The following is a 72,089-nucleotide window of genomic DNA, read 5'->3' as shown; positions in this document are numbered from 1 at the left end:
TTATTTGTCAAGGTCCTTGCAAAAGTGTGATAGCGAATTTGACTCCAGTGAAAGGATGAGAAACTGGCTTAGTTTGTAGAATATATTGAATCTTAGCTACAGTATATGCTTCCCTATGACTTTGAGTAATATTTTGTGGTTTGCACTGAATGCTTGATTAGAGAGATAAGATCAGTGTTGTTGGTTCCTTATTTATTGTGCTGTAACTCTAAAAGTAGCAAATTGGAATTATTGATGTGGCAGCTGATATCTTACCCCACTTCTAACTCATAACGTTGGCTGTAAATTAGAGTTTGATGATCCTGTATGTATTCCAAGCTCCTTCAGACCCACTTGTGTTGCAGGTCAGTGCTAAGTTACCAAAAGCTTCATAATAAACTGTTCATCTGAACATGGAATTGCTAAGTAAATGCTGCAGAGAAAGAAGTTTAGGAGAGAGAAGGTTTAGGAGAAGGTTAGGAGTTTAGAAAGAAGTTTAGGAGAGAGAACTATTATGTTCAATTTGATTTATTATATTTGATAATATCAAAGGCTTTTGATTTTCATATATTACTGCATACTTAAAAATTGCCCAAGACTTATCCCATGTTTTTCCATTCTTATAGAGTATCTAGAAGTATAATGTATACAAAATAGGAAAACCTCTTTTGCAAGATTAAAGGAGTTCTGGAGACTGATCGCACAGCTATGCGAATGTACTTACTACTGGAATGTGTGCTTAAGAGTTGTTAAGATGGTAAATTGATGCTATGAGTGTTTTACTATACTTTTTTAAATGCTGAAAAAAATGGGCAGCAGACAAGCAAAAAGCAATGACATGTCTTGGGGAAATTCTTGAGTCACTTCACTCATGGAAGGTCCACAAAAAACTTACACTATCTTTAGTCATGTAACTTCTTAATCAGTCAGACTTTTTAAAAAGTTTTCTTAACATTTATTTATTTTTGAAAGACAGAACTTGAGTAGGAGATGGGCAGAGAGGGAGAGAGAGAGAGAGAGGGAGACACAGAATCTGAAGCAGGCTCCAGGCTCAGAGCTGTCAGCACAGAGCCCCACGCAGGGCTCGAACCCACAAACTGGGAGATCACGACCTGAGCTGAAGTTGGACACTTAACAGACTGAGCCACCCAGGCGCCCCAATCAGTCAGCCCTTTTAAAGCAACATGGTAACTTGCTTCCTGGAGGGTTGGATCCATGAAGGGAGAGGACATTGTCTTGCTATATCCCCATTGCCTATAACAGTGCCGGTTACAGAGTAGACAATAAATCCAACAAATGGGAGACCACTTATTTTCTATGTTACATTATCCACTAAAAGTAAAAAACAAAACAAAACAAAAAGTCAATCCCTGAGGATAAATATTTTTGTGACTCTCAATTCTAGGAGAAATGTATTTTAAAGCCCTGTTTTCAAGCATCATTCAAGTCCATTTCAAAATACTGTTTCTGAAACCATGCTTTATATTCCCACAACAGTATCTTCCAAACTGATATCCCACATAATGCTTTCTGGAAATTGGACAGATGTGTTGAGCACAAAAGAATTTTAGATTACAGAAGACTGGGAAGGGCCAGGTTACATCTTCCCATTTTTCTATATGGTAAGAATACTCATCATTTTTATAAGCCAATGAGCATCAGGAGCCCTCACCAGGGGATTAACAACAAGCCGTGCTTCCCAAACTCTTTTAATCATAGAGCATTGTGAGTGTGTGTGTGTACATAGTGCTCGTTATATATTTCCTGGAAGGAATGTTCTCCAGCCCAACATTCCACAGAATAGAGTCGGAAAATGCCGTTCCAGCTAGAAATCAGTGTGTTGATTCTGTGTCAGTGACACCCTCTGTTAGGTGGAACCATGTTAAGTTTCTACTTAGTGGGTCAGGGCGGTCCAGGTGTCCTTTGGGGTCATCTAATCAGATTTAAAATATACAGAATCTCAAAGAAATCCATAAATCTCCTTTTGTTATCAAGTTAACTTTTGACACCAAGTTATGCTTGGAGAACCGTGGTGTCAGGATGATTCATTTTTGGATCATACACAGGCCGCGAGCAGATTCTTCCTTCCTGATATTTTTATCATAGTTCTCCAGGATGCATCTCCAGAGATCAGCACAGTTGTTCTTGTCTAACATAAAGCAATCCACTTTAATTTACTTTCTGGAACATGAGAGTACTGTTTTTTTCTGTTCAGGAACTAGTAGAAAAACATGGAGTCATATTTCTGTATTATATTTAAAATCACAAAGATTTATGTATATATATATATATTTTCTAGTTGACGTGTGTTCCATAAATTCTGTTTAAACTGATGTTTTAGTATGGGATATTGTTGAAACATATGATTAACATGATTTATATGGAGCAACCCAGGAGCAAATTCTTTCAATAAAGAATCCTTTCTGCCTTCATTTTAAAGGATATATGTGTTTGATTATTTTCATAAAATCAGATACAACGGCAACCATGATATTTTAGTTGTGGTGGTGCTGGTAAAAAGATTATTGATAACTTGGAATTTCCAAAGAGATCTCATCCATCCATTCTCATTTAATTTTTGCAAATACCCTATAAGGTAGATATTATTAGAAACTACAAAATGATTCTGACAATCAAACACATTTTAGTGGTTTGCTCAAGTTTCTGTAGTTAATAAGATGAGCCTAAACTTAAATCTAGTTTTACCAAATCCAGCCTTGATTCTTCTTTCATTAGGCTACAGCTACTTACTTTCTTGATAAAAAAAAAATTATGCAATTTAAATAATTCAGTAAGTGCATTTATATGATGAATTCTTAGAAAAGGAATTGGTGGGTCAAAAGATGCACACACACAAAATTTGATATATATTGTCAAAATCTTTCTAAAGGCTAAGTCAATTACATTTTCACATAGGGGTTTCTCTTTATTCATACCCTAGACAGCTGTGTGTATTATTAAATATTGAACATTTTAATAAATTGCCCTTCTAGTAATTTTGATTTCTCTAAGTGATGAGTTACTTTGAAGGCCTTTTAATGTTTGTTTTTTGTTTGTTTGTTTGTTTTACAAATGTACAGTTCTGTTTTCATAAGACACCCTTGCTTTTCTTTTGCTCTTTTTAGAAAAACTGTTTTGCCTTATTGACTTATAAAAACTCATTGTACTTTAAGAAGATTAGCCCTAATCTTCTTGGGCTGGCTCAGTTAAGCGTCCAACCCTTGATTTCAGCTCAGGTCATGATGCGATTTGTGGAATCGAGCCCCACCTTGGGCTTGGTGCTGACCCAGTGGAGCCTGCTTGGGATTCTCTTTCTCCCTTTCTCTGCTCTCTCTCTCTCAAAATAAATAAACAAACTTAAAAAAAAAGATTAGCCTTAATTTACTGGCATATAAATTAGTGTGGAACTAAATTTATCCTTGTAATACCACTTTTCTCAATCATTCCAATATATTTTCTTTAGTGGGAGAGAAGAGACAGAGTGTTAGCTAATACCCTGAGAATTCAGTGTAACCCATGATCTGTTTTATCTGTGATTTGGTCTGTCTGTAACATTATTTGCTTTATTCCCCACCAGACTTTCTTTTATGTCAAAATATGGACATGCTCTTGGGAAAGTGTCACACATGTGAAAGTCATCTGCTGTGAATGTCACAGAAGGAAACAGTTTGAGAAATATTTATCGGGTATATCATCCCTTTTTCTAACGCGGGGGGCGGGGGGTGGAAGTGGGGGTGGGGTGAATAGGTGAGAGGGGAACAGCCCAGAAGCACCGAGGTCAGGTGACTCACCAACAGTCATGAGATTACTGAGCACCAAAGGGAAGGAATACCAGGCTCTTGGAAGCCTCACATTTCGATCCCAACTCGCCAACAAATAAACTCTACTTCCCTGGCATTCCATTTCGGCTTCACATCCAAGCAAGGAAAAACTGCATCCTAGGAAGCTCTGCAACATTCTTGATATGGTTTCCCATAAAAATCCCCTTGACAATTAGCTAATAGGAAGCGTTCACATGAGTTTATTTGGGAATTGGCCGCGGCTGTGTTTTTGCTGTTGTTGCTGCTGCTGAAATAGTTTGAGTCTGAAATCATTATGGCTGTGGTTACATTTCTTTGGCCAGAGGATATTGTGAAAGCCTCCATCACCACAGAAACAGATGAATATTCCTCCGCTCATACTGGAAAAAAAGTGAATTGGTGACAAAGCTCTGGCTGCTTCATGGGAGGCCTCGAGCAGTGACTCAGGCTCGTGAGCTGATGTCCCCAAACACGATGACCCATTTCCTCTCCTGCTGGTATTTGCTGCTGCTCACAGGACCCGGGGTGCACTTTGAACAGTCTCTTTGAAAAGTTACTTTTCTCCCAATTATTTTCCGGATTTCGGATAGCTTTTGTAGAGAAAGGATTTGACATTATCCTATCTGGAAAGAGAATTCTTTCATGAAGCTAAGGAGTAAAATTTCTAGGTTCTTGAAAAAAAAATATCCTAGGTTCTGATTCTTGAAACTTTGATATTCCAAAACAATATATGTAATTATAGAAAATTTACATAACACAAACAAACCAAACCCAAAGAGATCACCTGCTAGGCCAGCACACGGTATGAATCCTGTTGACCGTGATGAATAGGTTTCTTTTCTATGAATTTTTGTCTTTCAGCCTTTTAAAGCTTTGGTTTAATTACAGATTACCCTAAAAGAGCACAAGGACAATTCTTTTTATATGCTCAGATGATATAATATTTTTATTTGGTGAAACATTCATCTCCATTGTATGAAAAATATCAAATATATAAGGTGGCAATGTGGCTAAATTCGACCGATTTTAGAAGACAGGTCTTAACAGCTGTCTCCTTAGTTCACTTAGTCGTGAATCTTTCAGTGAAAATCACTAAGTTCTTTAGGCTTTTCCTTACCCCATCTCTGAAATGGGATTTGATGACCCTAATTTTTTTTTTAAATCCATACTTTTATGATTCTGTTCAAAGGCAAACATAGGGAAATCCCCCAACTCAATCTCCCAATTCCGTAAGTGTGTGGGAGGCCTCACGGACTAGTTAGAAGGTCTTAGTTTACCGTCTCAGAAACATGAACATCAGACTAAGTGGATATTTTTAGTTACAGATATATTTTGGGTTTTGGAGAAACCAAGAAAATGACTCTTTCATTGCAAGAATGTTATCTGTTGCACAGTTTAATATTTTCTTTTAAAATGTGGTCATAATCCTGAAAGTTTTCTGGCATGTATCAGGATGCTGTCTTTTCTTTTTCACTTATATGCAATCAACTCATTATTTTTATTAAAAAACAAAACAAAACATGAGTTCTTTGTGGAAAATTCAAGGAATTCTAAAAATGTTTAAAGAAGAGGTAAAAATGACTCAAAATGCCACCACCATAAACTAACAAGAATCAGCACTTGGTGAACATGAATACAAATATCGTCTGTGCGTTAATATAGAGAGAAAGACAGACAAACAGACTGGCGTGAAGATATAAAGGAAGTTTGACAAATATATTTAGCTCTCTGGATAGGTTTCATTTTATAATACGTCCATAATTCTGTACGTGCCATTTTTATAAAATTCTAAAGTTTAAATGTACTTGAACCTATGGAAAAAATAAGGAAACGGAATTTGAAGTAAAGGAAATGCTGAATATCATTGCAGTCAATGTTTCTTCAACCCACGGGATGGGAGGGACAATTATAAAAATATAAAAACATTATAATCAATTTTTTCCTTAATTTCTTTTTTCAATTTTCTGAAAAATGGTCTCCCTGATATAAAAGGTAAGGAAGTTAGGATTCTTACATCTTCTCTACCCTTCCTTCTCCCATCTCATCTTTATTAGGTATAGTTTATTAGTTATCACTATTGCTTTTCAAAACTTTTAAGATTTCCATAGACCTAACAATCCTTACTTTTGTTTAATATTTGTCATAGGTTCAAATATTCACTGACCATCACCAGTTTTTTCCCAAAGCTTCTCCATTTTTGAGTGCATTATTTTAAATCATCTCTTGATTATTCTGATTTTATTCACAATATAAGTTTCAGGAAGGGCACCGGTTATTACAGTCCCCAAGCTCTCTTATTTAAAATTGTGGAACTCTTGCCTTTATACTTGAATTGTGATTTTGTTTTAGATCAAAATTTGCAATAAGAGTTTTTCTTCCCTGATTTCTATAATTAACAGTAGCAATTCCATTGTATTGTCAAACTAAAGGGCGCTACAATAATGGTTTTGAAACACTTAGAACAGTGCCTGGAAAGCACTTAGAAAGTCCAATGTACATAAACATCTGAGACCAGACTTCTCTTTTTATCTCTTTACTGACGGATTGCTTAGTTTAGATGCTTGAAGATTTATCTTTATATTTTGATACATGAGCCAGATATGCCACAATATTGATTATTCTGCATCAATATTTCTTGGAATATAAAGCATCATTTCACACTGCAGATTAAATTTTCTCTTACTTTTAGGAAATCTTCTTTTAGATCAAAGTACATTTTCCACTGTATTTATTTATGCCTCTGTTTCAGGAATAACAATATTGCTTCAATTGTTTCAACTCTGCTTCACCTCCATATTGCCAAACATCTCATCTTATAAATTTTCTTGTATTTTCCTTCCTGTGTTTACTATAATTATCCTAAATCTTTCCACATGATATTTTTTGTCATAAATGTCTTTCTTCTCTTTCTTCTTCCTGTCCTTTTTTTTTTTAATTTTTAAAAATGTTTTTATTTTATTTTTGAGAGAGAGACAGAGTGTGAGTGGGGAAGGGGCAGAGAGAGAGGGAGACACAGGATCTGAAGCAGGCTCCAGGCTCTGAGCTGTCAGCACAGAGCCCGACACGGGGCTCTGGCCCACAAACCTCGAGATCATGACCTGAGCCAAAGTCAGAGGCTTAACCAACTGAAACACCCAGGCACACCATCTTCTTCCTGCTCTTTTTAATTCACTTATTAAATATGCAGAAATGTAGCTTTTGTTAAGATATCTCCATAACTCTGTAATCACAGAGGCTGCCGTGGGGAGGGCACTGAGGGTGCTGGGGGGTGGGGGCAGCTCACTCTCTTCCACCCAGAACCACCTTTGGTGTGTTGAACTGGGGAAGTAGAAGGAAGAGTGAAAAGATAACACAAATGTGCAGAAGGTGCCTTCTTTGGCTCATACTCTGAATCCTGGAGTTGGTGGTGCTTTTATAAATATATTTATATACACAAATAGTGAATGGCAAAATCGGCTTGTCTAATTATTTGGCAAATAACCGATTATTTAAGAGGTAACACAGAGAAAAGTGATTAAAATTTAGGAAAGGAAAGTAAGACCCTTACATCACAATATATTACAAAATAAAATTACAGATTTAGAAAGGAATTGTAACAAACCACCACTACCACCACCACCAACAACAATAACAACAACAAACACTTAAAAGGATTAGCACAGGCAAATGGATCAACACATTGTGGTATATCCAAATAGTGGGATAAAAAGGAACAAGCTATTCGCAACATGGGTTAATCTCAGAACGACACTTTGGAGTAAGAGCACAGAGGAGAGGGTTCATGTGTATGTTGCCATTTATATGAAATTTGAGGAAAAGTCACTGGTCTACAATGACAGCAGTAGTGGTCACCTGGGAAGTAGGCTGGGGACAGTAGGGAAAGGGGCTGTAAGGGAATGCAAAGAAGTGTTGGGGGGTGATTAATATGTTCCCTCTTGTGGTGATGGTTTCACGAAGGTACACATATGTCAAAACTTAACAAATTGTACACTTTAGATATGTACAATTAATTTCATATCAGTAATACCTCAATAAAGCCTTTTTTAAAAGCCCCCTCCCTCCCGCAAAAGAGCTTATTGGGAGGTGTTGGAAAGACTGGATATTCACCTGCAAAAGAATGGAATTACACCCTAAACTTACACCAATCACTTCAAAATGGATTAATGAGTTAATTGTCAGACCTGAAACCATAAATCTCCTTATAGAAAATATAGGGATGGGGTGCCTGGGTGGCTCAGTCAGTTAAGCGTCTGACTCTTGGTTTTGGTTCAGGTCATGATCTCAGGGTTCATGAGTTCGAGCCCCTTGTCAGGTAGAGCCTGCTTGGGATTCTCTCTGTCTCCCTCTCTCTCTGCCCCTGCCCCCTCAAGATAAATAAATAAACTTAAAAAAAAAAAAAGAAAATATAGGGACAAAGCCAACTGACATGAGTCTTAGCAGTATTTGGGGGGGGGACACCAAATCACAGGCAACAAAAGCAAATATACAAGTGTTACTATATCAAACTAAAACTTTCTGTACACCAAAGGAAAAATTAACAAAATTTAAGGGCAACCCATATAATGGGATAAAGTAAACGCAAAGCATATATCTGGTAAGAGGTTAATATTTAAAATACATAAGGAATTTTTACAAATCAATAACAAAACCAAATCACTCAGTTAAAAGATGGGCAGAGGACTAGAACAGACAATTGCCAAAGAAGACATACAAATGGCCAACATTTGTATATGAAAAGGTACTTGAACATCACGAATCACCTGGAAAAGGCAAAGCAAAACCATGAGATACCACTTCGCATATATTAAGATGACTATTATATTAAAAAAAAAACCCTATAGATAACATATTTATAAGGATATGGACAGAAGGGGACCCTTTTGTTCAGTTGGTGATAATTTAAATTTGTATAGGCATTATGGAAAACAGTATGGAGGTTCCTCCAAAAATTTAAACTAGCAGGGGAGCCTGGGTGGCTCAGTCAGTTAAGTGTCTGACTTCGGCTCAGGTCATGATCTTACGGTTCATGAGTTCAAGCCCCGTGTCAGGCTCTGTGCTGACAGCTCCGAGCCTGGAGACTGCTTCAGATTCTGTGTCTCCCTCTCTCTGCTCCTCACCCACTCATGCTCTGTCTCTGTCTCAAAAGTAAATAAACATTAAAAAAATTTAAAACTAGCATATGACTCAGCAGTCCTACTTCTGGGTACATATAAAAAAAAAAAAAGGACTAGGAGAAAAGTTGTGTAAATATTACCTTACTCAAGTATGGGAAAGATCATTCTCTGAATAAAAGCACAAAATGACAAGTTGTTAAACTATATCATATGAAAATTAAGGTATTCTATATATGAGAAATGCCATAAAATTGAGAGTTAATCTGACAAAAAGTATTTGCAAATAAATACGTAGATATCTCTCCTAAAAATACTTTTAAAAATAACAGTCTCAACAGAAAATTGCATTCTCACTCATGCTTAGAAATGGTTCAACGATACAGGAAAATGCTCATGATCTATTATCAATTAAAATTGCATAGAGAACTGAATGACAAAAATATGCTGCTATAAAATGTCCATGGTGCTTAGTTCTGTGTGATGAGATTATGGAAACTTTTAAAATATTTTCATACTTTTCTAAATTGTCTCAATTTTCCTTTATATTCAGAAAAGAATACCATATTATAAAAATGCAAAAGTCTAAAATAAACACAATGATTGATCCCTAAACCAACTTCAGGGAAATAGGTGTGGGGAGATATTTGAATAATGTATGTGTTCACCCTTTGTGAAAAGATTACTATTAGAAATGTTTGTCTTAGGGGCGCCTGGGTGGCTCAGTTGGTTGGGCGTCCGACTTCGGCCCAGGTCGTGATCTCACGTCCGTGAGTTCGAGCCCCGCGTTGTGCTCTGTGCTGACAGCTCAGAGCCTGGAGGCCTGTTTCAGCCTGTGTCTCCCTCTCTCTCTGACCTTCCCCCATTCATGCTCTGTCTCTCTCTGTCTCAAAAATAAATAAACGGTAAAAAAAAAAAAAAAAGAAATGTTTGTCTTATTGAAAATGTGATGGAAATTAGTTATTTAAAAAAGGCTTTTCTTGAAAAGCATGTTCGAATGTCTAAAACTGTGTAGCCTATTATCATTTTGTAAGGTTACAAAAATGTCTTAAGTGAGCAAAACAATACAGTAGGTTAAGTCATGTCTAAACTTCATCACTGTGTGTGTTCTTGGGTGAATCATTTTATTTTTCTCTTAGTTCATTTATTATAAAGGTTTGAGCTTTAAGCTTAAGCAACATTTGGGCATGTCAGGGAGCACCTTGATGTAGGCAGCTAGAAATCTATTTGCACGGAGGGCAGGGAACCAATTAGGCCATAATATCCCAATGTTAGCAGGGAGTCAGGTGGGGCAGGAATGCGTCTCAAACAAGTGTTAGCCATGAGCACAGAGAAGTGAGTCTAAGTACACATAATTTCTCTTATTTGAATTTGTTTCTGGCTCATTCCCCATAGAGTTGTGACTTCAGAAAATAGAATCTAAGTAAAAACCATAAAAACAATTTTATTAAAAATTTCATAAGGTAATAAATACAGCATAAACTGCCTTACTAAGACATCTAGTTGTTTCTCACTGGAGGGAGGCTTCCAAGTAGTTCTACATACAAGCTGAGTGACGACGCCTGACCTGAGAGGTCAGAGTAGCCACAGTACCCAAGATAAACCATTGGTTAGACTCACTAATGGGCTCTCCCAGGGAAGCTTTGTAGTGAAGGGACTTTTAGAAAAACTCACCAACAGCTGGAGCAAGAGAAAGCACAAATGTCATCATTTTACTTGAGGCACAGATGAGATAGCGCATGTGGAAGAACTTTGGGAAATAGGGATCATTACAAGTGTTCACGATGTGTATTTGCTCAGTTCAGACACCACGTGAGCAACTGAAAAGAAAGAGAACAAAGCTCAGTCCCTGGACTGGCTGCTCTTTCACTGTTCTTTCTCTCTGAGTCACCACTCTTCACTGTTAATTATTGTGACACCGTGTCTTCATTAGTAATTATAAGAAAGATAAAAAATCAACCAGAAATGGGCGCCTGGGTGGCTCAGTCGGCTGAGTGTCTGACTTTGGCTCAGGTCATGATCTCCCAGTTCGTGAATTCAAGCCCCACATTGGGCTCTCTGCTGTCAGCGCATAGCCCGCTTTAGATCCTCTGTCCCCCTCTCTTTCTCTGTCCCTCCCCTGCTTGCACTCTCTCTCAAAAATAAACATTTAAAAAACTCGACCAGAGAGAATTAAAAAACTTACAACAGCTTGTTAAAGTTCTCTATAATATCCTTGTATGTGTACACAAATGCATATAATTTATATAAATTGGATTACATTATGCATACTCTTTGGCAACTTAATGTTTTCACCCAGAGCTATTCATTGACAGCTTCATCCCATGTAGGGGCTGCACAGTATCCCTTTGTATTGACAGATCATATTTATTTAGCCAGTCGTGTACTGCTGGAGAATCACTCATTCAGTAAGTCTTTATTGAGCACATACTATGTGATAGGCAATTGTGCCATTGATTGAGGTACTACAGTGAGCAAGGTGGAGATTGTTCTGCAGAGCTTCCAGACAGATGTGCAGAGACACAAATGAAGAGCCAGGAGATCCTGATCTCTTCTGCCCAAACAGTAACTGGGCAGGGCCTGAGAACTAGGGAAGAATTTGGTTGAGTTACCTCTAATTGTGAGCAGCCCTGCGTGGTGCTCATTGGAGCAGGGTAGCGATTAACCTTGTAAACTGTGAAAGAGTGAGTGCAGCAAGCACAGGCTGTTTCATTGTGACCCAGTGTGGACATCATGTCCAGTGTGCCCAGTCCACAGTGAAAACGTCCTGGAGGTGCTCTCTTATTTGGATGTCTAGATCAACGGCCAGCCACAGAGCTCACTGCTGCTGCCCATAACCGAGGGCCTGGGGAGCTGTGGAAGGAGTTTACATTCCAGGTGTCCGGGCACATGCTGAAGAGATCAACCTGTGACCAGACGTGGGGGAGGGGAAAGGAAGCGCGACGGGGCACCAGGCAATGGCGGCTCCGGGTAACATCCTCCATTTGTTTCCATGTATCATAAAATGTGTTCTCGTTTTCCCCATAAGCTTTGTTTAATTAATGTACAGAGCTCAATGAAAAGAAGAGTAAAAATGGAACAACCAAATCCTCTGCGTTTTGTTTTTTTGTTTGTTTTTTAGTATATTTTTTCTTTGTTTGAAAATGTTCTCTCTTTTTAATTTAGAATATAGATGGCACACAATGTTACATTAGTTTCAGGGGTACGACTTAGTGATGTGACAAGTTTATATATTACGCTCTGTTCTCCACAAGTGTAGCTACCCTCTGACCCGTTACATCGTTGTTCCGATCCCCTTGACAGTATTCCTTGTGCTGTGCCTCCAGGAATTGCATCAGGACTGCTGTGACAATGCATGATCATTCTGCAAATTAGAGTATCCTGGATATTTTGAAATACTTGATATGAAAACAGTCTAGTTGGCTTAAAACCCCGTTAGTACTCTCCAACAAAAAAAAATTCAAGGTTTCATTTGCTAATGGAAGAAAAGGAAACCTGTTAAGATTCCTTAGATACAAAGTGAACTCTCATGTCCTGATGCAAAGAATCACCTTTACAGAAAACAAGTTCAAATTTCTCATTTTAAAATATTGGAAAATATTTTATTTGATTCAATAATTTCTTCCGTGTTTTGAATTATGCTTTTCTTATTACAAATATGTGGAGTAATAGTAATATTTTTCATTGAAACCCAGTTAGAAAGCAATTAAATGCCCTGACTTTACCCCAGTGTCCCACACAAATATTATCAACTTTTTAAAAAGCTGTGCTATGAAATGATACAGGCTAGGAAGCGTGGATCCAATGACTGCTTCTAAAAGTATATGTGGTGAGGGGCGCCTGTGCGGCTCAGTCAGTTAAGTGTCCGACTTTGGCTCAGGTCATGATCTCACGGTTCTTGAGTTTAAATCCCGCATCGGGCCCTGTGCTGACAGCTCAGAGCCTGGAGCCTGCTTCAGATTCTGTGTTCCCCCTCTCTCTGCTCCTCTCCCACTCCCACTCTGTCTCTCTCTCCTTCAAAAATAAACAGACACTAAAAAATATTAAAAACAAATAAATAAAAGTATTATCTGTGGTAAAGTACCAATTTTTAAAAAAATTTCGGCTGTAGTGGATCATTATTTTTGTGACAAATGAAGTGGCAATAAAAATGAATGATTAAAAAAAGGAAAGAAAAAAGGGCATAAAATATAAGCTTCCATATTTTTAATTACAAAGTTCAACAGATATGATATTATTTTGTCAAAGTGCTATAAAAGCTTAATGCTTCTTCTCAGTTCTTTATCTTGTCATGAACTCACTAAAAACCAGTTTGCAGACTAACAATAGAAAATGGACCATACTCTTTTGTGTAATCCTGATCTGTTAGAGTTGGATTCTGAATTTCAGCTATTTTGAAGCCACTGAGGCATTTCTATATTATTAGGCATACAACTTAATAAATTTTCTGATTATTTCCTTGCAAGAAATTCTTAGAAATGCAATAATAGTCTTTTTTAAACTTCTTCCGTAGGTAATGTAAATCAACTTCTTTTCCACTGATATGATATTTTTGGTTACCATACATATGGCTGCTAGACTTGACCTTTTGGATGGTGATTTTATGTATCAATAGAGTCTATTTTCTTTAAGCATCATGCATCCAAGCATAGCCAAAACAATTTTGAAATAGAATAAAGTGAAATAATAAATCTTTCCAATGTTAAGACAGTGTCAAACTGGTTGAGGGACAGACACATAGACCAACAGAACAGAGGAGCCAGAAATATCTATTCACACACATATGTCCAATTCTTCTTGACAAAATAGCAAAAACAATTGAATGGACAAGTGACAACCTTTTCAATAAATGGTGCTGGAGCAATCAGACATCCCTGGGAAAAAGGTGAATCTCAACCAAAATTCACATTTCACACAAAAATTATCTCAAATGGGTCATGGATTTAAATATTGAGCAGAAAACTATAAAAATTCTAGGGAAAAAATGAGAGAAAATCTTTAGGACCTAGAATTAGACAAAGATTTCTTAGATATGACCCAAAATATGTTCCATAAAAGGAAAAATCATCAGATTGGACTTCATCAAAATTAAAAATTTTGTTCTGTGAAGACTTTAATAGGATGAAAAGACAAGTTTCAGACTTGGAGAGATAATTGAAAATCACACATACAAAAAAAGGTTTGTATTTAGAATATATAAAGAAGTCTCAAAAGTCAGCATTAATAAACAACCCAATTAAAAACGGGCAGAAGGCACTCATAGACATTGAACTGAAGACATGTATGATGAAAATAAGCACATAAAAGATTTTCAGCAACAGCTGAGGGGCAGAATCTGAGGGTCCAGGAAAGGCAGAGCTTACCAGCTATACTCAACGAAGGAGCTATGAAAAATACCATCATCATTGTCATTGTGGCCATTATCATCAGTCATTAGAAAAATGCAAGTTACAGCCAGGAGATAACAACCTTTCAGAATAGCTAAAAAAAAAAAAATAGTGATAACCCTAAATGCTGGAGAGGTTGCACAGAAACTGGATAATTCATTTATTGCCTTTGGGAATGTAAAATGGTACATCTACTGTGAAAAATACTTTGGCAATTACTTTCAAAGCTAAAAATAGACTTCCACATAACCAGAACATATATCACAGAGAAATTTTTAAAAACATTTATGCAAAAATGTGTACATGAATGCTTATGGCACCTTTTTTTTTTTAGTAGTCAAGAACTGGAAACAACCCAGATGACCTTTCAATGGGTACACTCAGATCACGGGATACTATTCAGCAAGAACAAAGAAAGATATTGATACAGACAACAACTTGGAGGAACCTCAAGGAAATTACATTAAGTGCAAAAAACTAATCTCAAAAGGATACATACTTGGAATCCATTCGTGAGGACACTGATGTAACATGTCTGTGAAGTGACATAATTATAGATAGGGAAAACAGATGAGTGGTTGCTAGGGGTTAAGCATGCATTGGGACTGGGGCAGAGTGGCTATAAAGGAGTAGGACAAGAGACCCTTGTGGTGATGGTACAGTTAAGTATCTTAATTGTGGTGATAGTCACAAAGAGCTACACATGTGATGCAACTACAGAGAGCTACACACACACGCGCACGTGTACATATATGATCAGTGAAATTTGAATAAGCTCTATAGTTGTATCAATGCCTGGTTGTATCAATACCCTGGTTTTAGGGTTGTGCTATAGTTAGGCTAGATGTCAACAATGAGGGGCATTAAAAGTCGTATATATATACAACTATATATATATATATGTATATATGTATAGTGCCCCCAGTGTTGACATCTAGCCTAACTATAGCACAACCTTAAAACCAGGATTTATATTTATATATATTATATTATATACATATTATATATATATATATATATATAATTTTATAATTTAACATTCTAGTTCTAATGAATCAACATTAAAGCATTTGGAGAAAAATAAAAGTCACACAATGATACGAGGGGGGAGCCTGGGGAAATTTCCAAAATGGAGAGAGATAGCACAGCATTTACTAGTATAAATTATATGTATATTGACATCTCAGTTTTATATCCTTACTTTGTGGTAAAGAAAAGTTAGAGAAAATGAACAAGGGTCTACTAACAGAAATTCCAGGCAGGCTGGTGAGTTGGCACTTGGTTATTGAAAGCACTCAGCATTCCTTGGTATAAGGGCTCTGTCCAAGTTCATGGCATTATTATGCCTGTGACTTCAAAAGCCTTATTGGGTAAAAGCAAGGGGACTTTCCATAAACATACTGTTTTTATCCAGATGATTTCCGAAAATAATAATGAAAAATGATAGTCAAATATTAAAGGAATGGGCACCAAGTAAGGAGATTGCTTTTGAAATGATGCTTGGGGATATTTATACTTCACTCACTAAGACTTGAAAGATTTCTCTCTGTCCATCAGTGATAGCACGATTGTTATGATGGAATCACCAGTCTGTCAAATAGTATCCTTTCTGCTATAGGTTTCCTTGGGTTGGTTGAAAAGTCTAGAACTTTCCATCCCTGAAAGGTATCAGGACAAATGGGTAAAGAGATCCCAAAGGAAACTTGAGAGAACAAGAAAAGGAATTAAAGAGGAGGGAGGAGGATACGGCTCTAGTCCCACATGATCTCAAGGGCAGAGAACAGACAGCAGGCCCTGCCATAGGAAAACCCATATGGAAGATCTCTGTGTGTAGGCAACCCATGTGAAACAACTCACCTGGAATACCAGGCATGAGACGGCACTTGTAGGGTGTGAGAAAGGCAATAGAGAATGGAGATCTACCGGCACCTTTCTTGGATCCTGAAGTAAGTCTAACATTAGAATTTTTGCCGATTAGCTTATGTAATCACTTAATAGATATTTAGAGTCATACCTTTAACCGTATAAGGTGGATTTGTCATAATTTTAAATAAAAACTCTTCAAAGCTCAGATAAAAATTATACTTGGGTAAAAGCATAGATGGGTCCTTTGAAAATGCAATTTATTTGCATTATTACTTACTTTTTAAAGGATTAAGAAGCAGAGGTCTATTCAATTCACCTCAACCAGTAAATAAGAAAAGACAGTTCATTTTCTTTAAAATTGAGCAATTATTTTTCATGCTTCTGCCAAAAGAGATGGATTCTGGAGTGTGAGTAGGTGGTGAAGCCAGTTGATAGAGCCTGTTATGATGAGAGGAGAAAAAGAGAGAGAGAGAGAAGAGGAAGGAAGGAAGGAAGGAAGGAAGGAAGGAAGGAAGGAAGGGAAAAGTATTTACAAGAACATTATTCACAAATTTTAGGGGGGTTAGATCATGAGCACTAGAATCCATCTGCCTGGGTTTGAATCCTGGCTTCACCACTTACCAGTTGTGTGAACTTGCTTTGGTTGCTTAACTCTCTGCTCTTCGTCTATAATTAAGGGTAATAAAATAACTTGCCTTAGAGTGTTATTGTGAGGGTTAAATAAATCAACAAACCCTTTTATTTTTACAATCATAAACTCACTGCAAAATCTGAGGGCCAAGGAAAGACAGGGTTTACCAGCTGTGTGCATAGAAAGACTAATGAAAAATATGATCATTGTTGTCATCATCATCATCATCATCATGGCTTAGATGGCTTCACTGGTCAATTCTACCAAGCATTAAAGAGGAAATAGTACTCAACACAAAAACCCTTCTTTAAAAAAAGAATAGTTCAAAACAGAGAAAACAATGAGTTCCCAATTCATTCTTAGAGGCTAGTTTTACTATATCAGAGCAGGACAAAGATATCACAAGAAAAGAATACAAAAGACAATAATAACCATGAACAAAAACTAAAAAAAAAAAACAAAACAGCAAAAAAGAAACTGAATCCAGTTTTATATATATATATATATGTATGTATATATATATGTATATATATATGTATGTATGTATATATATATATGTATGTATATATATATATATATATATATATATATATATATATATATATCACTGATACGTTATCCAAGGGGTATTTCTGCAATGTATCAAGGACTCAGGAAGGCCACTCTGTGGGATTCATTATTTAATAAATTAATTCTCTGTAAAGAAATTGAATGTCCCATTCTTCATGTACTCACACTTTTTTCTCAGTCTCTTCAATGCTTGCTATGAGGTATGGGAGGTTGAAAGACAGAGTACAATGATCAGAGGGAACAATAGAAAGGGAACAAAGAAAAATCTAGTTATTTAGGTCTGGTGTAAGTATAGTAAGTAAAAACTTGCTATGCATCCCAGAGTGACAAAGAGATCCCTCCAGTACTGTCTCTATCCACTAACAGATAGTCTTAAGAAACACGCTCATTACACTGAGTTAGGCAAGTGCTAGATGAAAACTCTCTCCACATATTTCCATAACCAATCAAAGAATCCTCTCTGGATAATATCAAAGGCTGATTGACCAGACCAAGCTCCATTCCCCACATTCCATGATGCTGTGTTTCTCTTGAGATATGTATAACCAGTTTACAAGAATATATTTATAAATATAACTACTGGGGCACCTGGGTAACTCAGTCGGTTAAGCGTTCAACTCTTGGTTTTGGCTCAGATCATGATCTCAGGGTTTTGTGAGTTCAAGCCCCATGTCTGGCAATGGCAGTTGGAGTCTGCTTTGCGATTCTTACTCTCCCTCTCTCTCTGCCCCTCCCCCACTCATGTTGTCTCTGTCTCTCTCAAAATAAATAAATAAACTTAAAAAAATAAAAATAAAAAATATATAACTACCTAAAATCCATATTTGTTTAGAGATTTTAGACTAACCAGTGTGAATGGGCACTAAATTGAAAATACAAATAATTTTTATGCCTTGGCAAAAAACAAGTCCTACATTTGGTCAAGAACTAAAGGTCAAAGGAGATATGCGGATTACAAGAAAAACAAATTATAAAAACTGATTCCCATAATAGTTTTGCCAGAGTTTTCCTATACATGCTACACTTTCTTGTTTGGAATGCAGTGCTGTTTTTTCAGTAATTACGAAAGAATGATAATGCGTTTTTTCACATTGGAGATTATCTTTGGTATCAATGATATGCTCAGTTTGCTATGTCCTTAAAAATTAAATATTATGATAGAATGCTTAAGAAGCTTTGGGAACCGTAGTTTGGTAGAACGTCTACGTAGTCTGGTAGAAGCAAGGATAACTGCTTCTGCCTTCCAAGGCAAGTTTAGCATCAATATTTCCAAGTCAGTAAGACCTTCCTTTAGGGAAAGCCCCTGGTTTCAGTGGGAGCCCAATGGCCAGTGATCCGGGGAAGGGGCGTGGGTGGAGGGGTGAGGATGGGGGAGGGTGGGGGAGAGGTAGACAGGACTCTCAAGAGTTGAGGGGCTTTTACAGCTGCCTCCACCAAACCAAGTGTGTCTCTTCTGAACCCTGAGGTCAGCACTGAAATACTTCCTATTATTTTCTACCTCCTTCAGAGAGATCTCCTTGTACTGGGTGAAATCTTGCCCAGAAATATGCAGCTTTGAATCTTAGTAATATTTTGTGATGCTGGTCAGTGGGTACATGTGAATATAATTTGGCAACGCTTCACCTTAGCCCGACAGCTGTTGAAGTTTAGCTAAACTAGAAACTCATAAAAATGACTCCAAACATTCCACATGCTTTCTTTAATTGTATTTCCCCGAATCTGCTTGGGGGAAGTCTTTTAGCAGATGTCCTAACCATATGGAACTGTCCTAGCAATTAATTTTTATCTCATGGGCTGAGAATGTATTGAATGGAAATATGCCTGCTGGGTATATATGTGTTGTTGACACTTTTTATAGAAACAGCTAGAAGTACATTGTAGCAAATACATCTCATTTATGGGAAGTTCACTCTTCCTTCTCTGGAACATTTCCCAGACATTCTTCCATCATTCCACCCTGCAGGTTGTCAAAATGATAGATACTCTTTGCTCTGAGCACCTCTGCTTTCTCGTTAGGGTCTCGGGCACTTTTTTTTTCTTCCTGAGGAGACAGGTTAAGTTTTTTTTATTTCTTTCCGTCCTGCACCTCTGACCACTGCATTAAGCTCCTCAAAGTCTTATTTCCCACACTTGTCCCAATCGATGATTTTGAGGATGGATTTTGAGATTTTTGAAACCACTGATTAATTTCCTCTCCCACCAATCATGTACACCCTCTATAGTGATTACAGGAAAGTTGTCTTTTAGACTTCTGCCCCACTCATGCTAAAAATGTAGAAGAGAAATTTATGAGAGAAGGCCAGAGCAGTGTTTTAAGAAACCTTTGTTGGTCTCTTGCGTATTCATATGTATTGGTTATTATAGGATTTATATTAATTAATTGTATTATAGAATAAATTTGCATTTTAAAACTGTTATTATTGTTGTCATTATTGTTACTGTAATCTACTTGCCCTCCTTATTCCCCGGGCACCTTTACGAATTCAGTCTCACTGCACTTAAGGAGGGAAGAGAGTGAAGTTTGTTGCACACATTGTGGAGATTTGGATTGTACATCGTTCACCACCACATCAAAGTGTTCCCTGTTCTCAACTTACCCAGATCCCACATTCACTTTTCTTGGAAGTGTTGAAGTTCTTTTTTTTTTTTTAATGTTTATTTATTTATTTTTGAGAAGCAGGGGGTGGCGGGGGAGGAAGAGGCAGAGAGAGAGAGAGGTAGACAGAAGAGGATCCAAAGCAGACTCTGGTCTGTCAGCGCAGAGCCCAATGCGGGGTTCAAACTCACAAACCAGGAGATCATGACCTGAGCCAAAGTGGAACCCTTAACCAACTGAGCCACCCAGCACCCCAAAGTGTTTAAGTTCTGTAGTTGTTTTCAATCAGCTTCTCTCACTTAAGGTGTGGGCATGCCACGAGGAAAGGAGTGGCCAGTGAAGTAGGAGGAAAACTAAGAGAGAGTGGTGTCCTGGGAGCCGAGCGGTAGGAACAGTGATTCACTGTGTCCGACCTGAAGAAAGCCCAGGGTGAGGATGGAGAAGCTTCCATCGGGAACATGGAGGCCATTTTCGTGGAGTGGTTGGGTCTGCGTAACTGGCAGGGATTTAAGGAAGAAGGAAGGAGGAAACAGCAGGCAGGGAGCATATATAAATCATTTAAGAAATTTTGTAGTAAGGGGAAGCAGAGAAAGTAAGCGGGAAATGCAGGGGGAAAGCAGGCCAAGGTTTATTTGCTTTTGTGTTCCCTTTAGGGGAAAATCTTGCTGCAGTGAAGAGTAATGATTGAAGAGAGGGAAACTCAGTGGAGTCGGCGGGAGGGGACAGACCACAAGGGATAGATTCGTACTTCACAGGAACACAGACAGTTCATCTATTTCATGAGAGGGAAGGCCGGGTATGTGCTCACAAGGGCCTGTGAATGAGTAGAGCGGTGGGAGAAGGATTTCAAAAGAATCATTTTATTGCTTCTGTTACCTCCATGAAATTGGAAGCAATGCTTTTATTAATTTATGTAAAGCCTTTGCAGAGAATGTAAATTTCATTCCAGTGCAACCACTGAATGTGTGTTCATCCAGACACTTTTCTGTGCATTTATTTCACTTTCTGTTTATAAAACGTCCCTTCAACTCATTCCTTCCTCTTCTTTGTAATTATAGGTTCAAACTTAAATAAAGGAAAGCTTGCAGAGGATACTTGTAAGTAATGACTTTATGTGTATGTGAGTTTATTCATGTGTGTGTGTGTCTGTATTTTTTTTTCCTCAACTACCTTCCCAAAGACTCTGAGAAGTGCTCTACTGAAAAGCACGTTCATGATGTGACTGAACAGATGCCTCTGGGGCCCTGCGTCAGTCTCCTCGGCCTATCAGAGTTCAGCAGCAGCTGAGATTCATACTCACCTGGCGTGCTAAGTATCCTGATCCAGGATCTACCCCTAAACGCCTCCTCTGAAGCCTCACCCACAGCAGAAATAACCCAGGAGGCTCCATCAGTGGGGGACAGGAGCTAGTGTATTATCTAAGTGACAAATCTGCTTTCTATGTGAGTTTCTTTCATGGAATAAAGGTGCCAATCTCATTCTTCAGGGCACTTCAGGGGGGCATGCTGTATACTCATAAGGATCTGATTAAACCAAGTCCAACTGCCCACCACGGTGATGCTGTGAATGCTCCTACTTTTCATCTCCCTCCTCTTGTCCCTGTTCCTTCACCTTCCTTCTGGGAATGACCTCCTAACAGATACCTGAGCCCAAGTACTCAACTCGGGCTCTGGTTTTGTGATCATTTAAATAAAAACTGAACATTTAAAACCACAGAGGGGGCTGTAAAATAAAATAATAGAATAAACCTGAGCTGATAGATAACCATAGCTGGATGCTGAATTTTATTCTGAAATTTCCTGATACCTGTAGCTCAAAGAAGAAATGATGGACGAATAATGATTATCATCCTATAAAAAGAAGTATAATGATTGACTTGGAAAAACTCATTTATCTTTCAGAAGAACATAAGGAAAACTCAAATAGATACAATAATGCCTTAAAATTAAATATTGTGGTGTGGCAGCCATGTTCTTCACATCTCCCCATCAGGAGAACCAAGACTGTAATGCTGTTCATGCATTAGGTGACCAAGCTCATAGAATGAGTCTTGTGTTGATCATCTGCATATTTCAGATTATTCCAAAGTCTAAAATATAATAATATACCATGGTACTGCTGATTAAATTTTTGATAGCTTTTTTAAAAAGTAGAGAACAAAACTCTGATAAAATCTTTTCTCTTGTTGCACAGTCTCTACATTAAGCTAATAATGCTTTGATTTGCCTTGTGATTAAGCAGATAAACTCTTCTCCCCTCCAGAAAGTGTGTAGACCCTACATTTGTAAAGCTATGAAAAGGCAAAACATGTCACACCTGATACAACACTGTCTTTCGCGTTTAAGCGGAGATGTTTGCTGCTATAAGAATGCCCAAACCCACTCAAAAGGATTGTCTTTGTCTTGTTTGCCCTCAGCCTTACGCAGTCAGAAGCGAGCAAGTCAGTGCCTGATATTTCTGTGCATTTGTTCAGTCTATAAATAGCAGTTTTGTGAACTATTGGTAGCAGAAATTTCTAATAATGCAGCACTCCCAGTGTGTAGAGTGAGGTTTTTCTGAGGAGCTTAAGATCTAGTCTGAATACTGGTGCAGGGCTTTCTGGGTATGTTACCCCTTGCATCAACTGGGGTCCAAGCAGAGAAGCAGAACCAGTAGGAGATCTATATGAAGAAAAATGTGTCCAAAATCTGAAGGGCAGGTCATCAGGAAAAGCGGGGGCACTGAGACAAGCTTCCACAAGTGGAAACCCTTCTCTAGGGAAGTCTCAGCTCTTCTAAGACTTTTCAACTCATTGAATCGGGTCCACCAAGATTATCTAGGATAATCTCCCTTACTAAATTCAGTTGATTATACTTGTCCCATGTACAAAATACTTTCACAGCAACACCTATATTAGTGTTTGTTTGAATCCTTGGGGACTATAGCCTAGCCCAGTAGACACATCACACTGACCATGACACCACTAAAGGAGAATTATGAACTTTTGCAGACTTTTTAGTAACACAAGAAGCAGTCTGGCAAAGCTTGTTTGGATAAAAGTAAGCAAGAAAAAAATAATTATGAAAACCTCTCTTCTTGGTAGTATATTTCTGCCAAAGTACTTTGTAGTTCATGGTCATTCTTCAAGTACAGTACTGATCTCTTTTTTAAAAATTGCTTATTTGCTTATTTTTGAGAGAGAAAGAGAGAAAGATTGAGTGCATACAGGGGAGGGGCAGAGAGAGAGGGAGACAGAGAATCCAAAGCAGGCCCCAGGCTCCCAGCTGTCAGTGCAGAGCCTTGCAGCACTTGAACCCAGGAACCCAGAAACCATGAGATCATGATCTGAGCTGAAGTTGGATGCTTAACTGACTGACTGAGCCATCCAGGCGCCCCAGTACTAATCTATCTTACGCATTCTAATACTTTTATGCAAGGGTCTCAGTCCTTCCAGGACTCAGGACTAAACAAGACATATTCCCCAGAAAACCTCATTGACACCATTCTGATTTTCCAGGAGATCTTTGGTGAATTGACTGAAATCTTTGAGTGGCTAAAAGCAGAAGATCCAAAAGTTCTCTATTAGGGAAATCTCAGTGCCATTACCAAGGTCTCAGAAGACATATACATTACCTGGATTTCTAGAGCATGGGCCAGAAGCATCTCTTATGCTATATAATGCCTGTACTAATAACATTGAGACACTTGTGCTCAGGACCGGTGGCTTAGGGTAAGATAGTAGCCCTCATTAAAGATGGTCTGGCAACCTAGGAGATCACTAGCATAGATTCCTAAAGCAATGTCTTACCTTATTAAATCCTCATGCTTGAGGCTCTTTACATAAATTTAAAAACTTGGCTTGCATTTCTAAAATAATCTGCTCTTCTGGAAAGTTCATGTGGTTCAGCAACAACTTTGAAAGAAAATGAGAATGGCCGAACTCTGCAATATGGATGTGATGTTAGCTTGTGCATGTTCCTAATTGCCATTGGAATGAGTGGCTTTTTTTATAGTTACACTAACTAAATCTGGGAGCACACCTCTGAGAAATAAAATGAAAGTGGGATAGATATACAAAGCTGGTAGTGTACAGCTTGTCTTGAAAAATCCCGCAATGGTATAGAAAATCTGAAGTGCAAAAAAATGTAAGATTAACAAGAATTACAAATTGCCTTTGAGTAATGTGGGCCAAGAATGCGGTCTACCATGTCCTTCTGTATGCATACTTTGTCTTTAGCTAGCCTTGTGTGTTCCAAAACTCAACTGGTGATAATATGAAGTAGTCAGTTATCATGGTTTGTTTTCTTTCCTTGTCACCTTTTTTTTTATGATGAGGATTGTGCCTTTCAAAATTTTCATATTTAGTTCCTGGATTTTCCTATACCTTTGTTTTTATTACAAATATTAGAGAAATGTGGGGAGCCTGGGTGGCTCAGTCAGTTAAGTATCTGGCTCTCGATTTTGGCTCAGGTCATGAGCTCACGGTTCATGAGATGAGCTTTGAGTCAGGCTTTGCTTATAGTGTGGAGCCTATTTACGATTCTGTGTCTCCCTCTCTCTGCCCCTCCCCTGCTTGTTGAACACTCTTTCTCTCTCTCTCTCTCTCAAAATAAATAAATAAAAACTTAAAACATTTTATTAGAGAAATGTAAAACTGCCTCCCAGGCAGAATAAAAGGATATGCAGCAGCCATCAGCTCGGCTTATTATCAGTCTGTTTTCACACTTAGGTTCTGTATGGGATTTAAATTTTGCTGACTTTGTAAATATCCTCCTGCACTAAATTTTTAAATAAGTATGATTACGAATTTAAGGGAATAATAAAAGTTCTAAATAAAAATTTGGAACCAACATCACACTTTCAAATGTATTATCCTGTCAGGTAGGCATTCAAAGCAACCAACTACAACACATTCTATGACTAAGTTGTTAACACATTTCTAGAAATTTACTTGTGTAAATTTTCTTCAGAGCCTGCATTAAATAGTATTGCATATTTTTGAAGAAATAAATGAAATAAACACACATAAATAAAATTTGGAGTAAAGCTACAGCATAGACAAGTTATCAAGCCAATCATTCTGTCTCTGACCAAGAAGCTATGAAATTGGGGTACCTGGGTGGCTCAGTCAGTTGAGCGTCCAACTCTCAATTTAGGCTCAGGTCATGATCCTGGGGTTGTGGGATCAAGCCCTGTGTTGGGCTCTGTGCTGAGCATGGAACCTGCTTAGGATTCTCTCTCTCCCTCTGCCACTCTCTCCCGCTCATGCTTTCTCTCTCTCTAAAATAAAAAAAAAAGAAGAAGAAGATAGAAGGAGCTATGAAGTTAAAACCATACATGGGTGTGTATTACTGAATCTGAACACAATTTTCAAGAAGGAGTTATCAAAAAGTATCTCACGTATATACCTTTGCAGGGACATAACACCAATGTGGATGTATATTATTGGATATGTTTGCTTTATAAAGTGATTTAAATTGTGCAACACTTTTCTTAACTGCTTTAAAATTGCTTATATGTATAATTTATACATATATATGTATAATTTATAATTGCTTATATTGGTTTAAAATTACCAATTCATTATCATTCTACTAGGGGGTCTAGTAAGATGAATTATTTTTAGAAAATTTTGTTGCTTATCCACATGCAGTTCTCTTCTCCTTCTAAATACATGGCTGGATCTCACTCTTCCACCTGCTTGTAATGAGGCAGGGCCCCATGACTAGTTCTGACAATAGGTTGTGAGGCAAAGTGATATATGTAATTTACTGGCAGAGATGGTACAAAGTCCAAGTATAATTTCACTCTCTATTCTTCAATCAAGAAGACCCTGTGATACACAGGATGCAGATAAAAGGTGTGAAACATACACCAGCCTGTGTTTTGTGTGACATGCGGAGCCAATCTCACTTTATGTCCATTCTAGACATGGTGGATGAACAGGAGATAACTTTTGTTCAAGTATGGAGTCTTTGTGTTTACCTATCAACACAGTACATTAATGAAACCAAGGCCGACTAAGACTGCAAGCATTTTCTTTACCTTAGAATTTAAAGACGGTTGGGTATCATTTGATGTTATGGTGAAACCTAATTAACAATCAGTTCCATACTTCATGGCATGGCCCCTCTTTCACTAGCAGGCATCAATTACCAGGAAAAATGCTAGCAGCTAGTAAAAGTGCGGGGTGGGGGGAGTATTTTAAGGGACCTCGTTGTTATTACAGTTAGGTGGGGAAAGGCAGTCTTAAAAGAACAGTAAAATATAAAACTCCTTATTCTACTAGGCTTATCTAGAATTAGATTATCCTTTAAAAGTCTTTCTAATTAGGAATAGGTTTTCTAAATTTTAGTTTAAATTTAATTCATAGGCAATATCATACCTCATAGAAAATAATGCCAAATATTTAAAGCAACAAACACTATCTTACTGAGAGAAGAGCCCCGATAATATAGGGAGATAATGATGGGAGGTATCATTTAGGAAAGGTCCAGAATATATCCCAGTCTTGTTCTGGGTGATTGATCCTGTGTGGAAACTGACACTCTGCAAATAAGATGTGTCATGAGGCAGGAAGGAAGGTGGTCAAGAAGGACCGAAGAGGCAAGACATAAAGTGAGATGGCACGTAAATGTATTTCATTGTTTTGTGATATTTGTTCTACTGCTCACACTGATTGTGATTCTGTTATTCTTGTTTTCTTTATCTCCAGTCTGCTAGGCCACTTAGGAGATGTGTGTATCCAGGGACGCCTGGGTGGCTCAGTTGGTTAAGCATCTGACTCTTGGTTTTGGCTCAGGTCATGATCTCCCAGTTTCATGAATTTCAGCCCTGTTTCGGGCTCTGTGCTGGCAGTGCAAAGCCTGCTTGGGATTCTTTTCTCCACCCCCCCCCCCTCAGCCCCTCCCCCACTTGTTCTGTCTCTGTCACTCTTAAAAAAAAAACTAAAAAAATCATGTATCCACTTAGTTCACTGAAGATGCTAATGAAGACTCATCAGCACAATCTGGTCATTACAGCCCCAGTTTTGAATCCTTTTTTGCAGAATTTGCTGCCCAAAGTACCTCGTACTACCTATAGTTTTTAAATGACCAGATTAGGAACAACTTGAACGTAATTTGTGAATATTTTCCATTATTTCATCCGTGGTTTTGCTAAACCTTCTCTCTCTGGTTGGAAAGACAGATTAGGTTTCACGAGACTGTCTTAATGTGTTTAAAGAGCTTTTAAAAATCAAATTGTAACTGCTAGCTATATAATGACCTAACGAAAAGAAGCTGGAGCTATTAAAAGGACATGAGAAAATATATTCATAAGATATTCAAGAAAAGCATTGCTTCTATTTTTGTAAAGATATTATCTGAAATAATGTGAAAATTTTATTATCTTAGTGATGCCATTTTTGTTTTAACAGAAATTATCTTCATACTTTTATGCTATTGGCTATATAAATGGATCAATTAAAGCATGTACCGAAGCATCAATGTAAAATAATTAAATAGTTACTATCATAGTCAGTGAGAAATAGCCCACAACTTCAGAAGTCACACACCTAATGAATATTTTATTCCTTAAAATAAACACATAAGTTTATTTAAATAAATAAAAGTGAGTTCCTGGATATTGTAGAGACACGAGTATCATATTTGGGAAGTTCAGGCTGAGCTAATACCTTTGGCTGTCTAAACACAATGAGAGGGCAGCATTCCAAACTCAGTCGTGTCAGAAACAAAGTGAGAGAGATAATAAAACAATTTCCAGCACTTTTATTTTCAGTCTTGGTTTTGAGGCATGTTTTGGAAACTTATAGTGCTATGTATATGAAGGTTGTATAGCATTCATGAGTAATGAATTGAAAATCTCTTTGAAAGGTTCTAATTTGTTTCAAAGTCACTGTTAAACTCAGGGTTATGCTAGGTTATACTACAGTTGAGAAATGAGGAGACAATATCCCTTTGCATTGGTCTGCTAAGGCTGCCATAACAAAACACCAGAAGTTTAAACAACAGAAGTCCAATATCAAGGTATTAGAAGGTTTGGGTTCTCTTGAGGCCTCTCTCCTTGGCTTGCAGATGGCTATCTTCCCATTGTGTCCTCACATGGCCCTTTTGCTGGGTGTGCACCTCCCTGATTTTCCCTCTTTCCATGAGGACATCAGTAATACTGTATTGGACTGAGGGCCACCCATATAACCCCATGTAACTTTACTTTTTAAAAATGTATCTCCAAATACAGTCACATAGGGGTTTAAGGCTTCAACATATGAAGTTGGGGGGAGGGACACAATTCAGTCCATAACACCCTTCTGATAAAATATTAATAAATATACTCTGATCTTCAAAGTCAGAAAAGATGTAGAAAGAAATTCCGCTTCTCCATGCATGTTTTAACATACTGCACATACAAGACATACATACAGTCATAAGAGTGGTATATGACCACGTTGGGTATTTAAAAAAAATGGCTGGAATTGTAATGATAAAGGGGCAAAGCCATTTTGAAAGATAAAATCCCAGATTCTCAAGGAAGTTTTTCCTTCAGGGGCCCCTTACTGTGGGTAGCAGATGTTGTCAGTGCTCTGGCCATAACTCCTCATCTTCCAGCATGCTCCAGTGGACGTTCAGTTGCTGGGATCTGTACATGTATTCCTGAGGGCTGTTTTATTGGAATGGAGGAAAGCTCTATCCAAGCAGAGAAGAAATTCTGGAAAATTCACAGCCTCATTCCACCTCCCCAGCATTTCTCACAGAGGCTCTCAGGAGCTGCACAAATTCTTAGATGTGTGCTTAGCAGTTTCCTGGGTTCTCCATGGGATCAAACTCCCGTTGCTCCCTGCAGTAGATGGTTTAGTAGAGTAGCCTTTATTGGCTGGCATTCCTGTGTCTCCTGTATCCCACAGGTAAACTACTTGCCCTTGATTCCTTGTAGCAGAGTCTACCCCTGGGAAAACCCAGTATCAGACCTTAAAGTGAACTGAAAGATCAAGTTTTGACCAGGACAGATGCACGTCTTCCATAAGATGTTCTTGCTGGTGGGCTTCCTGGTTTAGGCTTGCAGATAATTTTTTTATTTTTATCTTCTAGAAACTGATGGCACAGGAATGTAAGGTGAGATTTTTCTAATTAGGATGTCTAGAGTTGCCAGTTCTCTGTACTGTATGGAAGAATTGGTTATTTTACAGATTTAGGTTTCTCTGGATTGCTAAGCTGGGAGAACCAAAGGCATAGAAATGGTCCTGCCAATAAAGATCAAGAAGATAGAGATGGGGAAGATCCAAAGTAGAGGTAGCTCTTCAGGAGAATGGAGGAAGAAGACGTAAGCCAGGGAAGAGGACTTAAAAGGGTCATAAAAAAATAGTATGGTAGAGTGGCTCATACCGGCTAGCCAGACCCAATTGCACATTTTTCAGGAATTTTGTAAGGTTGTTGTTTGAAACAGCCAATATTTAAAATTAAATTATGTAAATGTAATTAAATAATATACGCAAAACAAAGGTAATAACCATTATTCCCTTGTCATTGCTATTTTCCGTGGTCTTGAGGTTTTATGTCTATTGTATTTATATAGTGGAAATACTATATAATGATATTTGTTGCTACATCTAGTTTCAACTTTGCACTGAGTGATACCTTGTTGGTAGCCTGCAATGAGATATGCTGGGATATTGCTGTCAATCAGGACTGTTTTTCTTTTTTTTCTGGAGACCCAGTTATTACACATTTACCAGCATACCACAGATGACAAGGTAAAATATTTATGATAACTGAGTATTCTGAATACAGAAGAGGTAAATTTGGAAGGTATACAGGAGACTTCCCTGATAGATTGATCATTTGAGCTCAGAACACCCTGTCAGACTTGATAAAGTTATACAGAACTTCACCATAATCTAAGACCCTTCTGCCTCACCTTTACTCCTTCCCACTCTCCTTCACAAGAATCAGACCAACACTGTGATATTACAGATCTCTCAGCCTCCTCCAGCTCTGTTTTCCATCACAGGCATTTTCCTTAATAAATCTCTAATATTCTTGGTTCTGTCTTGGTGCCTGCTTCTCAGATGATCTAGACTGACACTTGTGGTTCCAAGAGTGGTCCAAGAAGACACTTGGTAAGATTGAGATTCAAGACTTTATCCACTGCCCTGCAAGTGAAAAGAACACCGTTGTGGTTGGTAGGTGGGGCCTGGGAAATGCCTGGAACACAGAAGCAGCTTAACCACTAAAGACCTTGGAAGAATATCCTAGTGTAGAAAAATAATGTCACAGGCCAAAGAATAAAAGAATTTAAAATATACAGAGAGGGAAGTCCGGAAAAACAGTGGAGTTTGCTGGTTATTGAAAAGTTGTACTGATCACATGAAGAGGAAAAATGAGAGATTAAGGGCCTTTGAAAAACAGTCTTGATTTTGATGGCTATGCGTGAGAGCCAAAGGCCTTAACAAAAAGTCCCTTACCCTCTGCAATGGGAGAAAGGCCTGCTGAGCAGCAGGCCAAGGACCTTATTGTTAAAATTTCAAAGTTTTAGAGACCTTCCATGCATGGCCAAGTCAATTCCAATACATGGAGATAAAGGCCCTGATGGGAAAGCCTGGGCCCTGTAGTATAAGATGGTAACATCTGGCTGGATGTCTCTGTAGAGGTTGAGTCTGCAGGTCGCCTGAACTCTCTAGGCTTGTTGGGGTGACCCACCCTTCCAAAGTAAGAACTAGCACTTCTGCTGTGCTAGAATATTCTACAGGTACCTCCTCATTGCAAGGCAACAGGAGTCTGCTTCAGGAAATGCCTCCACATTCTGTCCTGACTGCCAGGCCAAAAGTAACATTAAATTTTGGCATGATATGGATGGGATTTGTGCTAAGCTTGGGATTTGTGAATGATTTGTGCTAAGCTTGATTTAAGAAAAAGACGTTGCACATCAACTGGTTTGCAAAAGGTAACTAGTATGTAGCAGTAGGAGTGAGAAGAATGCCTGTTATTGAATTTTGAAAGTGCTTAGTAAGGCTGGATAACCAAGAATTCCATGACTTGGGCTCACTCTCTCAGGACACAGGATCTAGCTCCAGAAGACAACTTGCTACTGGAACGACTTGTAGAAGTCTGGACAAAGTGATGGTCAAAATTCGGCAAAGTATAAATGGACAAGTTTCCCTCATAGACAGCAGAAGTAATAAAGAGGTTGAAAGAAGCATTCTGGAAGAGATATATTATATGAAGACCTTGCAGAAAATCATGTTCCATGAGAAAATCCAGAAGGACACACTATTCACTGAATCCATGAGGAATGTGCTCATAAAAGGGGCGCCAGCATCAGTGGAACTTCAGTAGTAGGTTTTCTATGTAGGCCAGGGGTAATGGTAGGGGAGACGGTTGTAGAGCTGAGTTATTAATATCCATGGAGATGTAGCCACGAAGTAATAAAAGCCGGGTGGGGGGTGGGGCACCAAAATATCAGAATCCAGGAGGCAGCAATTACTGTAAAGGCCAATAAGATTGGATGAAGAATCAAGAAGGCTTGAATCAAAGGTAAATTGTGGAGATGCTTGTGATTGTTCTCTAGGTATATATTGTTGTCATTTCAGTCCACCTCCACCCAAAATAAATAAGTAGGTACATGGTTCAAGGCTCTTCCTTTTGGGAAGTTTTTCCTATTATCTTTCAAGGGCACATCTAAATGAAGTGTAATTTTGGGGCCCCTGGGTGGCTCAGTCGGTTAAGCATCTGACTTCGGCTCAGGTCGTGATCTCACAGTCTGTGGGTTCCAGCCCCGCGTCGGGCTCTGTGCTGAGAGCTCAGAGCCTGGAGCCTGCTTCGGATTCTGTGTCTCCCTCTCTCTCTGCCCCTCCCCTGCTCATACTCTGTCTCTCTCTGTCTCAAAAATAAATAAAAACATTAAAAAAATTTAAATGAAGTATAATTTAGTCACTGTCTATTTATGGCTTGTACTCATGTAACAGACCAGCTCATCTGTAAACCGAGCTTGGGCTTGCAGTTAAAAAAATATTTCATGGTCCTGTAAGTAGTATAAATGCTTGTTTGTTCTTCTAGTTCATCCAAGAAGCATATCCTAAAATGGGATTGAGTGTGCAAAGATGCTATTACACAAGAAATGCCTGAATCAGAGAAAATCATCCTTCATGTGTCCTCCTTCTCTGCCACCCTGTGCTGTGCATGGACTCACACACACTCCAGGGACACCCACTGCCAGTCTCTGTGCTCTTACCCCACTCCAGCTCTTTAATCTCTGGCATCTCCTCTGTACAGCTTCCCTGCCACTCTGAAATTAGCTGCAGTGTGGCAAGTGTGGAAGGGCCGACCTCAAACATCTCCTTGAGGAGCAGAGTTCCCACTCAACTGGGACAAATTCCCGAGTGTTCTTATCTTGCTCTGCTGCTCTAGCACCTTGTGCAGGGCTTGGCATAAGGTGGGGGTTCAATGGTGGCTGGAAGGTTCTGGAAACTGAGTTCTCCAAAGGTGGGTCCGTTCAAAACTACTGTTGTGTAAGAATTTCCAGAAATTATTGAGGAGGCAGAAAGGGCCTAGGGAATGAATTATGTTCTCAACACAAAATTCTCCCCAACTTTGTGCCAGGAGCTGAAGCTTCCGTCTGGGTTAGGGAGGAGGGAGGGTGTCTCATTCAGCTAGGACAGTTTCAGGTGTGTTTCAGAAGCCATTCTGCTTCTGAAAAACGGCTTACAACCACTGCACGCCAGGATGTGGTGCTTTCCTTCGCTGGCCCCCAAAATTTACACATATCCTGGGGCTTCTTTCACTTAGTATAAGGCATTTGGATTATTTTCATTTAGGGAGAAGTATTAAAAAGGCTGCTATAAGCATTCTCGTACGGGTTTTTGGGTGAGCATGTTTTCATTTTACATTGGACAAATACCTAGGAGTGAAGTTAAAAAGTCATATGGTAAGTGTGTGCTTAACTTTTTTTTGAACAAGGTTTTCAAGTAAACAACATTGGCTGGAAGCTACTGCAAATACTTCCCAAAGTGACCTCAGTCTGTGCTTCTTAAAAGATTGAAGACTGATCCTCTTAAGAATATTTTTAAATACAAACAGACCTCAGTTTCTTTTTTGCACTTATTTTACTCTTACCTTTTGACCCCCTTTACCCATTTATTCTGCCCCAAACCCTTGCCTCTGGCAACCACCAACCTATTCTCTGTATCTGTGAGCTTGTTTGTTTGTTTATATTCCGCATATAGGAGAGATTATAGGGTGTTTCTCTTTGCTGTTTGACTTATTTCATTTAGCATAATGCCCTAGAGGTCCATCCATGTTGTTGCAAATGGCAAGATTTCATTCTTTTTTATGGCTGAATATAATTTTGTTATACACACACATCACAGTTTATTCATCCATCAATGGGCACTTAAGTTTTGTATTTTGGCTATTGTAAATAAAGCTTCAGGGAACTTGGGGGTACATCTATCTTTTAGAAATAGTGATTTATTTTTCTTCAGATAAACAACCATAAGTGAGATTTCTGGATCATATGGTAATGCTATTTTTAATTTTTCGAGAAACCTCCATACTGTTTCCATAGCGGCTGTACTGGTTTACCTTCCCAGCTAACAGTGCACCAAGATGCCCTTTTCTCCACCTCCTCAGTACACAGTTGTTCTTTCTTGTCTTTTTGATAATAGCTATTCTAACACATGTGAGGTTATACCTCATTGTTGTGATTTCCATTTTCATGATGATTAGTGATGTCGAGCATCTGTTTATGTACCTGTTGGCCATCTGTATGTCTTCTTTGGGGAAATGTCTATTCAGATCTTCTCATTTTTTAATTGGATTGTTAGGTTTTTTGTTTTTTTGTTTTTTTTTGTTTTTTTTGCTATTGAGGTATATGAGTTATTTGTATATTTTATATACCAGGCCCTTCTCAGATACATGATTTGCAAGTATTTTTTTGTATTCAGTAGGTTGTCTTTTCATTTTGTTGATGGTCTCCTTTGCTGTGCAGCTTTTGGTGTTAGATTAAAAAAATAATCTCTAAGACCTGTGTCAGGAGCTTACTGCTTAGGTTTTCTTCTAGGAATTTTATGGTTTCACGTCTTATGTTCAAGCATTTAATCCATTTAGAGATAATTTGTGTGTATGGTGTTAAGATAGTAGTCAAGTTTCATTCTTTTGTAAGTGGCAGGTCAGCATTCCCAGCACTACTTATTAAAGAGACTGTCCTTGGGGCGCCTGGGTGGCTTGGTCGGTTAAGCGTCTGACTTCGGCTCAGGTCATGATCTCGCGGTCCGTGAGTTCAAGCCCCGCGTCGGGCTCTGTGCTGACAGCTCAGAGCCTGGAGCCTGTTTCAGGTTCTGTGTCTCCCTCTCTCTCTGCCCCTCCCCTGTTCATGCTCTGTCTCTCTCTGTCTCAAAAATAAATAAACGTTAAAAAAAAAAAAAAGAGACTGTCCTTTCCCTGTTGCATATTCTTGGCTCCTATGTTATAAGTTAATTGACTGTATATGTATGGGTTTATTTATGGGTTCTCTATTCTGTTCCATTGATTCTGTTCCATAGTTTTATGCCAATATAATGTAGTTTTAAAAACTATAGCTTTGACATATAGTTTTAGGGGAGCCTGGGTGGCTCAGTCAGTTAAGCATCCAACTCTTGACTTCAGCTCAGGTCATGATCTCACAGTTTGTGAGTTTAAGCCCTACATCTGGTTCTACACTGACAATGCAGTGCAGATTCTTTGTCTCCTCCTCCCTCTGCCTCTCTGGCACTCTCTCTCTTTCCCTCTCTCAAAAAGTAAATAAACTTAAAAAAAATACATTTTAAAATCAGGGAGTGTGATTCCTGCAACTTTGTTCTTCTTTTTCAAGATTTTTTGACTATTTATAGATTTTTGTGGCTCCTTACAAATTTCAGAATTACTTGTTCTATTTCTTTGAAAAATGACACTGTAATTTTGATAGGGATTGCATTGAATCTGTAGATTGCTTTGGGTAGTATGGACATTTCAACAATATTAATTATTCCAATCCATGAGCACAGAATGTCTTTCCATTTACTTGTGTCTTCTTCAATTTCTTTTATTCACATCTTGTAGTTTTCAGTATACAGCAGTTTCACCTTCTTGGTTAAATTTATTCCTAGGTATTGTATTCTTTTATTTATCTAGCTTTTTAAAAGGAAGTGGCCCCTTTATAGCCAACACCCTTGTATAGTGGAACTACAGGTCTTTCTGGGCTAACAGTGTAAATGAAGGAATTCTAATCTAGGATTTGGGGATAATAACAAAGCCACTGGAGTGAAAAAGGTTGCAGATATAATGGGTGAATAATGGATAGTTCTTTTACAGGTGAAATTGAGAACAGAACTGGATAAGATTCATTGTAAAGTGAAAAAAGTTTAAGTTGTCTTATCTCTTGAGTGAGAGATGAGGATGGCTAACTATAACTATTTTGGGAGGTCAGAGAGGGAAAAAAGGGAAAAAAGGTTTTTTTTCATATCTTCCCATTCTGCTTGTATCCACTACAAGTAAATGATGCAGCTGATATTGACAAAAATACCTTGCATAGAATAGCAGAGGCATAGAATATTTCTTTCTGTCGGGAGTAGGGACAAGAATTGATTATGGACAAATCAAAGAGTGGAAGGTGTTCTAAGATCCTAAAAATATTTAGACATCAAGCATTTATAATGGGAAAAATCAGCAGAGATATGGAGGAAATTAGAGAAAAATGGACAGCAAGAGTCCTGCAAAGTAATCAGTGGCCAAGAGAGCTTCAAGAGTTAAAGGTTGCACAAAACACATAACCAATGAACACATCACATGGGATCCTATGAATTTAGATACCGATTAGGATTTATGCCATCTTTCTCAGACCGAGAATATATTTTCTGACTGCCGTTAAGGTTTACCAAACCCAAACATTGAAACAAAGAGATGCAGTAGCTAATGAAAGTCAGTATTGACATCTTTGTGTGTGTAGATGATGGAGTAGGAGCTCTGTTCTACACACAGAGGTGTGCATGGTTCAGATCTTAGTTCTGCCACTATTAGTTCCATGGCTGGGATCTTGTTACTTAAAGTGTCTCATTCTATGTTTTCTTATCTGTAAAACTGGAATAGTGATATCTACCTCAAAGCATTGATGAAATAATCCGGTGAAATAAACAGAATAGTTTCTCAATAAATAATTCACTTCCTTGAATTATATAAAAATATTAAGATGGTTGAAGTACTAATTTCCAGAATTTCCAGCACTAAAATCCAGAATTTCTATTTAGAGTGTTTGTGGACCCCAATCTGGATGGAAGCCTGGAGGCCAGGAAACTTCTCTTGGGGCTGTGTTTCTATAGCAAGAATACTGTTTTTTTTTCATAGCTGTTATATTTATTTGGGTTATCTTTGGTGGGTTGCATGGCTACTGATAAGAGGGAGTGCTAAAGCATCACTCAGTTTGCAAGCCTCCCCTTGGCACTGCTATTGGTGATAAAGTTTGTTGCTTGGTGAAATGGGCCATGTCTCACTATTTTTGTAGACCCTAGCCAGTAGTAAATGAGCATACCAGTCAAAGTTGATGGTTATAGTTATACTGCGTGGTTGCTGAGAGCCCAAGCTGGGTGACAACTATTAAATCATCCTGTAGAAAAAGATTCCAAGAGGGAATGTTAGGTCAGAAGGCCTGCTTATTAAATCTCTGAGATGACGGTTTTCTATGTCTCACTGGAATTCACAAACCTCAACGACTGTAGCTAATAGGCCTGAATTTTCTCAACAGCCCTTTCTAGAAGGCATACAGGAGAGTGGCTGAGCAACTTCTGACTGGGATTTTGACTGTTTTTATGAGCAATCCTTGGGTCTTTCTAAATACACTCATAAGGTAAGAAATTCCCTTCTGAAAGCAAATAAAAAGCTCTACAGTACGTGGTCAAAGTTTAACTTCGAAATGAGATAAAAACTGTTTTGTAAAGTCTATGTGTAGAGTTTGAATGAGTCAGACATTTGGGAAAATCTTGGAGTCTCAAGAACAATCCACCAATCCTGCCCCAGACTCTGTAATAACACAGAATCTGAATTTTATCACTTATCTTCAAGGTCAGCTTTTTAATAAGGATTGTGTATTATTAAAGAAACAGAAATCCTCATATACACATATGTTCACACCATCGAAAGCTTTGTAGTAGGGGTATCACAGGGTAATTGAGCAGGAACTAGGAGTTGTGTGCTTAACATCTAGTTGCCTATAGCAACCAAAAGAGAATACTTAATGTTTCAGGGATTTTGTTCTGCTTTTATTGTTGCCTTGGGGCCATTGCTCAATTCTGGTGTTTTCATAAATGGATTGTAGAAGCTTTTGACCTTTCTCCTTTCACTTCTTCCTCTTCTTCCTCTTCTTCACCTTTCTGGTATGAAAAGTCTTTTTTATGATACTACCTGATCTTTTCCAATTTTCTCAAGTGGGATTTTAAAAATTCTCAAAATGAATGGGACTACTGTGCGAATGTGATTCAGAAATTTGTCATTGTGATCTGCCGAACTGTTTAGGCTTATTTAACAGGGTAAGCAGATGTCCACTCACTTCTTCCCTCACTATTTCATGAATCTCCCTTGAAACTGAGCTTGGTTGCAATGATGAATGATTTCAGGTAAAGGATTATGGTCACCTGTATATAATGAACTCCAAAGAACACTCAAAATACATTTTAATGCATTTAAACTCCTGTTTACATTAGGCATAAGTAGGATGTCTGGATAATTTTTCCTAACTTGAGTATATACAGTCTTTCTCTGTTGATGATTTTATACTTGTTCTAATTGAATTTCCCTCTTCCATTTATTGTATGATATTTTTAAAAACCTTTACATTTTACAATATGCCTTTTTTGTTCTTTTTTGTTTTTAACATTTATTCATTTTTGAGAGTCAGAGAGAGACAGAGTGTAAGCATGGGAGGGGCAGAGAGAGAGGGAGACACAGAATCTGAAGCAGGCTCCAGGCTCTGAGCTGTCAGCACGGAGCCCAATGCGGGGCTTGAACCCACAAACCACGAGATCATGACTGAGCCAAAGTCGGACGCTTAACTGACTGAGCCACCCAGGCGCTCCTACCTTTTTTCCTTAATCCACAACTAAACATTGGATTTCTTGCATGTAGCTACAGCATTACTTATCCTTGAATCTCAAGAACTTATCAGTTCCTAACCCATAAAAGCTACTCAACTTAGTTTTGACTAGTAATTAAATGAATTAACAAAATATTTTTATATTTCATCCAAAGTAAATGCAAATTCAAAATAATAACAATAACTCATCAAGGTTTCATTCAAAGTGGTGTTCAATTATAGTTTGGTCAATTACTTCTGAACTAAATTAAGACAATGAGCCTTGTTAATTGATGACAGCCCACTGAACAAAGTTGAGAGTGTTGAGGAAAGGTTTGCATTAGTGAGAAAGCACAATATTATCTTTTGCATACTACGGTGATGAGCAGGTAATGAAGAATAGGACTGTTATCATAAGTACAAGTAGAAATCTGACTAACGTACTTGCTAATTTTCTTCCTTTCTGTTACATCTGGTACCAAGATGATGTTCATGGTACACTATCAATGTCACAATTGTTGGGTATTGTTGTGATTGTTATTTTTGAGTAGCAGTAACAATGGATTCAAGCCAGTTCATCTAGAGTCTCTTCCTTAATATGGTTTATGACCAGAGGAGATGGTGTATGAGATTACCTGTATAGACTTTGCCCATCGATAGAGCATATCTAAATGTTCAGAAGAGCATTTAAGTAGAGACCTAACTCTTATCTTGTAAGACCCAGACAATGATTTTGACTATGTATCAATTCTCTTTGAAAGTAATGCTCAAAATGCTATGGCTTTAGAATAAGCAAATGAATAATAAATTTGAGAACATATAAGTAGTACAATTCTTAAAATTCTGTAAGAAACAATGAAGAGTCTATTAGGAAAACATTTGGAATACATATACAAGCAATGGGTGAATTATTTGAATTCACAGAGTTTACACAAACCAAATCTAACAGAAATATCAGATAGAATAGAAATATTACATGTAGTACATTATGTATATTATTTATGCATATAGAAATATTAGAATAGAAATATTATACATACTATTATACATATGACATATATACAGATATTTTATATGTATACACACATATACATATACAATAGAAAAATAATAGAAACATGGGCAAAGGATTTGAATAAATATCAGAAAATATACAAATGCACAAATAAATAATAAATTTTACTTAAAACTAAAGGCATACAAAACAAATCAGAGAAGTGATTTATTAAATATATAAATATATTGTCAAAAAATAATGTGTGGTATTATTTCTTATAGGAAAGATGGTGGGATAACAAGGCTCTCATACTTTGTTGGTGGAAGAATAAAGTGGTGTTGTGTATTTAGAGAGTAATCTGATATCTGACAAAACCAAAATCCACACAGATTTTGACATATTTTTAGTGAGTCATTCAGTAGTCATTCTTACAAAAGAACGTTAAGATGCAATAAACCTTATGTCAGCATTTTTAGCTATTGGAAAAACCTGAAAATATCTTCAATTTTCACCAATTAACCCAGTTAGGTCCTGGTTTTCACCTGCCCCCTCACTGGTTTTCTGTCTGTTTAGCACTTGTCACTCTTAAAAATATGCTGGTTAGGGAATAAATTATATGATCACCCTCCAATATGGAAACAGTTAATTTAATTATGGAAGAAAATATGGCACACATGGATCTCATTTTTCATTGTATACCTTTCTACACTGTTTGAATTTTGCCCATGTGTATGTACTACTCTTTTTGCTTAGAATATTTTTGGTAAAGTGTGTGCAACTTAGTTATTCTCTGAAATTCAATTAATGGGAATAAACTTTTACATTCCTACACAAACTATTGAGAATCACTGTTTTTATGGTTACTTTGAGAGGAGATAAACATTCCTGCTGAACCCTGAGGTTCTAATTCTCTGATTTTGATGCAGACTAAATTCTAGTGAATTAAGTTTTGTTTATCGAGGAACTGGAGTTTGTTCTATGTAAGACTATCAAAATCTCTTAGTTTGGTACTAGTATAATGCTTGTGAATTTCATAAGCAGATGTTAATATTTTCTGAATGAAGAAATTTTATGCCTGAAATAATATTCTCAATTTTAGCTTAGGTCATTTAGTGTTAAGCATTATGCTGAAAAATCACAAGACATAATTGAAAAGAAAGTCTCAGCAACCTTTTAATACGAAACAGACTAGAATTGGATGGATAAAATGGTGGGAAGGCTCCTTTGTAAGCCTACTTATTGTTAATTTTGACGGTTCCAGAATCAGGCTGTTAGGGTTCAAATCCTATCATTTGGAAGTTATGTGACTTTGGGCAAATTAGTTGCTTTCTCTGTATTTGAGATTCTTCATCTGTAAAATCAGGATATTAACTGCTATGAACTTCATGTATGTGTCCATCACAAAATTCATACATTGAAACTCCCCAGTGTGATGGTATTTGGAGATGAGACCTTAAGGAGGTCATTAGGTAATAAGGGTAGCGTCCCTATGATGGCATTAATGCCCTTATAAGAAGATGCCAGAGAGCTAGCTAACTTGCTCTTTCTCTCTCCATCCTCAGCCCTCTGAAAACCAGGAAGAGGGTTCTCACCAGGAACCTAATCAGCTAGCACCTTAATATTGGACTTTGCAGGCTCCAGAAGAGTAAGACATAAATGTTCACTGGTTAAGCCATTCAGTCAATGGTATTCTATTGGAACAGCCTGAACTAAAACAATAACTATATCTAATTCATAGATGCATTTGTTTCCTATGACTGCTGAGACAAATCACCACAAATTTAGTGACTTAGAGCATCATATATTCTCCTATATTCTGGAGTCAGAAGTCGAAAGTGATTTCACTGAGTTCTGATTTGACTTAACAAAATACAAAAACCCATCAAGTATCCTTGTATCTTTCCAGTTGCTTTTTTCCTTATGGTCTTACTTTTCCCTACACCTGTCTAAATGGGGATTGTTTTTATTTTTCACTCTTTCAAACTACCACCTTGACAAGGTTCTCAAACCTTGTGGCATATTCGTATTGCCTTAGGAGTTAAAATGCAGTACTTCCAACCAACGCAGTTAGATTTTCTGGGGCTGGGAAACGGGAGTCGTTTTTGTTTGTTTTAAAATTTCTTTGAGATTCCAAGGAGTAGTGACATTGGAGAAAAAATGTACTTCACTGTCCAAAGTGTGGTCATCAGACCAGTAGTTTGGGCATTACTGGATGCTCGTTAGAAATACAGAATCTCAGGGTGCCTGGGTGGGTGGCTCAGTCAGTTAAGCGTCTGACTTTGGCTCAGGTCATGATCTCACGGTTTGTGAGTTCGAACCCCGCGACGGGCTCTGTGCTGACAGCTCAGAGCCTGGAGCCTGCTTTGGATTCTGTCTCCCTCTCTCTTTGCCCATCTTCCACTCAGCCTCTGTCTCTGTCTCTCTCTCTCTTAAAAATAAGAATAATAATGGCACCTGGGTGGCGCAGTCGGTTGAGCGTCCGACTTCAGCCACGTCACGATCTCGCAGTCCGTGAGTTCGAGCCCCGCGTCGGGCTCTGGGCTGATGGCTCAGAGCCTGGAGCCTGTTTCCAATTCTGTGTCTCCCTCTCTCTCTGCCCCTCCCCCGTTCATGCTCTGTCTCTCTCTGTCCCAAAAATAAATAAAAAACGTTGAAAAAAAATTAAAAAAAATAAGAATAATAATAAAAAAAGAAATACAGACTCTCGTGCCCCACCTGAAATGTACTAGGACAAAGGGTACATTTTTGAAGTCCTAGACGATTCATATCTGTATTAAAACATAAAAAGTACTTACTGATGCAGATGACTAAATTTCAGCACTTGTGCTAACTTTTGTCCTATGCTCTCTCTCTGTTTCTACTATCATTTGCTTATGGAATAGCTTTACCTGTATCATCCAGTGAGGACCTCACACTGAACTTAAACTTACAATTGAACTAATCTTTGCTCTTCCAGTCATGTATCAGCATTTTTCTCTGAATGTTCACCTACGAATAATATCTCTGCTCATCCTGCCTTTATACTTTCTAAAAAATTGTCTCTTTTAAAAAACTTTTCTTTTACGCACAGTCCGATATCCTTTTATAATACTATTCCAAATCTCTCACGTGTCATTCCTTTCCATTTGCACCATCAATGCAGACATAATTACCTCTCACTTGAACTTTTCAGATTACTTCTTCACATAGATTTTATTTGAGTATAGCTGACACACGACGTGACATTAGTTTCAGGGTACAGTGTCATAATTTGACAGGTTTATACGTTATGCCACGTTCACCATAAGTGTGGCTACTATCTGTCCCCATACATCGCCATTACAGTGTCACTGACTGTATTCCTTATGCTCTGCTTTTTATTCCTGTGACTTACTCATACCATAACTGATGGCCTGCACTGAGATCGCTTCTTAACCAATCTTGTTGCCTTCGGTGGCTCCTCACGTCAATCTGTTGTGCACACTTGGGTTAACCCTCCTAATACACACCAATATCAGCTGGCACAGAGGAGCGCCTACTTTTAATGATCTCTGGAAGTGATGGCATATCTTACCTGAGCAACTCATTCATAAACTTCACTTTAAGTGAATTATAATCTACCATTTTAATAACCAGATTAAAGTAATTTTCACATTTTCTAATTTCGTTGAAGATGGAAAACTGGTGACCATAAAACAGAGTGCAGGGGCACCTGCATGGCTCAATCAGTTAAGCATCAGGCTCTTGGTTTCAGCTCAGGCCACGATCTCATGGTTCATGAGTTTGAGCCCCACATTGGGCTCCACACTGACCACGTAGAGCCAGCGTGGGATTCTCTCTTTCTCCCTTTCTCTCTGTCCCTCCCCTGCTCATGCTCTGTCTCTCTCTCTCTTAAATAAATAAATAAACAAACAAACTTAAGAAAAAAACAACAACAGTGTAGATTGGCAAAATCTAAAACAGTCAAAACAAGAGACCACAAAGTCCTTTGAGAGCAAATGCAACAATAAGAAATTATTTTCACTTTCTATTAATTTAGAAAGTGTCCTGCATGTTTGTCATTTAATTTAGTTATTCTTTCCATCACTTATTATTCAGATAAGAAATTATTAAAATTTCTAATCACAGCTGAGAGTACTTCATGTATTTCCTCAGCAACAAAATGTAATAACATTAGTCATTCAGATTATGTCATTTTAATAAGTTTGAAATTTCTTTCAAACAATAACCATGCCATGTAAGAATTATTAAATTATATCTGGTTTCCAATATTAATGATAATGTAGTTTTCTACTTAACTTAGCCATTACTTTTTAAAAACAGAATGGAAAAACTCAAGCTCAGTAAGGGGATACTTTTATTTCTTTAAAATGTTTAGGCTCAATTTAAAGAATGAAGCAAGACAGTCTTAACAAAATAGATTTCTTAAGTTTTTTCATGGGGAATTTGAAAAGTTTCTAAAGAAAAGTACTTGCAGAATTCCAGAAACTCAATTTGTGTTTGCCTGGACAAGGAGTTCGTTGAAGAGTAATTGGAAGAAACGAGGTTGGTTAATTACTAAAATAATTTCAATTAAATTGATTTATCTACACAATGCCCTTTCCTGTTTAGTATTTATATGATCTATTAATCAGAGAATTGCAATAGAAAATTCCTGGGTCCTTGGAACTGCTTTTGAGTCCATGAGGAAACCCAAACAAATTTGCTATCCATTTAATTCTGTTTCCTGATGGGCAAGCATGTTTCCTGAATTCTCAAGAATACTATAAGAATACTCATTGAGATACTCCTGATAGGAACATTTTCCACATCATTTTTTCTAGCATAGAAAAAAATAACTGACTCCAAAAAAAATGTTCATTAGCTGTGTATTTTTTGTTCACTATTTAAATTATAGGACTAATTCATTTCCACTTCGGGTGGTTATTAAACAGAGACAGATTCTGCTGATTTAACTAACAAATGAATGATAAAATGGAATGAACGTTTGATTGCTACAGCCACAGTAGGCAGCAGATGTTTAAAAAAAGCAAAACCACAAATTCTAACCAACAATTTAAAGGGTTGAGTCCTCCTCTGGGAAAAAAATTGAGACAGCATTTTTGGAATCTCCCTTGCCCCAAACACTGAAACAATTTTCTAAATATGAAATTTCATAGATACCAAGATATCATAGAACAAACAAGTAAGTCTTTTCTCAATTTCTCTATGGGAATTTCAGTAAAAGTTCAAAAATTAGCAAAGTAATGAGCCTATGCTTGAGTTAGGGGATCAGGAAGGGAGTTGCAGGGTCTAAACAATTGCAATTTTCCTCTTTTATGTACAGACCACACTGGGTGAATGTGAAGATGAAGTGAAAGTGTAAGGGGGCTGGGGCCACTGGTACGGAGGGGGAGATGGCTGCCTTGGATGCCATGTTGACAACAAAGAGAGTGTTACATCCTGGCTTGGGTTGTTGAGTTTATTTGGAAGCTGCCATTCTGATGCTCTAGGTGAGGAGAAGCCTGGGTTTAGATGCCTCTGGAAAATGGAAGAAAGTTTTATTCCCAAACAAATGTATACATTAATGTAACTGGCGGTTTTCATCCTTTGACTGAAGTATGAAGGGGGGGGGTGTTTTGACTGCTTGTCTTACAGGGCTAAGTTCACTGGGTTCAAAGGCACTTAAGTACATATAATTACAAGAAAGGGACAGCATCACTATTCTGCTCATCCCCACAGATCCAGAAATTTTGAAGATCTAAAGTGGAAGAAAGTGTTTTCTTGCCTTCTTTGTGCTACTTATGGGCTTCTGGGACTGGGGACCATACAGCACACAGATTAAGTACATAGTACAAGTACATAGAGACTCATGCCTGTCAATTTTGAATATAAAAGTAAAAAACAAAACAAAAAACAACTTCCATTATTCACTGATGAAACCCAAAGTACTCGGATTTACCCATTTTAGAGTTAGTAGTTCTGTAGCCCTACCTTCTCTTGATACGGTATGTATCAAGGCAAATCCCTTGCGGCCCCCCTCAGAAACCACCATCTACTATACTCCATGCAGAATCCTGACAGTGTTTGCAATTTATCTGAGGAGAGTAGATAAGTGACATTTTCCAAACTTAATTTGAATCACTTTTCTTCAACACGTACTGCCTTGACAAAAAAAAAAAAAAAAAAAAAAAAAAAAAATGGCCAAACAAACAAACAAATAAAACATTTCTTCCAATGTTTGCCTGATTGGAATTGTCATTTTTCCAAAGAGGAATTTTAGAGGCATCTTTGACCCCTCTCTTTCCTTAATTTAAACATGTGTTCATTCACCATATCCTATTGATTCTACTTCCTAAGTATTATTGATTCTGTCCCTTCTCTAAATCCACTGTTACTCCTTCAACTCAGGCCCTAAATTCTCTTGTGTTGACTGCTCTATTGGTTTTCTAATCGGGTACCATGTTTTCAGCTTTTCTTTCTTATGAACCCTATACTTTATTTTATAAAAATCTGAAATGGATTACCCTATTTCTCCCATTAGACCAAAACTAAAACCAAATCAAAACAAATCTGAACACTCAAAGGCTTCATAATGCCTGGAGAATAAAATTTAAACTCGTCACTTAGGCTAAAGCCATCATTCAATCAGCATTCTATTCTTTGGGTTCCCAGATTCAGAGTAGAGTTTGAAACATAACACCTTGTAATTATGGATGAATTCAAAAGGTGTGGTGTCCTTCAAAGTCTACCCACTTATTTCCTTTCCTAATTGTCTTTTTCCATTCTGCAGCTCTCCTAATCCCATGTGAAGCCATGTGATTTAGGTACCTCTCCTTATAAAATAGCCAACACAGAATTAAAAAATAATTATGTTCCAACATGGAAAGAACTATTCAGAGGTTATTAAATAATTAATAGAGTTAACCTCATGAATAAAACTGCCAGCTATTATGCCAGCAAAACAAGACAATGGGTTTATTTGGGAATAGAAGAAAATTGCAATCTGGGAGAAGCAAGCTACTGCAAAACCAGTAAGATACAGGAGAGGACGACTGTTTTATAGAGGAAAGAGGGAACTAGGGAGTGCGGTCATAAACAAAAAGTCTTTGGGAGTAACTGGGAATTTGAAGTATAGTGGCTTTTCATTGGCTGAGTTATGACTCTCATTGGTTAGGCTGCTACCTGTTGTTGAGGAAGAGGAAAACTTTCTTCCTCCTGCTGGGATGGTAAAGTAGGGGCTCAAGTAGTATGGGCTTGCAAGGCATGTCTCTTCCTGCTGGGTCTGCAATTGATGATGAGTAGTAGGGCACGAGATCTCCCTTGCTTGCCTCCTGAATCCTTTCTAAAGGAGGTTTCTTTTTATTAATTTTCACAATAGTATATTCTGATGTACTTAAAAGTATAGATAGGTAGATGATAGATAGATAGATAGATAGATAGACAGATAGATGATACATAAATTGATAGAAGAAAGGAAAGAAAGGAGAAAGAAGGAGCAAGAAAGGCCAAGTTGTGCTTACCATTTCATTCTTACTACCATCAATTTGAGTATACTGAATTATCGTGCCCTATTCTGGAATTCTATGTTTATATGTCATTTTGTCAAGCATATTAGGAAAACATGGAAACAGATTTATGATACTTTGATGGAACTAATGGATTTTTCAAAAATAAAAAGATGACTTGATGTGATAGCACTTAAGTGATAAATTTAGATAGAAGTTTCAGTGGAAAAAACACTAGCTTGAAAGCATGTTTTAGACATGTCTTTGATATTTATTTACTCTGAGAACCTGACAAATTACTATATATTTTTCCATCATCTGATTTTATTAATAGCACATTGCTATTTTTTAGACTAATATTTGAGCCTCAACTGCTTAACAGGTGAAATAAGGATATTAATATCCACTCCAACTTTTGATATTGCACAGTTTGATACTATGAAGATCATATCAGATAAAGAAAACAAAGGGCGCCTGGGTGGCTCAATCGGTTAAGCATCCTACTTCGGCTCAGATCATGATCTCACAGTTCGTGGGCTTGAGCCCTGCTTCAGGCTTTGTGCTGACAGCTCAGAGCCTGGAGCCTGCTTCAGATTCTATGTCTCCCTCTCTGCTCCTCTCCATTCATGCTCTGCCTCTCTGTCTCTCAAAAATAAATAAAAGTTAAAAAAAAAAGGAAATAAAATATCCTGAAAATTGTAAAACTCTATGGACATTTATTATTTTTTCTACTCATTCAGCCATTGAATAGATAAATTAAAAAGTACTTATCTGTATATTAATAAATAGTGTTCCACAGAGTTCCCAGAAGATTCTTATATATCCATGGCTATCTTGACATTTATTTTTTTATAATGCTCTTCTGGGAATTTTATTATGAGGAAACTAATTATTGAGCATATTTTCTTTTTTAGTCTTCTCTGTAGGGGCAAGATGCAGTAAAGGTTATGCCAATATATATTTAAAAGTTAGCATTTTAAAAATGGAATACTTTGGGGGGGCGCCTGGATGGCTCAGTTGAGCATCTGACTTTGGCTCAGGTCATGATTTCTTGGTTCATGGGTTTGAGCCCCACATCAGGCTCCATGCTGGCAGTGTGGAACCTGCTTGGGGTTCTCTCTCTTTCCCTCTCTCTCTGCCCCTCCCCAACTCACGCTTTCTCTGTCTCTCTAAATAAATTAATTTAAAAAAATAAAAATAATGAAAATGGAATACTTTGAGTCCACATGAAATGAAAATCCTTTAGACTCTGTGGGTTTTTGTTGAATATTTTATTGCTATGTTCCTATCAAATAATATATTTCTTCAGATTTAATGTTTTACTTTGAGGATGGCTTACATTTATGCATTTGAATACATTTGTTTTATTCCAAATCTCTTTGAAGACTGTATATAAAAATAAAACTTGTAAATTCTCCTTCAGTTGGAGAATTTAATTTATGGTGAAGATTAATGAACCTTCTAACTATCTAAATGTGTTCCACTTTGCTCTACTTTCATATGTATTTGTCTCTCATGGTCACTTGGATTATGCATTCTGACCGATGTAAATTTTATGGGAAATAATGAGTTAAATCACAGCCAGTACATCAGTCCCATTTGGAAATCCACTGACCTGAAGTGTAGATCTCGATGTGTTACACATACATTGAAAATAACGAGTGGTATTTAAGTTTCTCACCATCTTAAGAACAATCCAAAGCGCGTTGGTATTTCCTGTAGCAGAGCAGGCATTATTACTCCCTTCTCACAGATGCCTCTTCCTGGTAGTCTAGATGCTGGTCTGACTGATTCTCACACTCGTACAAGAGAACTTCAAAGGGAAATGAATCAGATTTCACAGTTTTGTTTTGTTTTGTCTTGTTTTTGGTAAGCATGCTGGTATTTACTAGCTTTGTGACTTAGAGTAAACTCACAGTCCTTGAGGACATCAGCTTTCACATCTTTAAAACAAAGGGATTAAAAGATGATTACTAAGGTCTCTTTCAATTTAAAAATGTTACATACTAATTTAAGTGTGAATCTTATTCTATATGGTAAAATCAAATATGCTATCATGGTTACAAGTGTTTTACTGAAAATGTTGGGTAAAAAAAATCAAACTCAATCCCATGGCACTCAGGATTCTTTTAGCACTTTACAAACAGTTTTTTCATTCACGGCTCTCTTTTTTTATTGCCATTTAATAAATTATCTTCTCATAATACATATCATATATTGAGTCAGATAATTTCAAATTAGAAGCTTATTTAGTATAAGCATCACTAACTTTTAAAATTAACTTTCATTTTTTTTTTACTGCCTTTATCCCATATTTTATTAACAAAAAATTTCAAAGATATAAGAAGCTTGACTTGAACACAATCTAGATGTTAAAATATACATTTTGGGCACTTGGGTGGTTCAGTCGGTTATGGGTCCGACTTTGGCTCAAGTCATGATCTCACAGTTTGTGGTTCAAGCCCCACATCAGGCTGTGTGCTGACAGCTCAGAGCCTGTGTCTCCATCTGTGTGGATTCTGTGTCTCCATCTCTTTCTGTTCCTCCCCCGCTCATGCTCTCTCAAAAATAAATCAACATTTAAAAAATCTTTTAAAAAATAAAATAAGCGTTTTGCTCACTCTGCTTTGTCACATATCTATCCAACCATCCATTTCTCTGACATTTCATCAATCTGTCTCATTACAGACACATTTTAAAGTAAGTTGCCAATATCAGTACCCTTCACCCCTAAACACTTCAGGATGCATGTCCTTAACTAGAGTTCCATATTTGTTTATAGCTTTTTCTTTTTTTAGTTTAAATTGCCATACAGTGCGGGGCACCTGGGTGACTCAGTTGGTTGAGTGTCCGACTCTTGGTTTTGGCTCAGATCATGATCTCACAGTCAACCCCGCTCTGTGCAGAACATGGAGCCTGTTTGGGATTCTCTCTCTCCCTCTCAAATAAATAAACTTTAAATTGCCATACAGTGAATTGCACAAATCTTAAGTGCACCATATGATAACTTTTGTTGTACAGGAATATCTATGTAACCCAAAGATTTGTCAAGATAAGGAATATCATTATCTTCTGAGAAAGTTTTCTTGGGCCCCTTCCTGATCAAACCTTTTGCATATTCCCCAAAGACACCTACTGTTTTGGTTATTTTTCCCACCAGAGATTAGTTTTACCTATTATAGAACTTCATATAAATCGAACAATAAAATATGTACACTTCTGTATAAGGTATCTTTTACTCAGATACCTCAAAAATTTTCAGGCACATCAACATTGTATGTATTAGTAATTTGTTCATTTCTATTGCTTAATAGTATTCCATTGACTGAGTATACCATAGTTGATTTTTGTTTTGTTTGTTTCTCATTAAACTTTTGTTTTAATGGATCTCAAAATTCTTTGACAGATATTTGGTCAAGTTGTGTCTGTAAAAAGTACTGACTTTTGCCACACACACACAAGTTGTCCCCAAAATATTTCCCTTTCCTTCTGAAGGTTTTACAATGCATTGTTATCATTAACCAGTCTTTTACTATTAAACTTAAATGGCCAATTGACACAAACAGTTCTGAGACCATTCTTCCATCACTGATTAAGACTGGGGTGGCAGGTATTGGCGATATATTCATTTAGCCTTCTGAGCTTCTGGGCAGACTTGGTGACCTTGCCACTTCCAGCTGCCTTCTTGCCCACTGCTTTGATGATACCCACAGCAACTGTCTTCTCATGTTATAAAGAGCAAAATGGCCCAGAGGAAGATAGTCAGAGTAGCTCTCAACACACATAGGAACCATATCAACGATGGCAACATCACCAGATTTCAAGAGCTTGGGACCATCTTCCAGCTTTTTTTCCAGAATGACAATCTTCTCCTTCCGCTCAGCGAACCTGCAGGCAATGTGAGCTGTGTGACCATTCAGCACAGGTGCATATCCGGCACTGATTTGGCCTGGATAGTTCAAGATAATTACCCGAGCTGTGAAGCCAACTGCTTTCATTGGTGGGCCATTTTTGCTGTCACCAGCCACATTGCCACAATGAACATCTTTGACAGACACGTTCTTGACATTGAAGCCCACGTTGTCCCCAGGAAGAGCCTCACTCAAAGCTTCATGGTGCATTTCAACAGACTTTACTTCAGTTGTAACATTGACTGGAGCAAAGGTGACCACCACACCAGGTTTAGGAATACCAGTCTCCATTAGGGCCACAGGGACAGTACTAATACCACCACTTTTGGAGACATCATAGAGGGGCAAGGACTTGTCACTTGGACAAGTTGGTGAACAAGTTGGTGGCTGTCCATTCTTGGAGAGACCTGCTTCAAATTCACCAACACCAGCATCAACAATCAGGACAGCACAGTCAGCCTGAGATGTGCCTGTAATCACATTTTTGATAAAGTCTCCGTGTCTTGGGGCATCAACGATGGTCACATAATACTTGCTGGTCTTGAATTTCGACAGGGAGAAGTCAATGGTGATACCACATTCACATTCAGCTTTCAGTTTGTCCAGACCCAGGCATACTTGCAAGAGCCTTTTCCCATCTCAGCAGCCTCCTTCTCAAATTTTTCAATAGTTCTTTGTCAATCCCACCACATTTGTAGATCAGATGACCAGTAATGGTAGACATGCCTGAATCTACATGTCCAATGACAATGATGATCATATGAAAGTCTTCCTTTCCATTTCGGTTTAGGTTTAGGGATGGTTTTCATGATACCTGTGTTCTGGTGGCAAACCTGTTGGGAAAAAGCTGAGTACATGATAAATTATCTATTTTTTTTTTCATGGACACTTGGGCTGCTTCCAGTTTTTAATCTAACATAAAGAAAGGTGCTATGAACATTTGTTTTAGGTCTTTATATGAGCATATATTTTAATTTCTATTTGGTGACTACCTAGGAGCAGAATTGCAGAGTTATAGGGTAAGGTATACATCTAGTTTTATGAGAATCTACCAAAAGTTTTTCTAGGATTTTTGTGCCATTTTACACTCCAGCTACCAGGGTTTGAGAATTCTAGTGGGTTAATATACTCACAAACATTTTATGTTGTGTCTTTTTAAATTTCAAACATTTTGGTAGGTATGGAGTGGCATCTTATTGTGATCTTAATTTTTATTTCTCTGATGACTAATGATGTAGGTTACCTCTTCAGAAATATATATGGACCTTTGTCAGATACATAATTCATGAATATTTTTCTCCTGGGATTTTGCTTACCTATTCAATTTCTTAATTGTGTCTTTTGATGAACAAAGGTTTTTTAAAATTCTGATGAAGAGTAATTTACTCAGCATTATAATAAAATAAAATAAAAATAATTTTTTATTTTATTAAATAAAATAATTTTTCTTTTATGGTTATTGATTATTGTGGCCTTAAAATAAAACTTCTCTCTTCCAACTCCCAAAAACCTGTTTTCTTCTAAAAACATTGTTACATGTTTACCTTTTATGTTTATGTGTTCTAATGTAATTATTCAATTCTTCCAGCATCATTCTTAGGCTTCCTTTTCCCCATTGCATTGTTTTAGTGCCTTTGTAGACAACTGAACAATCTGATAAGGTGGGCCTATTTCCGAGCTCCTTATTGTTTCACTGATTTACACCAGAATTATTCTGTCTTGGTTACTGCATATGTATGGTAGATCTTGAAGCAAGATCTTCAAGCAAGATCTTCAAGCAAGATCTTCAAGCAAGATCTTGAATCAAGATAGATTCTTGATTACACTATCAAGAAGATAGTGTAAATACTTATTTTCTTCTTTTTGAAGATCGTTTTGTCTATTCTAGATCCTTTGAATTTCCATGTACATTTTAGAAGCAGATTATCAATTTCCACTAAAAAAGCCTGATGGATTATGACTGGCATTGTTTTAAATCTCTAGATTAATTTGAGGAAAATTGATATCTTAACAATATTGAATCTTCCTATTTATGGATATAGTATCTTCCTTTGTTTCAGAATTTTTCAGAAGAATGAGTGGTCACTACATCTTTTTTAGAAATGAATGAGTAATGAAATGAAAGGCATAGCAGAAAGCAGAGCAGGGGAAAAACAGGTAGAGAAGGTAGAGAGGGAAAGTTGGAAAATGTGGGTGTGGCTTATACTATGTATTCAGAGCATACACAATTCTTACGAAACAAAAGATCAAAGATCTTGAGAAAGCTCTGTAACCAGAGTATTTTAGACCCAGTGTAGAGCCAAAGCTGCAAAGCAGTAAATATTTTATTATGTAAATGGCATATCATAGCCACTTCACATGTATGTGGTTAACATGTAAGATAAAGGAATGATGACTGAAAAAACAAATTCTAATCTTATCCTAAAAATTAAAAACAACAACAACAACAACAAATGCTAAGATTGTGCTTAGAATTAGGTTTCTGTTTGGAAGTTAATATAATTATCTCATACCCACAGCTTTTATGGCAAACCAGAACTATTGCTGGCTGACTAAAGAGGAACAATGATGATCAGTTAAGGTACTGAACCGGGTTCTCTTCCTGATGTTTTTGTTTCATATACTAAGTCATGAGGATAGTAGTGTTATTGATACCATATAGCAGTGGAAGTTTTTATGATCTCTGTAAAGCTGGTAATGGAAGTTTATTAAGATTACTTATTATAAAGAAAATCAACATTTTTGAAGTGGAAAATGACTTCATAGTGGTTTCAAATTACCTACAAGATAGTCTTTGATTAATGAAGTTAAATGAATTAAAGAAGCAACAACTGACATATCAGTAATATTCATTGTTCTCAGAGTTTCCTCTCTCTCTCTCTCTCTCTGTCTCTCTGTCTCATACACACACACACACACACACACACACACACACACACACACTTTAAAAAAAATCAATTTAACAAAACAGAAAGTTTAAGTGGTTTGTCTGACTCATAAGGTGAATGTAATTTGTATTAGGACTTTCGGGCTTTAATGTGACATATTTCCATATACACTACAGCTTCCTGAGTAATCTTAGCAGGCGGTGAAAAGAAAATGTGTGAATGGTTATCACCCACCCTATTCTGTCTTGCTATATTAACTGGATTTAAAAAATTTTACTACTACAGAGACCATCTTCAAACCAGACCCAGAAAAGCTCTACTAGGTTTTTTCGGGTAATTTTTAAACTAAACATTCTAAAATTATAACTAAGCAGTAGAATGCTAAAACATTAAACTTTTTTTGTGAACTGTTTTGAATCAGATTCCAGAAATCAGGTGGTACTTCCTCTCCTTCACATGAATGCTTCATCCCAATTCTGAAGTATGAATTCTTTCCATCCATCTGTATAATAGAAGCACAAAATACTTTAAGTTGTAGAGATATTCTAATGGTTTCTGCTTTAATATGCTCTTTTGCTTCTATTTGGTGAATTTATCTTTTACTGATGATTCCTTGCATCACATAATGAATTGTTCCACTTACTATACTAAAAGAGTGAAAAACACAAGGTTATATGTTTTCTTCTCTAGACTGTGCACGAAATGCGACATTAAAAAAACATGAAATCTGTGGCTTCTTTTAAATGTCATACTATAATATGTGTTCATTTTTTTCTTTTATAATAATAATGCTTGAAATAACTTAGACATCAGCTGTTCAGCCTCCTCATGTCATACATAGGAAACTAAAAACCAGAGCTATGTAGCAACTCACATAGATAATTAATACTTAGTTCACATTAGAATTCACCTGGGTCTTCTGGCTTCTAAAGCAACACTGCTTCCATGACAGGAGAGAGAGCCACAAGGTACTTGTCCATTTACTGTCAAAATGGGATAAGCAGCCATCAAGAGAATCCCAAACATACTATCTTGTCCCAAACACATTCTTCCCTGACTGCTTGTATGACAGCAGCCTTACCAGTATCAGTTACCCAAGCCAGATAATAACTCATCTTCTGCCTACTGGTCCTGCATATCAATAAAACCTAGCAAGAGTTATCTACTTCCATAGTCCTTATAGATACTATTTCTACTCCATTTCTCAAAAGCCTGATAATATCACACCGGCTAATGAATTCTCTTCCACCACTATTCTATCCCAGTTCACCAGTACAAGTTTTAATGATTACACTGCCACCTACCAGAGGCTATTTGTGTTCCACCTACGACTAGTGATTAGGGTCTTACTGCCAGCCAAGTGGTAAATGATCCAGTTCCAAAATGCCATCTTACCATCTGCTTTCTCAAACTTTTAGTGATATGAAGTTCTACAGAGTTGGTTCCTCAGGAAGCAGCAATTAACATGTAGATGATTTCTCAGGGAGTAACCTTGAGAGCAACACCCTTGGAGGGAAAGATTAAAAAGCAGGACTGAGCAGCAACGGACGTTGATTTAATTTCAGTGAGGGCCTCAGATCACTCTGTGGAGTGTTCTGAAGTTGAGATAAGGGGGCTGGCATTTATACCTCTACATCAATTAATCATTAGGATGCAAGGCTGTATGTCCTTGATCGAAGTGATTCTCTTCAGCTAAGGCAATTCTGCAGAGGCTGACACCTAAAGATTTTCTGCCAGCAGTGGGGGAACAAATCTTTCATTCTTGAAGGGGATGTGCATAGCACATCACAGTGGCCACCACACTTCTTTGGAAAATTCACAGTTTGTCATTTTTCATATCACTGTTACCTATTTATTGATATCATCCCACCTACTACACGGAAGGCATATTGAAGATAAGATGTTGACATTTTCAACTTTGATCTGCCTGGCAATGTCAGTTACTCAGTTTTATATTTGTGTTATTATGCGGCATGAATGCATGGCCTTTTCTTTTTCCTAAAATCTTTATACTAAATTGAGCACTTCTACGATGCAAAGTTAAAAATGCCAACAATTGTTCCAAGTGACCCTTTCTTTTTTCTTCTTTTGCTGGTTATCTTGTACTCTATTTTAAAGATATAACTATGCTGGAGTGCCTGGCTGGCTCAGTCAGTAGAGCATGCAACTCTTGATCTCAAGGTTGTGAGATGCATTGGGCATGGAGCCTATAAATAGCTAGCTAGCTAGCTAGATACAGCTGTGCTATAAAGTTCTTCTCCTGGGGCACCTGGGTGGCTCAGTTGGTTAAGCATCCAAATCCAACTCTTGATTTTGGCTCAGGTCATGATCTCACCATTCATGAGTTTGAGCCCTGCATCAGGCTCTGTGCTGACAGCGCGAAGCCTGTTTGGGATTCTCTGTCTCCCTCTCCCCACTCACTCTCTCTCAAAACAAACAAGCAAACATTAAAAAAAAATGTTCTCCTTCTATCCCTTTCAACTCTGGCTATATCCAGAAATTATGGTGATTTTGAATGGATCATACCAGAGACAGTTTATAAAGTTTAAATATTTTACTTTTAAAATATGTCTAAAGTCTCTATTAGCTCCTTTTATCATTGTGTGTGTGTGTGTGTGTGTGTGTGTGTAAATTATGGAAAAGATAAAATCTAAAGTGACATAAGAGATCACCTGGACTTTAATTATTTCTCCATTTCAGCATGAAGCTTTGTGCATATCAGATCTTCAGAACTTCTGTTTATTGAATCCACATATTGGAATATTTAGTGCATTGGAGACTTTATCCAACAGTGATGAATAAGGTAATCAGGTCACCAGTTGACCAGCTCCTTAGCAACCAAAAGTACAAATTGACCTCATTTGTACCAACAGTTCCCTCAGAACAATTTGTTTATGGTATAAGAACAATGAAAGGAAAAGTAAACTTTTGCAATGTCTGAATTATATTTATAAATATGCATCAATTCTAGTTGAACCGTAATAAACTGGAAATTTGCCCAAAACTTGAAGAAGAAAGTTGGAACTAAAACAACATGCCACATGGACTTCTAGCATTCTTTTAGTTTTAACAAAGTAGTAGACAGTGTTCCCATAAGATTGCCCCTCCCTGGTCATACAGAGACATTATTTACTCTACACTGCTTCTTTAAAACTGTGTCCTTTTTCATTTGTGTATTCTGCTAGGGGCTATCAGTCATAGCTTGGTAAGATGACAGGTCCTTAGCAATGTGTTTGCACTCCCTGAGGAAGACAACTAATAGTTGACGGGATTATATGCTTAGTGAGCTGAAGGCTGACAATATTTCATTATGCCAACAACAACATTTACAGAAATAAGGCTCAAATAAGTTCAGCTAGCAATGTTCTCTTCAAGGAAATTGATAATATGAACTCTTTTTCTGTGTAGAATCAATAACATAAGAATATTTCATACTATACTATGACAGGATGTCTATATGAATGGGCTCCTAAGTTAATAAGCATCCTAATAATACTCTTCAAAATTCAAAGAGTGTAAAACTATGGAACTAAAGATGAGGAAGCAAATCTGATTGTTAAAATGAATAAGGATACAGAAATGGTTAGTGGTTCTCTATTTAGTTGTTTAGTGTCTTATACAAATAGCCATTTCTATTGTTTTGAAAACTGACTTGTTATTGTTTTATTTTTATTTTTAAAAATTTTAAAACATGTTTTGTGTATTTTTGAGAGACAGAGAGACAGAGTGCGAGCTGGGGAGGGGCAGAGAGAGAGGGAGACACAGAATCCGAAGCAGGCTCCAGGCTCCAAGCTGTCAGCACAGTCTGACATGGGACTCAGATTCATGAACTGTGAGATCATGACCCGAGCTGAAGTCAAACAGTTAACCAACTGAGCCATCCAGGCACCCCTGTTATTGCTTTAATGCTACAAATTCAAAGAAGAAATTGCAGCAGTACAGAAAAATAAAAAATTAAAAAATTCCCACGTTTCTCCACCTAGAACTAATTATGATAGATATTAGGTAGAGATTATTCCAAACATCTATAAATATATGGAGAGAAGGATAGACACACTAACAGAAAAAGAAATTTTATAAAAATAAAATCACATCTTGCATGCTATTTTTAACAAAAAACATTGAAATTTATTTTTTTAAAGTTTATTTATTTTGAGAGAGAGAAAGTTCAAGCAAGGGAGGAGCAGAGAGAGAGGGAGACAGAATCCCAAGCAGGCTCCACACAGAGCAGAGCCGGACACACGGCTCAAACCCACCAACCGTGAGATCATAGCCTGAACTGAAACCAAGAATTGGATATTTAATCAACTGAGCTACTCAGGCGTCCTGAATTTATTTTTTATTATATTTAACAGAAAGAAATCAGACTGCAAATAAAGGAAATGGTAAAGTTCAGATTCTTTTTGTTTTAATTTCAGAAGATGGTAGCTACTAAACTTTCCCTAAAAAGAATAAAAAATGAAAAATTAAAAAATCCTTTTTTTTCTTTTTCTTTTTTAAAACCAATTACTACCAATTTGTCTCCCTGCTTTGGAAGCAAAGTAAATTAGTACACTCTACACTTTTCCACTTCTCTATTATTCTTAGTTTTGTTAATTATACTGTTAAGTTGCTATGGTTTATAATATTTACATTGTTATATGACTATAAGTCCCATAGTTATTTTTTCTTAAATCTGTATTCAAATGCTCCACACTCATATTTTAGCAAAGATTATCTATTTTCAATTAATTTATATACATATATTTATCTTTGTTCTTACATTTGGTCATCAATCAATTTTTGAAAGAAAGGATCTTGGGTACTACATTTCCTCAATTTTTTCACGCTTGAGAAAATTCTGTAATTTTAAGAATAAGTCTATGACTTAATGAAGAACAATGCTAGGTATAAATGTCTTGTTATAGTTTTTATTTCTTATACTTTTATAAATGTAGATGCTGCTTTATTTTTCTCTGGCATGGTATGCTGGTGGAAAGATGTCTAAGGCCACCCTAATTGCCTCCTATAAGCTACTCAAATCTCCATCCATAACTTAAATAATTATTTTCTAAGCTATAACTTATCATAAACATATATTGATCTCTTTTCATATAACTCATTCATTTCAAATGAATTCATTTCATTTCTCATATAATTCATTTCAAAAACTTTTTAGCTATTGTATCATTGAATGGTTTTAAAGACTACCAATTACATTTATGTTGGATGGTCTTTGTCCTCTTTTCTGTATTTTTTTCTCTTGATGAATTTCATTTGTCTCTATCTATTTCCTACTTTCTCTACATTTATTGCAATAAGTAATTAATTGTAAGTAATCAATGATAAGATAAGTAATTAAAATTGAACTCTTCTATTCTTTTAGATGCTATCCAACTTCTTGGTTTATAATAATGCCATTTTAATTCTTGATTTTTTTCCTTCAGTAATATTTCTTTTAATGTGATTCTGCTATTTGTAATAATCTTATCTTTGAATATTTTCTCAAAATTTATGTCTTCACTAAATTCCCCTTTAATATGGAGGTTTTCTTATGGTGTTTGGATTATAATTTCTTCCAGACTGAGTTCTTCATCTCTCTTTTGTTTAATACGTTACTTATTTTTGCTATAAAATGTTCCTGTTTGCAGTGACAATTCTTTATATTTTGCTCACCCAAACATTCCATTTACTTTTATTTCATTTTGATGACCTTGCCTTGACTCTTTTACTCCCTTTCTAAGATTTTGAACATGGAATTTGAGGAATAAATGTTGCTTTCTAAAAACTTCATTCAAGTCTGAAGGCACAGGACTGGGAGGAGATTTTCTGGAACTTTGTGGAGTCTTTGTTGGAGGACTTGAACCCTACTTGTTCTTTGTTATTTTGCTGAGAGCCTTAAGTTAATGTTATGGGTTGAATTATGTCCTCCAAAAGTTGTTGAAGTCCTAACCTTAGCTTCCTGTGAATGTGACCCTATTTAGAAATAAGATATTTCAACATGATCAAGTTAAGATAAAGTCATTAGCATGGAGTCTCACCCAATGTGACTGTATCCTTGTAAACAGGGAAATGTGGACATTGTGGTAGATGTGCACATGGAAATAATGCCAAGTGATGATGAAGGCTGAGACTGAGGTGATGCATCTAAAGTCAAGGAATACCAATGATTGCCAAACAGCCCAAGAAACTAGGAGAGAGTCACAGAACAGATTCTTCCACGCAGTCCTTAGGAGGAACCAACTCCACTGACACCTTGAGCTCAAATACTGAGCCTCCAGAGCTGTGGGACAATAACTGTCTGTTGTTTATGCCACACGGTTTGTGGTACGTTGCTATGACAGTCCTAGGAAACTGATACGTCTAGTTAGGATTATTTCTTTTTATCATGGGGAGAAAGGACATTCAGTTTTGGCTTATTGCCCCCAATGAAACCTAAAGGTCTGAATTTTTAGGCATTTTTTTTAAACAGGGGAGGGGGGATAAGAGTAATTAAATCCTGTTGTTGTTCAATCTTCTCACATGAAGATAGGAGTCTTCTCTTTGTCTCTTACCTTATTATTCAGTTATTATTCCTTCATTTATTCTCAAGAGCTCATTAAGTTTAGACACAGAAACATATTAAAATAGATTCTACCTGAACCCTTTATCTGGATTCATGCTTGGCTTTGAATGCTTTTGAAAGAAAAGATGTCCGTGTTGTCTTGAACAGAGCAAGTCTTATGCCAAGGATCCTCTGAGCCCTGAGCTCTAATATGAATGGCCCTGTGCATATGTGCCCTTCTCAATTTCTTTGGTGTCTAGGCTAGTATTAGATCTATGAACAATCCCTCATCCAGTTAAACAAAAGGGAACATTCTAATAAGAGTGAATATGTCACTTTTTTATACAAATAATGGTAGTTCTAGGGGTGTCTGGGTGGCTCAGTCAATTAAGCATCTGACTTTGGCTCAGGTCATGATCTCATGGTTTGTGAGTTTGAGCCCCACATCAGGCTCTGTGCTGACAGTTCAGAGCCTGGGGCCTGCTTTGGATTCCATGTTTCCCTCCCTCTCTCTGACCTCCTTCCCCCCTCAAAAATAAATAAACATTAAAAAAAAAAAACAAATAATGGTAGTTCTAGAAAAATGATATGTTTGGATAACAACTGAATTTCTAATTTCTCTCACATCTCCCCTCTTTACTGAAGTAAGAGGAGCAATGATGACTACTTATCTCTGTACAAAAAATATTTTCCTGCAAGGAATCCAGACTGAAGGGATCAAGTTAGTTCTCACTTTACTTCTATTCAGGGGTAAAGGAAAGAAATTGTTAAAACATTGGAACATAATAACTGAATTCCCAGTATTCTCAGAGTATCTTCATTTAAATGTATAATCCAACATTTTTTTTTCTGACTGCCAACATACTTAAGAGTAGTTATTTCTCTTAGCACTTCCCATCAAAAAAGAACTACTACTTGGGCACCTGGGTGGCCCTTGATTCAGCTCAAGTCATGATCTATCTCATGGTTCCTGGGATCGAGCCTCACAATGGGCTCTGTGCTAAGTGTGGAGTCTGCTTGGCATTCTCTCTCTCTCTCTGCTCCTCCCACACTCACTATCTCTCTCTTAAAAATAGATACACATAAAAAAAAAGTACCACTCAAGCTTAGGAACACTATATTACAGCAAAAACAAGCAAACAAACAAAAGGCTTAATTACTGATGAATAAAATCTATGTACTGCTTTTTTTCTTTATATATTTTTTGAGAGAAAGCAAGAGAGAGAGTATGGGAAGGGAAGAGAGAGAGGGAGGGAGAGAGAACTCCAAACAAAGTCTGTGCACTGTAGTCACAGAGTCTGATGTGGGGCTCAAACTCACGATCCATGAGATCATGAGCTGAGCTGAAATCAAGAGTTGGACGCTTCTGAGCCACCCAGGCGCCCCTCTATCCTGCTTCTTCATCCTAATCGGTACAAAACTAATTAATCCTGTCTGAATAAAGTAACATTCATTCATTACAGAATACTTTATTAGGAGAATATTTCAATTCCTGTATTAGGCAGTGATAGTTGTTTGTGGCTTCCTTTTTGCACATTAGTCTGTGAAGGACAATGATCCTTATGAGCAAACACTGGTCCTGGAATCACATATCTTAAACATAGCAGTGCAGCAGTTTAAATGTGTTGACATGCATACGATAACAGAAGCCAGCTGATAGTGGCCTAGACAAATGAACTTCATTGTTTTCTTTAATTACAAAAAGGCTGGAGGTAGATTTCCTTTACTGTTGATGGGCCAAAGGACAGAGTGCTGATGCCAACCACCATGGTCCCTTTCATTAGGAAAGCGAAGGAGGGCTGCAGAAACAAGTATTTGGCTAATTCTATCAAGAAAGGCATGGAGACAGGATTTGGGAATGCTTATTGAATCAACCATTCATCAGGAAACAATATGAAAATTGAACATATTTTACATGCTCTTTGTTTTCCTATTAGCTTATTTTCCACATTTGTCAGCAAGCTTCTATTGAGTAATGAATATTCATTTGCTGGATTAAACTCTTTGGATTTAAGGTACTCAAAGATCTGAAGTTTTCTATTTAGAATATAATAAAAACTGACTCACTCCTTAACTCCTTTTAGACTCTTCCACCATTTCCATTAGGAAAGTACTTTTGTAAACTATTTGCTGACTCTAAACGTTGGAGTTTTTCTTGCATGAGTCAAAACAGACTTAGCAATCAAGTGAAAACTATGATGGCCACAAATACTCACATTTATATTCTGATCCATTTCACATACATATTTGTGAGATAAAACAAAAAAGTGACAACAGCAAAACCAGGATCGGTGAGCCAAGAAAAGTGAGAGCCTAAGAAATGATTCAGGAGCTCCAAACTGGTTTTGAAACTGAACAGTGGCTTCTGAGGATATTTGCCTCAGGCAGTCGAGTTATTAGACTCTGGGTTAAACTAACAATGGGAAGCCCTAGACGTGAGGGATTAAAGTTAATATTTACGTGAGCTTTGAACTGTTGGGACCCCTTAGGTTAACTAGTTACATAATATTAATGGGAAAATTTAGTTTTATCAGTATTTCCCATAGAATGGGAATGTATTAAATTTTTTTTATAAACGTTTAACAAAAGTATTACAAAGTATCAGATTTATCTGGGGAAAAGTATCCTGTGGGAGATATTTAAGGCACTCAGAACACCAAGATGTTTTAAAAAAATAATAAAAATAATAATAAAGGAAAGAAGGTTGAACAATAGAAAGGCAATTAGCTGAACTTAAGAGGCAAGAGCAAGCCTCTTAAAATCTCAAGTCCTAGTGAGCCCAGCAGAGGGTTCTCTTCAACATTAAATCACAACATAATCAATGGCGTCTGGGTGGCTGGGGTAGGTAGGGAAACATGCTAAGTACTGACTTTTTAAGATGCTTTTGAAAACCTTAAAGCTTCAGACTAAAGTGTTTGCTAAAGAGAATAGAGTGGATGTTACAAACACTTTGAGTGGTTATGTATGTATGTATCCAAAAAAATATTTATAGCAAGGAGGAGCAGAAAGTAGAGGAAAAAACAGATGTATGAGGGAAATAAAAAGCCAAGTCTGTAATAAAAGAAGGAAAACAACAAGTTCTCAAAAATGGGCTATATTGTTGTGACCTAGACCTGCCCTTACCACTCAACCTTGCTGGTCTTTTTCTCCTTCTTCTTCTTCTTCTTCTTCTTCTTCTTCTTCTTCTTTCTTCTTCTTCTTCTTCTTCTTCTTTCAAAAAGGTACATGAATTAGAGAAAGCTTCTCAATCCTATTTGGAAACCAGAAGACCTTGCTTCCTGCCCTTAGCATGGTCGCTCCTTCTGCCAGAGCCCAGTTTCCTTGGAGCACTTTCTCTATGATTCTGTGCAGGCTAAGTAGGGCATAGCAGAGAGTTAAAAGTACTCAAGACTATCAGTCTAAGGTTTACCCTTTTCTGTGAGTAAACCAGATAATGTTTTACTACAATTACCTCCATAATTCATGGCCCATTGCCCATATCAAAACGATAGGCTTGCTGTTGTTAATGCTATGGGATTGGTTTTAACCATCTGTGAGATTGTTAAAAGTATTTTTAACTTGTACAAAGGCCACACAGTTTTGACCTGTAGCAAGCTGGACAAAGAAAGAGAAACAGAGTGCCAGCCCTTACAGTTACGTATCTTGGGCAGATGCCAGGCAAAACTGAGTCACAAAGATTGCATTCAGCATCGGATCACCATTCTTCTCAATGTTGCTCTTAGTGCTCCACCCCACAGTCCTCAGGGTATCTTCTGGTTGTTAAAACTCCATCTTCCCTGTTTTCTCTGCTGGGAACCTGGTCTTATCTAACCAAACTGGCCCCAGTTTCTCACCCCAATAGCTACCCGGGCAGATATTTCTGTAACAAAGGCTAGTGTTTACAGTGGTGATGTGTTGAACTGTGGATTGTCTGCATCATTGCTATTTTGGGTTACAGGCTTTTGTGAGTACTTTTAGCATCTTGCTGTTTGATCTTTCTGATTCTTGGCTTTGTTTTAAAGGATGTCTTAGCTTTAAATCCCCCCAAAGAGAGCCTGGGACAAAGGCTTGTTTGTACGTAGTTATTTAAGAAGGAGAGAGACAAAACAGAAAGTGGGAAAGAAGGGAAAAAAAGCCAGAAAAAAAAAGCCAGTACAAGAATCTGCTACCTATTTATCCACTGCAGGTGGCTGGCGCTTGATCCATTGTGACTTTAAGTGGAGACATACGACATATGCCTCAGAGCTGTCCAACCAGGGGACAAAGGAGAAAGCATATATCCATCAGTTCCTGGCCCACTGGTCAAGGATGAGGTCATCAGTATTAACTCCCCAAGCTTCCTTGTTTGCCTGCCTGAGCACCCAGAAAATCCCTGCAGCAGAAGAGAAGCCCATGGCAGAAGCAGCACTCTGCAATGAGTCTGTGCAAGGTGCTATCAGGATGCAGTTTTGTGAAACTAAGTAAAGGTTCAGTGAGCTGGTTTTTGTAATAGAGGCTGGAGGAAGGGGTGGGACAAATAGAATCTGAAATAGTATATAAGAAGTGTTAGATATACTGGAAAGGCCAGTTCTGAAATTCCTAGCCTCCAAGGTTGTCTCCTCTCAAGATGTACAACATGAGGCTGGATAAAGTACTTTCCTTAAGGAGGGTTAACCAAATAACAAAGTCAGACATTTTTCTCCCTCTTGGCTTTATTACAAGAGAGCCCTAATGAATGGGCCTCTTTGGCCATGAGTTATTCTCAGATGCAAGCATGTTCTAAAGTGTTACCAACTTGTCATTAAAATGAATAAGGATAAAAGCATTACATAATCTATAATAAAATCTAAATATCAGGAAGGGTCACAGAGTAAAACATTCTGGTTTCTTTCACTTCTTATGGATTTGTCAAAGGAAGCCATGTTCTACGAAACATTTCAAGAAAAGCAAAGAACTGCTTTGAAATAAATCAGGGTATTTAAGTGGGTGAACAGAGAATTCAGAAGTCTAATTCCATGGAATGTTGGTATCTAAAAAGCAGGAAGTTAGGATTCCTTAGTATCCCATCAAGCCATACAATGCCAGCTTTCCTGCATCTTTGGTTTTGCATGGTTTGCTCATAGTTTCCTCTTAACCCTTCCAATCCAACTCAAATTCCATCTTTCCTTCAAGATGGTGCCCCAAGCCCTTTCTCCTACATCAACCTGTCCCTGAATCTGTGGGCCCATGTGAACCTTTACTTTTCTTTACCTTTGTTAAAAGCAAACTATAGTTTGCCAGTATTTCCAAACTGCTGCTTCACAGACTGAGCAGATAGAATATTTAACCACATACCTCAGTTTGCTTCACTTCTCTTTCACTGATGGAATTCATGGCCCAGTTCTTCTCTTCTCTACTTCATTACCTGATATATATATTTATATGAAGTATTACATACATTGGAAAACATGAGTCTACCTTTTAAAAATGGAGCATTCATTTATTTAGTCATTCACACACACAAAAAAAATGTATTAAAACACTTACTCCAAAGTAGGTACTTGGGCTGGGAGCCATATGCACAAAACTAATACGGCTCCTGCTTCACAGAGCTTATGTGGGGCAAGGGATAGGGTAAACACCGGCATGCAATTTGATTTTTAAAAAACGTAAAAATTGAAAGCTGAATAATGTGCTAAGAATGAAATAAGGAGTTGAGCTGGAGAATAACACAGATGGACTTTAAACCCAGTGTTCAAGGAAGTGTTCTCTGGGAAGGGGATACTTAAGCTAAGTCCTAAATGATGGAAAGGACCTAGCTCCAAGGAAGGTTGGGAGGAGAATATTTTAAGAAGAGGGTTACAGCATGGAAAAAGTCCTTGAGCCAAGTGGACTATAGAGAACAGTGTCCAAGAGGAGACTGGAGGGATGGGCAGGGCTGCCTCATTCTGGACCTTGTAGCATAATGAGCATTGTGGTTTTTTTTTCTAATGTGTAATGAAAATTCCTCGAAGGATCTTATGTAAAAGAATGGCATAATTGAATTTGCTTTAAAATGATTAGTTTGCCATATGGAGATTAATTTGGAGATGGGGTTGAAGGGACTAGTTTAAAAGAGGTTGTTCTGGCCTAAGATGATTGGTGACCTCCACTAAGAAAGAAAAGAATAGATTCAAGATGTATTTTAGAGACGAGATTGTCATGTACGGAACAAGAATAAGGAAAAATACATTTCCTAATATGTATTACCTTGGATAAATTAAATAAATTTTTTGGTATGCTTGCTTTCTCTCATACACCAAATTACTAACTCTTCAGGATAGGATCAATGTTTTATATGTACTCTATATTTTCCTTAAATTTCTGAGAACAAGATAGATGTTTAATAAATACTTGTTTTCTTGTTCAGTGTTTATTAACTAAACCACAGGATATTTCATCAAAATTATATTAGATGGCAGAATAAAATACTGTGAATACTTTCAAGTCTTTCCAATGCTGTTTTTATTACTCTGTTACTTGGTGGATAGATGCTAAAAAACAGAATGTTGACTTTTGTGGGTGTTTCATAAAAATGAGAAATCTCTCTGCTTGATTTAGCATTGATTCTGCCAAACTATTCAGTGTGGTTTCCAACAGAACACAAACTTGGCACCTAAAATAGGGCACTGTGTGCCCTTGCATTTGGAGCTGATCAAAGCATTTGTAACCCGTGTAGACTCTGGACAACTTTAGAAAACAAAGTCAAAATCTTCACAAGATAGTCCCAAGCAAAGGGGACACACCAGCCCTCTTGTAGCAAAAACACTTTCTCCAGGCAAGTTCTGAAGAGGAAACTACCATCTGCACACTTCCCTTTCACACGCTTTCCCTTGTAGTGATATCCTTTTCTCCACCAAGTACCAAAATTTACTCTCAGGGAAAAGACCAATAAGTGTATTTACATAATGGCATATGAAATTCTTGAGGGGGTTGTATTTCCCAGGAATATCTGGTGCCAAAAGTATTTCCATAGATTTCATTTTAGATATGGAGGGGCTAAAGGGACAGTGCTTTTCATAAAGAAATCCTACCAGAAGGTCAAATGGTGATTCTTCCTACTGCTCTGACTGACATGAGGTCTGCGGAGGATGTGAAAACAAAACTCTAGAGTGGGTCTGGCTGAGGACAAATTGGGAGGATCCTGGCAGCCCACATATCTAGGAACTTTCCTTTAAATTCAGAGGTCCCTGATTCTCTCTTTGGCATCCCTCAATCTGCAGCTTTTAAAGAATTCCAGAAAAATTATATTGCCTTAAGCCATGGAAGGCCTCCACAACCTCTTGTTGGACCTGGAAGACCTAGTTGCAGAAGGGAGGTTTGTCTCTCTTGTGTTTGCTAAGGTTTGTCATTTATACCGTCTAACATTTGAAGAGAATAATCAAATGTTTGGAAGTTTCAGATAACTGTCAGCATAGTGTTTGGGATTAAAGGCTAAGTTTGGGGGGCGCCTGGGTGGCTCAGCTGGTTAAGCGTCCGACTTCAGCTCAGGTCATGATCTCACAGTTTGTGGGTTTGAGCCCCGCATAGGGCTCTGTGACGACAGCTCAGAGCCTGGATCCTGCTTTGGATTCTGTCTCCCACTCTCTCTGCTCCTCCCTTGATCATGCTTTGCCTCTCTCTGTCTCTCAAAAATAAATAAAAGTTAAAAATTAAATAAATAAATAAATAAATAAATAAATAATAAATAAATAAAGGCTAAGTTTGGGAAACAAGGTCCTCACGTTTATTAATTGTTCCACAAGAGCACAAGTCTGTCTACTGGACCCAGGTTGGACTGCATGATTCTCTTTTTGAGTAGCATACTATTGCTATGTCCTGTGGCTTGCTGATTCTGGTTCTGACCCTGACTCTTGACTTAGAAAATTTTATGTTATGTTCTTGACCTTTATGGGACAGAGTGCAAGACTCTAGCTTCATACCTTTGTCCACCTCTTAAATACTGACAAACCTTCATATATAAACAGGGATCAACTATCACAAACCCTTCGTGTACTCCCAAATTCCTGAACCCTTAGTAGTCCTCGATACTATGTATAGTTTAATGACATGGAAGTCTTACCTCTTAAAACTCTTTGTAAAGTTCTAGATCATATGAAATTTCCCTCTATGATGAGGATGTTCAACCTCCATGTAGACCCATTCATACTAGCTTTAACCTCTGAACCATATGAGCAGACCCTTTCTCTTAGGAGAATCTTTCAAAAATTTGGAGTCATCCATATTTCAGCCAAATATTTGGAGTCAGTCTTCAATTATTCACCTTCTTTAGATTATTAGCTCCAATTAATTCAACCATTTCTGATAATAAAAGTTTTAAGACTTTTTACTGTCCCGTGTGCTATCCCAATCACTATAGCTTTTCAAACATTTCTTCCAATGATTGATGCACAGAGCAGAATACCATAACTCAGGATTCACCCTAAGGCACATGGAAATGATAAGTCTTCCTTGTCCTTCATACTACATCCTATTCAGATTAAGGTGACCCTTTCTTAATGTTCTGATCACTTCTCAGATGTTGGTATTTATTTGCCATAATTCCAATCAAAAACTCTAAATAGCCTTCAGTGTGTGCCTGCCATGCTCTTAAAATATTATTTGTTTCATTTTATTTATTCTTATTTGACCAACATTCCTTCTTTATATTCACTTGTTTCCTTAAAAAATTTTTTGATATTTTCTAAATGCCAGTCATTCTGCTATTTAGTGGGGAGACAATGCTGGCCTACATATCATGCCTCACCTTGTTCACAGTTTATAATCTAAGGGCAACTAAAAGAAGTAACTAATCAATTACAAATTACTATAATGAATTCTCTAAGGGGGTGACTAAGGGTGTTACTGGTATATAAATGAGGTAGCATAGGGAGGTGTTTCTGGAATAGGTGGCACCTGAGTTAAGGAGTTGAAGTGGGTACAAAACAGGAAAGGAGGATTAGTTCAAGCATAGAATCTTCTTATCTAAAGAGCCAGGCATGAGGTTGAGCATGGTGTTTTCTCAAACTGATTATAAGAATAGGTAGAGCTTATGCAGGATCTGAGAGGCAGAGATTAATGAGAGATGACTCTAGAAATATAAGTAGATTCTAGATTCTGAAAGACTTGGCACTGTAACTTGAAAGAAATTGGTAGCCATTGAAGGATCTGATGGAAAGGAGTGACACATCATTCTTGTATTTTACAAAAATTACTTTTCCTGTTGTGTTAAAAATAAACCACTCAAATCAGGGAAATAAGATGGGAAATTATGGCAGCTATCCAGGTGCAAGATCATGATGGCTTAAATTAAGAAATTGGTAGAGGGTTTAATTGAAAGGCCTAAGACATATAAGGACATATGTTATGAGGACACATCTATTATATTAGATGTTTGGCTGATAGAATTGGTAGGATTCAGCACTCATGTCTTGGTGGATTAACTAAAGTCCAGGAAAGTGAAGAATAATAACTAACTTTCTGTTTTGGAAAAGTATATTGGTTGTATCACTCACTGAAGGAAGACTGAGATTTGGAATGCAATAAGAATAAGGGATTCATTTTAGACATATTGGATTTGAATTCCTATTGGGTCATTCAAACGTGGATGGTCAGTAAGCAGATACACATAAATTAACTACCTGGGATTTAAAAAAATAGATCTGTGAGTCATTACTATATATGCACTGCTTGAAATAAAAGACTGGAGAATTGTAGAATGAGATGAAAAGCAAGCTCTGGGTAGAATGCAGATGAAGGGAAAAATGGGAACCCCAAAAGGAAGATGAAAAGTATGGGCATAAAGATGGTATTTAAAAAAAAAGAAGAAATAGCGGATTGTGTTACCATGGAAACCAAAGAAAGAGAATGTCTTAAAGGAAGCAAGGGGTCAAGATTGCCAAATGTTGTTGAGCACTTGTGTCCATTAGATTTAAAACTAGGGAATTTGTTAGACACCATGATGAGTGTAGTTTTAAATGATAAGGGGAAATAGCTGCTTGTAGATGAAGGAGACTGAGAGGAAACAATAAAAAAAGGTGCCTGCAAAAGCAGGAATTCTCTCTTGGATGCTTCTGAAAAAGGTAATGTAGATTTTGCTCATGTCATTCTAGTGAATATATTGTTACCATTTCCATTTTTTGGACAGTTTTTGTTTTGTGTTATTTTTAACTTTAGAAAAGTTTTATCCTGGTGCAAAGTGGTAGTTACATAGGGTGAATAAGTCTAGAGATGTCACATACAGTGTGATGACCACAGTCAATTCAATTCAATACTGTGTTGAATACTGGAAGTTTGCCAGGAGAGTAGATTTCAGGTGATCTCACCACACACATGGAAGATAACTAGGTGAGGAGATGGATATGTTAATTGGCCTGACTGTAGCAATTATTTCACTATGTATACGTACATCAAGTCATCAGGCTGTATGCCTTAAAATACATATAATTTTTAAAAATAAAGGATAAAAAGATAACAACAAAATATTACTTAGGGGACCAAAACATTCCCCGTGGACAGTTTTAATTGTTAAAAAAATAATGTTTTATGCATAGAAAACTCTGTCTCTATTCATTTATTCATTCCACCAATAATCACAAATGCTGACTAAGTATTACAGACACTGGGCTAAGCACTGGAAATAGAAGAATAACACATAGTCCTAGACTTCCAAGAGATGATAGTATATATAGAAAAGACTAATGCCCTCTTTAGCACTTTTTTTGCCTTCTGATTCCTCACCAAATAAAGTTAATTCACTCTAAAAATGGTAGCTCTTCAATATTTGAAGATACTTATTATACTTTCATCTGATTCTTCTGGCAACCATGAAAAATTTTAAGGTATTCAATGTGGGAAACAAATCTTTCATTAGCTAGGTAAGTCTTTTGTATAGTAAGCTCCTAAAATGTGACAAGGGTGGAAAACAATATTCCTAATTGTAATATGCTAAGAACAGAATAGTTAATCTAGACCCATAGATAACATTAAAATGATCTAGACCCATGGATCATATTAAACAATATTCCTAATTATAATATGCTAAGGACAGAATAGTTAGTCTAGACCCATAGATCACATTAAAATTATCTAGACCTATGGATCATATTGAAATGGATAAGCTTTTTTGGGCAACTGAATCTCGATGCTGGCAAATAATGAGATTTCAGTCAGTCACCTATCTTTGGATTTTATATACAAACGCTTAAACCAATAGTCTCTAATCCTGGTCACATGCAGTTGATATTTGCAATGAAAATAGATAACTTCCCACTTATTTATTTTATATTTCATCCCTGTTTGTTGATTATTTTTATTCTTTTAAGTAGGCTTCATGCCCCTCATGGAGCCAAATGCAGGCTTTGAACTCACAGTCTTGAGATTAAAAACTGAGCTGAGATTAAAAGTCCAACACTTAACTGGCTGAGCCACTCAGGCACCCCTGCTTTTAATCTCAGTTCATATCATCATTCCAAACTGTGTTAATCTCTAGACATTCATTCTATTATTGAATGTCTTGCCAATCAGTCTTTTCTTTTAAAATTTTAACTTATTTTGATATTCATTAAAATTATCTACGAAGACATCAACTAGCACAGGACCAAACATAAATTTGAGAACTATCTGGCTTGATGTCAATCAATAATTTAATGTTCTTTGGTTTGTGGATTTTTTTTTTCCTGGAGGGGAGGCAGGTGGTTGGGGTGAGGGTGGCTAACTATCCAGAAAACAGTCTTACAGAATTCACCTAATTTGCATTTTTCACCACTCATTCTAAAGACTATCATGAGAGACTTTTGAGGTTCCTGACAAAAATTCCAGAAAGCCTGAGATTTAGAAGGGCTATGTTAGCCCCAGGGAAAGACTCCACCATTTTTTCAATCAAAGGTTAACCTAGTGGTATAAGAAGGTCAGTGGGTCATAGATCTTCCGTTACCTTAACCAAAAAACCCAAAACCAAAACGAAAAGAAACAAAAACACAAAACCCCAACGCCATCGCAAAACAAAATATAAACAATTTTCTCCAGACACATCAAGGCTTGTCCTACGTAAATAGTGATTTTCCTGTCTTTGCTTTGAGATTTTAAATGTCAGCCAACAATCTTCTTGGCTTCTTTTTCTGGCCCCAACTCCTCTTGGCCATTTCTAAAACCTCATGGAGACTGTTTGCTTCTCCATACTACATATAATTAAGAGTTCAATGTAGCCAAAAATTAACAAAGTTCCCATATAATATTCTGATTACATTTTATAAATTCTAAGCCATAATCTACTTTTACATTTTAGTCTTACCCTACAACAGATGAATATTGCTCATCTTGGTATCTAAGTTAATTTTAAATAACTTATGGTAAAATTCTT

At 37.3% G+C, this 72,089-nt stretch overlaps 1 pseudogene; it reads right to left on the bottom strand.

The window, feature by feature from the left end:
- Positions 1-49,392: 49,392 nt before the first annotated feature.
- Positions 49,393-65,104, bottom strand: LOC128315843 (elongation factor 1-alpha 1-like; annotated as a pseudogene).
- Positions 65,105-72,089: the final 6,985 nt, after the last annotated feature.

This window comes from Acinonyx jubatus, chromosome A1 (genome assembly GCF_027475565.1).
Source record: "Acinonyx jubatus isolate Ajub_Pintada_27869175 chromosome A1, VMU_Ajub_asm_v1.0, whole genome shotgun sequence".
Classification (NCBI taxonomy): domain Eukaryota; kingdom Metazoa; phylum Chordata; class Mammalia; order Carnivora; family Felidae; genus Acinonyx; species Acinonyx jubatus.
This window is presented reverse-complemented; position numbering and strand designations above follow the sequence as displayed.